This window comes from Ovis aries, chromosome 1 (assembly GCF_016772045.2).
Source record: "Ovis aries strain OAR_USU_Benz2616 breed Rambouillet chromosome 1, ARS-UI_Ramb_v3.0, whole genome shotgun sequence".
Lineage (NCBI taxonomy): Eukaryota > Metazoa > Chordata > Mammalia > Artiodactyla > Bovidae > Ovis > Ovis aries.
In genome coordinates this window covers 178,139,409-178,211,497 of record NC_056054.1, presented here as the reverse complement: position 1 = coordinate 178,211,497, position 72,089 = coordinate 178,139,409, and the positions used below count along the sequence as shown (strand labels likewise).

Below are 72,089 nucleotides of genomic sequence, written 5' to 3'. Positions count from 1 at the left end.
TGAATTCTTTTCTGGTTAAACTGGATACAGATGATTCTGTTATCTGAAATGCAGTCATTTTCCAGGACTGTGTGCAGAAAGCATCACAATGTAAACTGGCTTTGGTTTCATGAGAAAGGTAGGGAAATAATACTAAGAATTTAGACTTTGAAGACTGGAAAGCTTGTGAACCTAGTTATATGACGTTCAACAGTCCTTAGATGGCAGAACTCATGCTGACCAAGCTTGTTACATTAACCAATATGTTAGGGAAAATTCAAAATGTTAATGTATATGTGCTGGTTATTGCTGCTTTCATCAAAGTCTGGCAAGATACAGATCAACTCAAACTATAGGCGAAAGGAAATAGAACTTGGCTAAAAGAGGCCATAGGCTTGTTGCCTGCAATCTAAGTAGGTTAAGTCTTCAGTAATTTGGAATCTTGCAGAGTTAACAAAATTCAACTCTGGTGTTTAACCAAATGAGTTGAAAACTTATGTCCACACAAAACCTCCACATAGATGTTTACAGCAGCTTTATTCATAATTGCCAAAACTTGAAAGTAGCCAAGATATCCTTCAGTTGAATGGATAAATAAAATGGGGTATATCCAGACAATGGAATATTATTCAACATTAAATAGAAATGAACTATCAAGCCATGGAAAAACCATAAAGGAAACTTAAAAGTATTTTCTACTTTTAAGTGAAAGAAGCCAACTTGAAAGGGCAGCTGTATGATTTCAATTCTATAATATTTTGGAAACAGTAAAACTGTAGCCACAGTGTTTGCTGGGGGTTAGACGGGAGGAAGAGATGAATAAGCAGAGCACAGTGAGTTTAGGAGAGTGAAGCTACTCTGTATGATACTATAATAGTGGTTAAATATCATTACGCATTTGTCAGAACCCGCAGAAGGTACAACACCAGAGTGAACCATAATATAAACTGTGGACTTTGTGTGATAATGATCTGTTGATTTTTGTTCATCTGTTGTAACAAACCTTCCACTCTGGGGCAGGATATTGATGGTGGGAGAGGTTGTGCTTGTGTAGGGGAAGCGAGTATATAGGAACTCTTTTTTCTGCCCAATTTTGCTGTGAACCCTAAAACTGCTCTAAAAAAACAAAGTCTATTTTTAAAAAAATCAACTGTTTTCTTACTCCAAAAGTAAAGACTAATGTTTAACCTTAGAAAGAAATAAGTTTCAGATCTCAAGTTTTTTCAGGCAAGTCCCTTTAGAGTTGTTTGTCTGATAATGGGAGCTAGTTTATTAATAAAGATCAGACTAAGCATTATCTTCCCATTTAATCCTCTTTAAAACAGGTGTAAGATAGCTCTCATTAACAGAGCTGGAGGGTGGACAAAGGATGGTGGCCAGTAAGTCTTCTGGCTTAAAAATTCACAACAACACGCGCTCAGCTGTGGTCATAAAGGAAAAAGGACTGGTGTGTTAGAAGCCATGATGCACAGTCCAGACACCCTTTAGGACTGAAGGGCAACTCTTCAGCTGCTGGGAGTGTTCTCAGCTGTCAGTCTTATCTGGGAAATTACTGAAGAGAAGTATCAATACTTCACTAAAGGACACACCACCCTTCCTGAAGACAGCCTGCATCCAGTGACTTTGTCAGCACAAGTATGTACAGTCCCAGTCCTCTCAGCCAAACTTGAAACGTCTCTAAGGGACCAGTCCAGTTCCAGATGTTCCCCTTGTTGGCTGAAGCCTTTCCTGAGACTGTATCATAGCCTCATTATCCCTCTGCTTAATACTTCTGTCTTCTCTGTCCTTCCATTCAGTGATCCCTAGAGCACTCTTTACTAAATTTCCTGCATGCTCATCTCAGCCTGAGACTGCTGTCCAAGAAACTTAACCTTCAAACACTAGGAAGAGACTTCAGAGCCCAAGGGTTAGGGCAATTGGAAGCAAAAATGTAGGAACTTGTCCAGTGTTGCAGCAGGACATCATTGCTCTTATCAGTAGCTACCTTTATTTCCTTTATACCCTTTTCTGTATAGAAATGTGTGTTATCTTTTTCCTACAAGCTGAAAATAAATCATATCAACATTTTTACTTTTGGTTTGAAGTATCTTTCTATATAATATGGAACACTGAGGCACCGTAGTCTAGAAAATATATGGAGAAATATGTTATTTATATCACAATGGACAAAACATTAACTGATTAGAATTTATTATTATCATATAATAATTTAAACTATGGGTACTATGTTTATTCTTCACTTGGGGACTCCAGTTGTTCTAAAAGCAGGTCTCCTTTATGTTGTTATATCATTGCAAATAACACTTTACTCAATAATCAAAAATGCTTATGAATTTTTTAAAAAATACTATCATAGAAATGTAGGGAGCATATGACTTAACTTTTAGTTCATAAGTCATAGAACCATGAGAAGCTACATGCAAATCTGATGTAGAGAATATGTGTCCTTCAAATAGCTCAACTTTGGACAAACTAGTAAGGTAAGATGTTGATATTGTCTCTTTTGGAGAGGGATGTGTGTTCAAGGATGTGTAAGTGCTTGAAGCTTTGGGCCTTTTTAGTAATGGAATCTAGAAATTTAGTTGTGTATATTTTTCTTGCCTAAATTGAAGATTTTATTTCCAAGTCTTCCTTGCAGGAAAATGTGGTTATATGACTAAGTCATGTTCAGAGTGTTGTTAAGTGCAAGCTTGGTATTGGATTACCAGAAAATCTCCCTAAAGCATCTCAGTCACCCCCAAGGTCTGCTCCCCTTGTCCTCTACCTCTTTCTTTGAACCTATAACTCAGACACGATGCCTGGAGCTGAGCCCGCTCATCTTAGATCTTGGCCCAAGAAGATGGATGTCACAGTTAAGATAGTGAAGCAAGAAAAACCAGGATACAGGGGTGCTGATTAATGAGGAGCCACAGTATCAGCCCTGTCCCACCTACCTCCATACTTCTTTTGCATGTAAAAGAAACAATGTTCTATTTTATTAAAACCATTACTACTTTGGACTTTTCCTCTATACATAGTGAAAATCGCTCAGTCATGTCTGACTCTTTGCGACCCCATGGACTGTATAGTCCACGGGATTCTCCAGGCCAGAATACTGGAATGAGTAGCCTCTCCCTTCTCCAGGGGATCTTCCCAACCCAGGAATTGAACCCAGGTCTCCCACATTGCAGGTGGATTCTTTACCAGCTGAGCCACCAGGGAAGCACATAGCTGAATTCTATCTACACTGATATGGAACTCAAGTGATGTAATCCTAGAATAGCCCTTTGACCCATGCCATCACTTTTCCTAGAGAAGGTTAGGGAAGCGCTGCCTAGTGGTCTCCATAGTTACCAGGTGCATGACGCTTCACAGGAGATGAGCTAGGCTTGAGGATTTCTAGCTTCTTATGGTTCAGCCTCACCCACACTATTTCTAAAAGAAATTCCATGAAAGTTTTAAAAATGTAGCAAGTTTCCTTTTGTATTAGGATAGAAGATTTACTGGACATTAACATTTTGACCTTTGCTGGGAATTTGCATGATGGAGAACAAAATATTCTTTACTATTCTACTGCCACTGTAATAGCACAAACTGGCTTAAAACAGCACGAATGTATTCCTTTACAGTTCTAGAGAATCAGATATCCAAAGTGAGTCTTACAAGACTAAAACCAAGATGTCATCAGAGCTGGCTTCTTCTGGTGGCTCCAGAGAGAAGAATCCGCTCCTGTCTCTTCCAGCTTCCAGAGGCTGCTGGCATTCCTAGGCTTGTGGCCGCATCACTTCAATCTCTGCGTCTGTTGTCACGTTTCCTTCTCTTCCAACCCCGACTCCTTCTGTTTCTCTCTTGTAAGGATAACTGTGATCACATCAGGCCTTCCTGACCAATCCAGGATAATTTCTCTCAAGACCCTTAATTTAATCAAACCTGTGAATTAGCTTTTGCCATATAAGGTAGCAGGGGTCAAAGGGCTTAGGATGTGGACACATTTAGGAGGCTGACCACATTTATCTGGGCGTCTTAATTAGAAATCATCCAGGAAAGATTTTTTCCTAATTTAAAAGCAGTATAAATTGTTACATATGGTTACTGTTAGATAGGGTTGCCTTTTAAAAAAAGGTGCTTTCAGTAAATTGAAAACTACTATTAAAATGATTAATGGCAAAAACAATTTGCTGAAAATATAATAGGCACGGTGATGAGAGTTGATATATGCAGCATATGCACTATAAAAAATTTTTAAACAGTAAGATAACTACTGATTCCATTATTTTGATAAACAGTTAATTGTACAAGAATGACAATTCACAAATGACAAAAATATTAAGCATAAAAATCCAAAATGAATGGAAAGGTTTACTTTTTAAATTACGATGATAATAATAAGATATTACTAATGGTAAGGGTACAGTTAACCAAATCTGGATGCTTTCATATCTTGCCTCTAGAAATGTACATTGGCCTTTCTTTATGTTGCACAGGGTTTCAAGAATGCTAAAAATGCTCTACTCAGTAATACTACTTTGGGAAATCATTCAAAATGCAGCAGAGCAAAAATGCTTATCTTTATGTGAAAAATTAAGAAAACTTAAACATTCTGCAATAGGAAAATGACTAAATAAATACTGCTATAATTATAAAATGAAATATTACTTAGCTATTAAATGTATGCTACTGGGGAGTATTTTTTCCTAAATCACTTGGAGAAATGCCTAAAGGTAAGGGCATGGAAAGCAGTCCTACAAGGCAACTGAGCAGCAGCTAAAAGTCAGCTCAGAAGTTGGGAGAACATGCTTTTCCTGGACCTGGCCTTTCTGAGTTTCCTTTCAAACCATCAGAGGAGAAAATTTAAATATATAATTATTTACGTTTATTAGCACTGACTCCAGTTAGCATGAAAAGGATAACCAGGCCCCAAATCTAGTCAGTTACCACTGATACCATTTATATGAGTCTATGAAATGCAGAGTGAAATGCTATACTTCTGAACTGATTGGTGAATGGCAATTAGTTTCTGCCCTGACTTTGAGTCCTCCCTTCTTTTCTGGTCCCCTGGGAACCTTCCTTTAGACCTCTCATTTGGGGATCTCTTCATTACTAAGCAACTGAAATGTCTGGCACAACTGGGCATCCAGGAAGCTGCTGGATATATAACTACATAATTTCAGATGTGCTGCAGTCCATGGGATTGCAAAGACTCAGACACAACTTAGCAACTGAACAACATGTAACTTCAAGACAAATTTCTCCCAAATTCTTTCTTTGACTTATTCCAAAATAAAGCTAACTCCATTTTGCTTTGCTATGAAATACTATTTACTTCATTTGCATGTTCTTTTTCTCATAAAGCCATGTAAATAAGGAGAGGATTCTAGTGCTACAACAAACGCAAGTGAAGGACATGCCGCTGCTGCTGCTGCTGCTAAGTCACTTCAGTCGTGTCCGACTCTGTGCGACCCCAGAGACTGCAGCCCACCAGACTCCCCCGTCCCTGGGATTCTCCAGGCAAGAACACTGGAATGGGGTGCCATCGCTTTCTCCCGAAGCATGTGCAGTGCCGCTCTGAAAAAGACTTCCACTTTATTTGGTCTGATTCCCACTGTGCTCTTAGCTACTTTCACTTTCATACTTAAAGTGATGTGAATTTTTCAAGTTTCTGCCTGCTTTATATGCCTGTGTATTTTGGTGGTTTTTTTTTTTTGTTGTTGTTGTTGTTGTTTTACTATTATTCCCATTGATTGGCTGATCTTCACAATTTCTCCCAAATTGACTAACTTAATACTATGATTCCTACTAACTAGCTTTCATGTCTTCCCACTTTCTACAAAATAGATTCCCCTTATGAAGAATATTACCCATTGAACAGGCATGTAGAAAAGCAAAATAAAAAGTTGTATATTCAACATTGTCATAAGTGTGCAAAATTGATGTGTTAGACTGGGTGATCCAAAAAGCAGGCTTCTTGAAATAGGCAAGGATTAGATTAGGGGAAATCCCTATGAGGAAAAAAAAAAAAAAAAAAAAAAGGCCAGGGAGAACTATTAGATTACAAAGTAAGTGTGATCCTGAGTGAAAGCAGGCAGCAGGTTGCATGGAACCATGCTTGAGTGCTGCCTACTGCGAGGGAGGTTTGGCGAGATTCTAGGGGGATCTTTAAGCTAAAGTAGATCATTAAAATGATGCTGGGAAAGATTGAAGGCAGGAGGAGAATGAGATGACAGAGGACGAGATGGTTGGATGGCACCACTGACTTAATGGACATGAATGAGTTTGAGCAAGCTCTGGCAGATGGTAAAGGACAGGGAAGCCTGGTGTGCTGCAGTCCATGGGGTCGCAAAGAGATAGACATGACTAAGCGACTGAACAGCAAAATGGTACAGATGAACCTAGTTCCAGAGCAGGAAGAGAGACACAGATGTAGAGAATGGACACGTGGAAACAGGCGGAAAGGGAGTGTTGATGAATTGGGAGATTCGATTTGACATAAATAGATAGCTAGTGGGAACCTGCTGTACCGCATAGGGAACTCAGCTCAGTGCTCTGTGATGACCTAGAGGGGTAGGATGGAGGCAAGGTGGGAAGGAGGTCCAAGAAGTGGATATATGTATACATATAGCTGATTGACTTTATTGTACAGCAGAAACTAATACAACATGTAAAGCAATAATACTCCCATAATAATAATAATAACAAAGAACAGTCCTGTGTCTTTCAGAAACGCACCTGCCTTGGTGTTTCTGTTGTACTCAGTCACTGGCTAGGAAACAGAACCTCATGGCACAAACAGGGTGATCAATCTCAGTGTGAAGAACCTGGGGCTTTTGGTCAATTACAACCCTTGTATTTGTAAATCTACAGGGTATGCCACCTGTCTTTTCCATGTAAACCCGAACAAGTTCATGGCTTCAGACCCTAACATTTTGCTGAGATTTGAAGCTGCAGGCACATCAGAGCATGTGCACACCCACAAAAGCAGAAGATGAAACAATTTGCAGAGCAATGATGCATGTATAAACTGGTTCACGACAAAAGCAATGAGATAAACATACAGAATGGCATAAAAATAGAAGCACATACAAATATAGTACACACAGGTGCCTAAGGAGGAGTCTTCTCTCTCTGTGCCCACGCTTCAAGGGTACAACCAAACAAGACACAAGCAGTCTATACAGTTCATCTGAGTGGGAGGAAAGACAGGAAAACACAATTACCAGGATCCTAGTTTTGTGCTCCTGTGGCTATGATAAGTGGTTTCATGTTTGTTAAACTTAAAATATATGTTACTATTTTTGTCTCTTCTTGAATACTTCATGACAAGATTCCAGGTAAGTCTAATGATTCCTGCTTTACAGAGGAAATAATCGGACTCAAAGAGATAACAGATTCAGAATTAAGTAACTTGTCAAAGGACACATATCTAGTAAATAACAGAACCAGAATACATTTTAAGTCTACAAATACAGAAGTAAAGGGAGCAGGGTGTTTGGGCATATTGCATGTATATATACTTTTTGATTGCAAGGAATTTTTTTCCCCCAAAGCATCTTCAAACTTTTGCATTCAAGGGTATTTTATACTGGTTTTTAATTTTTTTATTAACCCTATCCATCTCACAGTATGAGACTGATTCTCTCACCAAATGGACACTTTAAAGAGCCAAGAGGAGGAGCTCGATATCAAGTCAGCATCCTTGCCCATCTCAGGAGTGGTGTCAATAACTGTGATCCTTTTCTGTATTCCACTGTCAGTAAGTGACCCCTGCCTTATTTACCCATCCAGCCCTCCAGTCATGCTGTGAACACGCAACTGCTCAAGAAAATGAGAGATACCAAGGGAAGATTTCATGCAAAGATGGGCTCGATAAAGGACAGAAATGGTATGGACCTAACAGAAGCAGAAGATATTAAGACGACATGGCAAGAATACACAGAAGAACTGTATAAAAAAGATCTTCACGACCCGGATAATCACGATGGTGTGATTACTCATCTAGAGCCAGACATCCTGGAATGTGAAGTCAAGTGGGCCTTAGAAAGCATCACTACGAACAAAGCTAGTGGAGATGATGGAATTCCAATAGAGCTATTTCAAATCCTGAAAGATGATGCTGTGAAAGTGCTGCACTCAATATGCCAACAAATTTGGAAAACTCAGCAGTGGCCGCAGGACTGGAAAAGGTCAGTTTCCATTCCAGTCCCAAAGAAAGGCAATGCCAAAGAATGCTCAAACTACCACACAAAAATTGCACTCATCTCACATGCTAGTAAAGTAATGCTCAAAATTCTCCAAGCCAGGCTTCAGCAATACGTGAACTGTGAACTTCCTGATGTTCAAGCTGGTTTTAGAAAAGGCAGAGGAACCAGAGATCAAATTGCCAACATCCACTGGATCATGGAAAAAGCAAGAGAGTTCCAGAAAAACATCTACTTCTGCTTTATTGACTATGCCAAAGCCTTTGACTGTGTGGATCACAATAAACTGTGGAAAATTCTGAGAGAGATGGGAATACCAGACCACCTGACCTGCCTCTTGAGAAATCTGTATGCAGGCCAGGAAGCAACAGTTAGAACTGGACATGGAACAACAGACTGGTTCCAAAGAGGAAAAGGAGTACGTCAAGGCTGTATATTGTCACCCTGCTTATTTAACTTCTATGCAGAGTACATCATGAGAAATGCTGGACTAGAAGAAACATAAGCTGGAATCAAGATTGCCAGGACAAATATCAATAACCTCAGATATGCAGATGACACCACCCTTATGGCAGAAAGTGAAGAGGAACTAAAAAGCCTCTTGATGAAAGTAAAAGAGGAGAGTGAAAAAGTTGGCTTAAAGCTCAACATTCAGAAAATGAAGATCATGGCATCTGGTCCCATCACTTCATGGGAAATAGATGGGGAAACAGTGGAAACTGTGTCAGACTTTATTTGGGGGGGCTCCAAAATCACTGCAGATGGTGACTGCAGCCATGAAATTAAAAGACGCTTACTCCTTGGAAGAAAAGTTATGACCAACCTAGATAGCATATTCAAAAGTAGAGACATTACTTTGCCGACTAAGGTCCATCTAGTCAAGGCTATGGTTTTTCCAGTGGTCATGTATGGATGTGAGAGTTGGACTGTGAGGAAGGCTGAGCGCCGAAGAATTGATGCTTTTGAACTGTGGTTTTGGAGAAGACTCTTGAGAGTCCCTTGGACTGCAAGGAGATCCAACCAGTCCATTCTGAAGGAGGTCAGCCCTGGGTGTTCTTTTGGAAGGAATGATGCTAAAGCTGAAACTCTAGTACTTTGGCCACCTCATGCCAAAGAGTTGACTCATTGGAAAAGACTCTGATGCTGGGAGGGATTGGGGGCAGGAGGAGAAGGGGACGACAGAGGATGAGATGGCTGGATGGCATCACTGACTCGATGGACATGAGTCTGAGTGAACTCCGGGAGTTGGTGATGGACAGGGAGGCCTGGTGTGCTGTGATTCATGGCGTTGCAAAGAGTCAGACACGACTGAGTGACTGAAATGAACTGAACTGAACTGATACTTTGACCTCTTCCAGGCTTTTGGAGGATACAGCTCTTTCCCTGAGGAAGAGGCCCAATGGCTAGACCCTTTTTACATCTCCTGTTCTCAAGCCTGTAGATCTTTTTGCCCTTCATTCCTGTGGCCTCTTTATGAAGCTGATCCATCCTTGTAAATTTTCTGGAATTCAGATCTTCTTTAAGCTGTTCCATTTCTTCTGCTCAAATCAAAGCTTTGCTATGACTTTTCAGTCCCATTCTCGGTACAACGATGACTGCTGTTAGCAAATTAGCAGTTTCAATTTGTTCCACATTTTATTAATACAGGCCTTCCTGGTATTCATGTTATCCAAATGAACACCCGTCTTTGGTTCAGAAATAATTATTGATACAAGTTACTGATCACTTTGCATACATTACCACATTTAGCCAACATAACAGATATTACCATCTGTGTTCTAAGAACAGAAAATGGAGATGTAGAACAGATTTAGTTCTCTGGAAGCAGACATCAAAATAGACTACAGATCAACATCTGTGAAAGAAAGGTGGTGGAAGGGAGATCGAGCAGAGAAAGACATCAGACTGTAAGCCTGACATAATCTTAGCTGTGTCAGCTGGGAGCTCTGAGTCAAGTATTGGCCATCAGCATTCCATTTGGAGTCAATATGGCTGGCCACAAATAGATATCTTTAAAAAAATATATTAGGTGTTCTAAAATTTTTTTCCAAATTTTATCTAATTAGCATAGACACTTTTATATGAAAAAAAAATCTTCAGAATAGGGAATCATGAAGGTTTTAGCTGAGATAAACAACATTTTTAGAACTTCTTTCTGATTTGGGATAATATCCTGAGATCCTTGGCAGTGTGGCTTATATCTTTTGACTCCTAGGACAATTTTAAAGGCACAGTGAGCTTATCTCAGCTGCTATAGGTCATTTGTATTCCACCTTGAGCATGGGAAAGAAAACTGTGTAAATATTACATAAATATTTTGCAGGATGTTTACTCCAGTAATGGAAGTATTAAGAAGCTACATGTAGTTGCTCTGGGTTACAGTGTGGTGGTTGAAATGCCTGAATATTTAAGTCTCAACAGTAAAGGCTGATATGAGGAAAGTACAGTGCTGGTTGACTGAGCTCTTTAAAATCAGGAAAAGTTATTTTTCATCTTTGTGCCTCCAACCATTCAGTGTCTATTTGAATCAGTGAATACATGATAACTGTCCTTTAACCTCAGTGTTGGTGGTTTAGCCACTGAGTCATGTCAGACTCTTTGCAACCCCTGTTGTCCACCAGGTTCCTCTGTCCATGGGATTTCCCAGGAGAGAATCCTGGAATGTGTTGCCATTTCCTTCTCCAGGGGATCTTCCCAACCCAGGAACTGAGCCTGCGTCTCTTGCATGGCAGGCAGATTCTTTACTGTCTGAGCCACCAGGGAAGTTCTTAATTTAACCTTTGACCTTGAGTACTTAAAGTCATGAAATTTGGCCTTGGAAGAAAATCACCAGCCTCTCAGACAAAGACTTACAAAATCAACTTTTGTCAATGACCACATATGTCACAAATCTAGATTTCTCACTTGGAATCTCAAATGAGTGAATTTAACTATCTTCTATTATTAGAAGCGGAGGTGACGAAAATGGTTCCACATTGATCCTGAGAGCTATCTGATCTTGAACTTTTCATTTCTTCCTTTATTGTTTCTATTCTATGTAATTCAGATAGTAACCATAAGAATGTTGAAGAATGCTGAAATTGGAAGTTTCCTTTAGTTGATATTCAAGATGTTATTTAGCTTAAAACTTGAATATTTAGAGAAAACATGTAGCCAGTACTAATGATGATCTTATCCCATTGATATTTATCTACAGACTGAAGACAGTTGCCTTTCCTTCCTTTGTTGAGGCAGGGTTTCTTATAACTCATTTTCTCCATAACCTCAGATGAATCTCCACTGGCCTAATGACAGGAAGCATTCTCATCTTTTTATGACATGATATTTGGAAGATAAATCTAAAATCTCTAACATAAAAGAAGTTTTGTAGTCACAAACTGTGAAAAGGTGGGGAAATATATACTTATTATAGGTAGTTTTTACCATGAATTTTCTGACTTTGGTTTGATTAAAATCTCAACCTAAATATTTCACCAATATAAATTTCTTTAGAATTTAATTATTCATTTCACTGAACTTGGAATGAGAAAAACCCCAATGTGGGGCAAAAAGGCTGACACAAAAAGGAGTATTTAAGGACTGAGCTGCTTTACGGATCAAAGCATTTGAAACTGAACAGCCAATTTGACAAGAAGCAAAAACCACAGAACAGAGTCCCACCTAGTCTTTGTTTTGTTTCACAAAATATTTGGGCTCTTCTTGCGGTCCTCTCCCACCTCCTCTCTCTTTGTTTATTTTATAGATGTCATTGAGGTAGATAACCTGATCCAACTCTGAAAGATTCAGGGGAGAAAGGGAAGCTTTCTACCTGAACATCCCTGATATAAACAGGATGAAGACATCACTCACTGTGCTTGGAACTGGGAAATTGTTCTGGGGCTTCTTCCTAATTCCTCATGCAAGCATTTGGAGTATCAATGGTAAGACACCAACTTCTTATATATTTCTGGGGGGGATGTTGGAAGCAATGTTCTCCCTTGCTGATCTTAGTAGAATGTAGTGTTTGTGCCTAGTGGATAATGGCAGATGAAACCAAGTAGTTGGATTTGCTCACTGAAGACATGGTAGAAAGAACATAGACCAAATTAGAAAACAGTGTTTAAGTCAGAGTTTGGCTGGTTTTCTTAAAAACATATTCTGATGGTAAGAACAGAGAATTGGGCAAATGCTATAAATAGTTCAGTATAAATTTATGACTATACTAGCAAAATTGTTCTGGATGTCATGCTGTTGGTGAATAAATAGCTTCTTTTCAAACTGAGACTAGAGGAGTGTTGGTTAGGTTAGGTGTTGGATAACTGGGATTATACATGACTCCATGGTTACTCTGGAATGGTGGTTTAGTCGCTAAGTCATGTCTGACTCTTGCAACCTCATGTACAGTAGCTTGCCAGGCTCCTCTGTCCATGGGGTTCTCCAGGCAAGAATACTGGAGTGGGTTGCCATTTCCTTTTCCAGAGGATCTCCCAGACCTGGGAATCGAACCTGGGTCTCCTGTGTTGCAGGCATGTGGCTAAATAAAATCTCCTTAATTGCTTCATGGGGCATGTGCCTTGAGAATACTGAATGAGACAATGCTGAGAAATATGGGATCAGTGCGTTCTGCCGCTGCTTTTATTATATTGTAGGTTAGAGGTGTCATGTGATATAGAAAACAGCTTAAATTCTGCATTGATGTTTGGCCACTTTTGCAAAAATTTTATACAAGTGAAAAAGTGATGAGTTCACTTGCTCCTTTACTTTGTCAGAGATGCCCATATATTGTAAAGAGGGAGGGGCCATGAAAGACAACAGAAGTTTCTAATTCCCTGGTTGTAAATAGCCTGCCTTATCCCCCCCAAGCACATACTCTTGTAAGTTTCAAATCAGAAAACATGGTCACTGAAATCCTTTAGCATGTCATCTTCAGTTCTGAAATTGTGTTTTGAAATTTGTCTTCATGATACCAGGATGGCACACAAACAGCTACAAAATTAAAAAGTACCCTTCTCTTAAGCATTTTTATGTTTTTAAGTATTTGGTATTAAGGGGCTTCCCAGGTGTGCAGTGGGAAAGAATCCACCTGCAATGCAGGAGACTCAGGTTCAATCCCTGGGTCAAGAAGATTCCCTAGAGGAAGAAATGGCAACCCACTCCAGTATTCTTGCCTGGAGAATCCCATGGACAGAGGAGCCTGGTGGGCTACAGTCCACGGGGTCGCAAAAGAGTCAGACACGACCAAGCACAACAGCAACAAAGCTGGTATTGTGCTGATGAAATGTGTAGACGGCCAGCTGTATTTTTCACTTAAGTTACAACTGAAGTTAAATATTATTAAAGAGAAATCATACCAGTTTGAAGAGTGTGCAGTGCTGTGTCACACAGGAGTACAGTTCAACTCTGCTCCTCCTTTCAGTGTGTGTCAGAACTGGGTTCATTGACTGGCTCTGCCACTTTCTGCCTGACCTTGGTTTAGTTTCTTATCCTCTCTTATCCTTAGTTTCCTCACTTGTAAAATAGAGATAATAATAATTTACCTAAATTATGGGGCTATTGTGAAGACTACAGATACAATAGGTAAAGTGCACAGCATAGTAAACTCACATAATAAAAGTTTGATAAGAGCTGGACACAACTTAGTGACTAGACTACAAACATTAATGTTATTTTTGCTAATATTCTTTATACCATACAATCCACAGAATATTCAAATAAATGGGAAACAAATTTTAACATTATCATTTACAATAGTTGAGGTTTTGAAGCTAAAAATAGAATTAATAAATGAAGTATATTGTACAATATGTTTAGCGCAAAGTGGAAGGAAATGGCAACCCACTCCAATGTTCTTGCCTGGAGAATCCCAGGGACGGCAGAGTCTGTGGGGTCGCACAGAGTCAGACACGACTGAAGCGACTTAGCAGCAGCAGAGTGACTCGAATTACTTGAACGATAAAACAGAAAGCCTTGGACAAAGAATTAGCCAGATAGCTTATATATGTTTTTGGATTGCAGCATTACTTGAATTAAATTAGGGGTATATGTTGTTGAGGGGTTTCCCAGGTGGCACTAGACTCAACGGACATGAATTTGAGCAAACTCAGGGAGACAGTGAAGGATAGGGAAGCCTGGCGTGCTGCAGTCCATGGGGTCACAAAGAGTAGGACCCTACTCAGTGACTGAACAACAACATAGGTTGGTGAGATTTGTACTCCTGACAGCTGATGACTCTATTCCTTTAAACCTCATTTATTTTAACCTTTATATCTTAGGGATTTCCTGTGATATAGTTACTGAATTCTTTACACAGGCACAAAGTTTCAAAGTCTTTAAGAATAGTTTTAAAATAATGTTTCCTTTCCACTTCAAAGCAATGTGAGGTATGTGTATATCTTCTTAGGAATGTGGCTGCATCAATAATAAGGTTGTGAAAAAAGGTAATGTTCTCTACAAACTTCCTGTTGAAGGTCCTCCTTCATAATGAAATAATTCTTGCTTGCATTTTATGGTTCTCAAAAAAATTTAGGGGGAGCTTTGTCCCTTTGTATCTGGCGTATGATTTCTGTCTGGATGGAAGTAATAGAAGTGTTAGCACATATACATGGACGGATGGGTTGATTATGCTGGTAAGAACAAGGCTCCGAGTGGAAATGCTCTTGTCAGTAGCCTGCCCCATCCTCAGTGAGTGACTCCAGCTGAGAGGCCCTGGACCACTTGATGCTCAACTTATTCAATCTGAACATCAGCCAAGGATTTCAGCATCAAGCATCCAGGAGCACTGCAGTTAATGTCTGGCTACTGTGTAGACTATACACGTTCTAAACAAAGGCAGGAGGAAATCTTGAATCCGTACTCCACCTTCCTCCCACATTGTGTTTCTCCAGTATGAGTAGGCCATATCCTTGGGTCAGAGCAGAAACGCTGGAGCAAAATCTCTCATTCCTTCATATTCTGGTTTTGTAACACAGTGTCTTTATCAGGATTATTTATCTGGATATGCTTATTTGTTCCTCTTGAAATACACGTTTTATGCCAGAAATGGAGCTCAACCTTCTGCCAAATGCCTGTATATTGTTATCACAAAAGTGCCTGCTATAAGATATGAGTAATTTATATGTAAATGTCTAGGAATACATTCTGCAGTTACAGGATTTCCTGGATTAAGGTTTGAAAAGATTAATTCCTATGTTGATCACAGCCTTGAATAGACTTTAATTAAGTATTACTGAACTCTTTAATTATTACTTCCTCTGTCCCACTATCAAAGTTTCCGCTATTGTAATATTGAAGTCAGTTTATCTTACTTCTCTGGGACTTTCCGACTTAATTTCCATCATTTGTGAGTTTCACCTTTACTTACATTTTAGAGTTGTTGAAAGAAAAATATTCACAGGCATTTGTAACCAGGTTCAAAGATAAAACCAGTCTTTTGCTTTTTTTCTTGGAAAGGCAATGATAGAGCAGGTAAGATCATTCCAGATTACTAGATTACTTTCCCATCTCTGCCATTTACTGCTTCTCTGATTATAACCTCTCTGGTTCTCTTTCCTCATCTAAATGATGGGGACAACAATGATATTGAACTTATAGGGATGTTGTTAGTAGGAAGTGAATTAATTCTGTAAAACTCTTAAAATAGTACCTGAAGTTTATTAGCTAAAATTACACAGTAAGTGCTGTGTAAGTTTACTGATAATGGTTTAGTTTTCTTTTTCCCCCCATTTAGTACAAAACTTTATTAGCTTGATAGTCTCCTTAAAGCAGTATTGGGAGATCATCTCTCATTTGAGGTTTATAAAAGGTTGTCTGTAAACAACTCTTTTTTACCAAAAAATATTATTTATTTATTTGGCTGAGCTAGCTCTTAGTTGCAGCTTGTAGGGTCTTTTTCTTTTTAGTTGTGGCTTGTGTGATCTGGAGCTTCTCAGGTGGTGCTGTGGTAAATAATCTGCCTGCCAATGCCAAAGATGCAGGTTTGATCCCTGGGTCAGGAAGATCCCCTGGAGAAGGGAAATCCCATGGGTAGGAGAGAGGAGCCGGTGGGCTACAGTCCATGGGGGTCTCAAAGAGTCAGATAGCACTGAGCAGCTGAGCACACACATGTGCGATCTAGTTCCCTGACTAGGAATTGAACTTAGGCCCCCTGCTTTGGGAGGATGGAGTCTTAGCTTCTGGACCATCAGAGAAGTCGCTATAAACAACTCTTGATATCATTATCTCCTTGGTTATGGACTCTGATTTCCATGGTTCCCAATGGAAGAAATTACTTGTTTGTCTGTGTACACATGCAGGGGGATCGTGTTAGTATGCTCAGAATCTAAATATGTACGATATGAGGTTCACATTGAACACAGATAAGGAGAGTGATAGAGGGGCCATCTAGACAGTCATGGGGAAACATTAGGTTTGTCTGGTAGAGCTCTCTAACTTCTTTTCTCATTCCTGATAACTACATTTATCTTATAAGCATAACATGGAACTTAAATATATCACAAACAACCCATTGTCCAGAAGTGACTATGAGGAGGGCTGGGACATTTAGATTCTAGCTGGGTGGTGATTATCCTATTTCTTTTTCTTCTGTGATATTAGGAGAATTAATATTGGAGGGCCATTGGCAGTTTCTGCCCACAATGATAATGCTAAGTATCTTCTAGGGCTTTGAAGATACCAATGAATCTCAGTATAATCTCTGTAATATAATATCTTAGGAAGGTGAGGAAGTATCTGTAAAAGAAGTAGAGATGGACTTTTCTTGTGTCCTTCCAACAGCACAAAATGGAAGGACGGTTACTCTAAACATCATGCATAGCCACTCAAACACCAAAGGCAGTATTTAGAAACGCTGGTTTCTTATAAAATGCCAAAGGTTCTCTTGAATGCTACTGTTCACAGCTTCTAAGGTATGCTCGAGGCTTTTCCTGTCCTGCTTTTTTTCCCTAAGGTCACTGTGAGCAAGGTGGAAGGCCTAGCATCTCTGAAGGACTGGCCCAGCTTTGCTAGAATCTTCCCTGCCCAGAACTATCCTCTAAATTGTCAATTAGAATCATTTTTCTGTAGGGTCTATTGAACTGGCTAGACACTTTTGCTATTCCAGAGAGGTGATTACACACTGGCTAACACACTCTCCGCCAGGTACTCATCCTCATCATACAGGACAGGCAGAACTCTGCAAGACTGGAGTGAATCCTCTGGTCTGGGGAGACAAAGACATGACTGGTAGGGAAGAGTCACAGGGGGGTCATTTGTCCCTTGGTGGGAAAGTAATGAAGAAGTACTCAGAGAAAGCATGAGAAAGCACCCAGAACAAAGATTTTTTTACTTCCTAGTTTTGACCAAGACTGGCCTTCCTCTTTAGTATAATTCTGAAGAATTTCATGTCTCATATAGACAATAAAGAATCTGCCTGCAATACAGGAGACCTGAGTTTGATCCCTGGTTTGGGAAGATTCCCCTGAAGGAGGAAATGGCTACCCACTCCAGTATTCTTGCCTGGAGAATTCCATGGACAGGGGTAGCCTGGCAAGCTACAGTCTGTGGGGTCACAAAGTGTCGGACATGACTGAGTGACTAACATACACATAAAAGGACGTTTTCTATGGAATAGAACCCTTTTTCTATCTCTATAATTTTTGTTTGGCTGGTGAATATACAGATCACTGCTGATCCCCAAAAGCAGCTGGAAGTGAGTGTTCAGAGCAGAGGCACTTGGGGCAGGCACTGTGGGTTTCCACCTGGACTCTGCTGCCCACAGGCCTTGTGCCCTTGGACAATTACTCAACTGCCGTGTCACTTCTGTAAATTCATCCTATCCAAAATATAGGAATGCCTGGCATTTATTATTATGTATTGTGAACCAGCCACAGTGCCAACAACTTTCCTGCGTGTTCCCATGTGCTTTCACAACTACACTTCTAGATAAGAGTTTGTGCCTTGGAGTTAGCCAGGCCTGGGTTCAAGTCCCAGTCCTGGATCTGACTCCCGCCAGCTGGGGATCTTAAGTAAGTGGCTTAACTTCTCTATACTTGGTTTCTCCCACTTAAGATAAAGATAATAATAATAATAACTACCTTATAAAATTGCTTTGAGGATCAAAAGAAACTATGTAGGGTACGTAATAAGAACTCAAAAATATTAGCATATCCCTGTTTTCCTTCTCTTGGGAGCACCTAGGATGGGTTCATAGTACTTTGATAATGTGAAATATGATGCAATTGTGGGCAAGTGGCAGTGAAGAGGAGGCAGTGATTCTGAAGGCTGATTTTCCAAATGTGACAAGCTATCTGACCTGATGATCACTGAAGTTCTCTGCTTGTCCCATTCTTTAATATCTCAGGGAAAGGAAATGGTGCAGGCACTTTGTATACTTTGCTGTTTGACAAAGCTGTGGCAAATACTAGAATGACTGTATCAAGTCAAAAAAAATTTCAGAGTTATGGGAAACTAGATAAAACCAAGAGCTATATGGCTTAAAATCTTAGATTACTCAATACTACTGAATTAAAGAGATAGACTTCAAACTATTCTCCAGAGTAATCACATCACATTATGAGAAATTCTAACCCTAGAAGAAATTGTTTCAAAATGTGCTCTATAAATACCACATGAAAGCAAACTTAAAGTTTTCACATACCATTTTAAGAAGAATATAGTAATAGAAAATGAGTGTGAAAATTCTCTCTATTCATTTCATGGTCTTTGTTTTTTAAGTAAAGGGAATAAATATGAATTCATACCATATGTATTCTTGGGGTGAAGTTCATTCTTTCCAGCTCCATTTTTGCTAAAGGAATTTTATATCTTATAAGTCTGTGTGTGGCTATGTGTGGTGTATTTGTGTTTAGACAAGGATGGATTGCCTCTCCCTAAGGCAACCAGTATCAGACAATATGCACAGAAAAGGGAAAAAACCTTGAACTATTTTTCCATACTATTTCTATGTCTGTGACCTCTATTACATTACATCTTTTTTGTCAGGTAAAAATGTGTGAATCCTTCATCTCACCATAAGGACTGAGATCAGCAAATCTTCATTGCATCCCTGAAATCAAGCTGCAGGGTTTTCCATTAACAAAGATCATCCTTTAAAACAGAGTTTCTGATTTTAACAATGGATGTGTACACCCTTATTCAAATTTCCCCAGATATTCCCAGCACTTCTGGAAATATCTGACTTGTGGTATGGGTGTGTTTACCACAGAGTTAAAATAATAAGTTTAATCAACACTACATAATACAACATTAAATTAGTGGTTTCTGCATGCAATGGAATTCCCCTACCCTCATCTCAAGTCACCACATTTCTGATTTTGTGAGCCAGCTTGTGATGGGAAGTAGGTCATGTGGGCTTCCTGATGCTGTACATGAGATTCCTTGAGGCTGTCTGGGTGGATGTCCTTCCAGGATCTTTGATGTGTGATTACACGGCAGCTGTTGCTATGTGTGGACTGGCCTTGCCTATGCCCTAAGTCCTGGAGGAGGAAATGGCAATCCACTCCAGTATCCTTGCCTGGGAAATCTCATGGACAGAGGAGCCCTGTGGGCTGCAGTCCATGGGGTTGCAAAAGAGTTGAACTTAACCACTAAACAACAACAACATGCTCAAGTCAGTGTGTCATGGGACCCCCTAAACCACACCAGTTTGCAAAGGAGAGGCACATGTTTCCCTTCCTTATTAGTACCCATCTCTCTGCTCTACCCCTCTGCACCCTAAAGCAAGAAAGATCACACTACCAGCATCCTCTGAAGGCCTGTTTCTTCCTGAGTCTGAAGACTAATCTTCTGAGGCCTCCCCATCACATATCTGAAGTTTTTGTTAGTTGTTTTTCTACCATAGTACCTTCTGATAGAAGCTAAAATCCTGGTTCATGTAAGAGAAAATTATTGGCATATTATGTCATGGGCTTCCCAGGTGATGCTAGTGGTAAAGAACCTGCTTGCCAATGCAGGAGACATAAGAGACTTGAGTTTGATCCCTGGGTTGAGAAGATTCCCTGGAGAAGGGCATGGGAACCCACTTCAGTAATCTTGGCTGGAGAATCCCATGGACAGAGGAGCCTGGCCTGCTACAGTCCATAGAGTCGCAAAGAGTCGGACACAACTGAAGTGACTTAGCACGTACACATACTTGTCATAGTCATTTTAGCTTTAAAAAAAATTATTTATGTACATATTTATGGTCAACTCTAAAACAATCTTAGGTCAAACTAAGGCACTCAGGCTTCATTACTGTCATTTATTTATTTCAGTGAATGTAACCATTTTGAACTTTCCATAAATGTAAGAATTTTTCAATAGAGAGGTTAAAATCTGTTGGGGTTTTCCTCATGGCAATAGTTATAATCAAGGTATATCATCTTTAAAAATAAGAAATAACTATTTCATTTAAGATTCGTAACCATAAACCTCTTTTTTTCTTAGTTGTTATTAAGTTTTACAAATTACTTACTCTCTTCCGCGCCTTATGGTATTTACACCTGTGGCTAGGCTTACTCAGCTGGAAGATATTGGGCCATCCAGTTTTTTGTGGTTGGCATGCCTTTCTGATTGGTTGATCTGGGTATCTGGATGACCACGGAGTGTCATTTCTTAAATATTTTGAGTATCACCCCAAATGGACATAAATCAGGCCTTTCTACACTACATACTTATAAGATCTAGTTTTTCTTTCGTGCTTAGGTTATAACCACTAAAGGGTATGTTGAGACGCATATATCCTTCATCTTGACATTTTGAGTCCACATCACAAAGGACTCAGGGCTTCCCTGGTAGCTCAGATGGTAGAGAATCTGTCTGCAATGCAGGAGACCTGGGTTTGATCCCTGGGTTGGGAAGATAGCCGGGAGAAGGGAATGGCAACCCACTCCAGTATTCTTGCCTGAAGAATTCCCTGGTGGGCTACGGTCCATGAGGCTGCAGAGTTGGACATGACTGAGGGACTAAGCACACATACTCTAAGGAGTCAGCTGTGTCTGTTCTGTGTCCTTAGTGCACAGACAGCATAGGAGTTGTGAGCAGGGGATTTTTCTCTTCATGAAGCTCTCTCTGTTCAGTCTCAGGGTACATCATGCTTCTCACTTTCATACTTTTTCTAAGGCCATCTCCTTTTGCTATCCCTGGGAAGCAGAAGATCTCCTTTTGCCATCCCTGGAAAGATGGGAAGACTCAGAAGATTGAAGCATAAACACATATTTAACTATAATATAGTAATGCATGTCATGCAAAATAGCATGGGGCATTTTGTGTGGCATCAAGTGGATGTGGGTTGCTAGAGTGTTTTGTGGAAGAGTGGGGGATAAGGTTGCATAAATTATCAGGGAATAAATGCCATTTGATGAAGGATGGACATTTTTCAGTAGGCAGTGAAGACTCTATAGGGTTTCAGGCAAAAAAAAATCATGCAATTGACTTTTAATTTTAAGAATATAAACTGTGACAGTACTGTGGAGAATGAATTTGGTTGGGGAAGGGGAAAAAGGTCAAGTTCGGAATGCAGAAGGCTAGTTGTTAAGCTGTGACAATAATCCTCATGAAGTAGAATGAGACCCAAATTAAGGCAGTGGCATGAAAACAAATTCAAAAGATATTTTGGATGCTGAATTAACTTAATTTGGTGGCTGAAGGAATAGGGCAGGAGACAAGGATAGCACCCAGGCTCTAGCCATGTGATTAGGTAGACAGTGATATTATACTGCGATAATAGAAAGGGCATCAGAACTGCCCTGGGGTGAAAATTGGAGGCTGAGAAGATTCAACCTCTTCCTTGAAGTTTTCTGTGATAGTCCAGACAGACATAAAGGCTTTCTCCCTCTAAGAGATCTGAAAACTCTGAGAGATTATATCTTGTCAAGATTTAAAGAAAAAAAAATCATATTGGAAAACTGAAGAGCCAAGTGAGGCTCTTTCTGTATCCCCTTAGCACTGGAAACTGTTCCATTACTAAATAAACATGAACAGTGTGATGTCCACACTCCTCCTGGGATGTGGGCAGTAAGGGCATACATTATCTGTACAGAGTTTTAAAACAAACAACCAAAGTCAGTCTACTTTTAATGACCACATACCAGCAATTCTGAACAATATCAGTAATAAAATGTTTCCTCCCCACCCAAATATTTTGGTCTAAGTTCTAAATAAACACTATGGTTACTCCTGAGTTTTAATAATTTATATGTAAGTTTCAAATGAGTACATTTTTCAGTACCTTCCCTTTGATAAATATTACATCTACATGAAAGTTAACTTAGAGAACATCCCTGTTAGAGAGGTGGCCCTGCACACATACAAATTCAGCTATATATGGGCTTTCCTGGTGGCTCAGTAGAAAAGACTCCATCTGCAATGCAGAAGGTGCAGGAGCTATGGGGTTCAATCTCTGGGTTGGAAAGATCCCCTAGAGCAGGGCATAGCAACCCTGTAAGAACCCCAGTATTCTTGCCTGGAGTAACCCATGAACAGAGGAGCCTGGTGGGCTACAGTCCATGGAGCCGCGAAGAGTCGGACATGACTGAATCGACTTAGCATGCACACAGGCATGTTCACTTCAAGAGTAAATTTATAATGTTCAGAATTACTTGAGCTTACTTTAGGCATAGTTTGTGTCTCAAACCCCTGTGGTACTACATATTTCTGCATTTAAACAGTAGATTTTAAATAAGCAATAATATCATAGTGATTAGAGAGACAAGGAAACACAATGTAAAGTTTCATTTCTTTTGTTCCACGTAAATATTTTGAATATTTGTTTAAAATTCAAAACAGTGAAACAAAACACAGACTGTGAGGTGCAATATTTTTTCATGCATGAACTAAAGTTTATATCTGAAATGTTTTATTGATTGATATCTTTATAATTGAAATGCTTTATTGACTAATAGCTACATAGTTGTAGATTTATATTTTATAATCTTTAAAGTGTTGTTTTAAAATTAAAGAATGAATCAAGAAAATAAAACTTTATGATAGTAGTAGTGGTACAGTATAGTAATTGTTTATATTATATTTTTTATAGAACTTTAGTTTTATTTATTTATTTATTTTTTAGAACTTTAGTTTTAATTACTGGAAAATTACTTATATAAACCACAATATCAGGCTGCAACTAAAGGATTCAGGTTCACACTGTTTCCGTTCAGTTCAGTTCAGTCGCTTAGTTGTGTCTGACTCTTTGTGACCCCATGAATTGCAGCACGCCAGGCCTTACACTATTTAGATACATATAAAAGTATTAAATAAATACCTATGCTCTTTTCCTTTTTTTTGCATTCTCTTTTTCAGATATTTTAAAACTTTCATTGTTTTTTTTTTTTTTAATAAATTTTTTAGCCATGTGGTATGTGGGATCTTAGTTCCCCTACTGGAATCAAACTCGTGCCCCCTGCATTGGAAATACAGAGTCTTAACCACTGGACTGCCAGGGAAGTCCCTGCATTGCTTTATATATGAAGTTTAATGACAAAAAAAAAAAAAAAAAAAAGCCAGTTTCTTTTCTGGCCATTATATTATTTGTTTCATTTCATGATTATTTCTGAATATAGAAAAAAAAGGTTGTTAAAAATGATGCACTCTGGGCATCAATTATACTAGGTATACCCTAGCCATGGAATATATATTCTGTAATAACGCAGTAGCAGTGTTCATGAAAATTTTTAAAAGGAGAGGCTTCCTAAACCTATAGTGACATAAAAAGGGATACTTCATCCTATAAGAGCCTGGAGATAGTAGAGGTTTCATCATTCACTGCATGCATTTATTTTAATTATTTTTAGCATTGAAAATGTCCCACCCATTAGATATAAATATTTGAGGAAACAGCAGAAACAACAATGACTAATATTGACTGGTAAATCCAGCCAAAAGCAACTGTGATCGGCATTCTTTTCCAGAAGATGTTTGGCAAGACAAACCCCTTGGGAAGAGCTTTGGATATCCTGAGTGTCATAAAATGATTATGTGCTGTGTTGTGCTTAGCTGCTCAGTCGTATCCAACTCTTTGTGACCCCATGGACTATAGCCCACCAGGCTTTTCTGTCCATGGCGAGTCTCCAGGCAAGAATCCTGGGGTGGGTTGCCATGCCCTTCTCCAGGAGATCTTCCCAACCCAGGGATAGAACCCAGGTGTCCCACATTGCCGGCAGATTCTTTACCATCTGAGCCATCAGGGAAGCCCATAAAATGGTTGTGCATATTAATAGTTCGGGAAAAGCAGCAAGAAAATGTCAACATGCTTGTCAGATGGAAAATTAGAATTGTATCATTTACCTCAGTGCATTATTCCTGACTGCAAACATCCATTTTAGTTTCAGGCAGGTAGACAGTGTTAACGTCTTCTTTCTAGAGAGAATACCCTTGATGACTTTTAATGCCTGTTCGCAAGTCTCCATTCGTTCTTTCCTCCACTCAAGAAAAATTCCTATGCTACTCAGTGTGACAGCCAATGATCTTCATCCTTCTGATAACATACAAGAACCAGAGTGATGTTTCTATTATCCCATTGCAGGTCATTGATATGGTTTGGGCTAACAGCTAGCTCATCTCCACTTGTAATCCCCTTTATGCACTCCTCCCAAGCCCACAGTCATGGAATCCTGAAACTAGTCAGGATGTTCAACAGTGCTACTAGCATTGGGTGATAGCCCAGTAGCTAAATGGAAGGGTGATTATTGTTGCTGTTTAGTTGCCAAGTCGTGTCTGGCTCTTTGCAACCCCATGGACTGTAGCCTTCCAGGCTCCTCAGTCCATGGGATTTCCCAGGCAAGAATACTGGGTTGCCATTTCCTTCTCAAGGGGATTTTCCTGACCCAGGAATCAAAGTCTCGTCTGCAGCTTGCTAGGTAGATTCTTTACCACCAAGCCATCTGGGAGGCCCAAATGGAAAGGTAGCATTGTAATAGAATGAGAGACCTAGATGTCTTAGAGACTTAGCATCAGTAACACACTGAGAGAAGTGAAGTTGAATATATGTGTGTAGGAGAGGTGGACTTCCTATTTTTTGTTGTTGTTGTAAAATTTTTTCATCTGCTTTATTTATTTATTTTTGCCATAGTATGTGGCATTTGGGGTCCTAGTTCCCTGACCAGGGATTGAACCCCTGCCCTCTGAAGTGGAAGCATGGACTCTTTAACCACTGCATCAGAGAAGTCCCCTTTCATCTTATTTTTTAAAGAATTGAGGGCCAGTGAGGCTGGGTGGCTATCAATATCACACAGTCTGTTAGCATTTGAACAACCAGGTTTAATTGAATAGTCTCATTTTTAGCTATTTATATGAACTTTATAAATATTCCAAAAGAATCAGGCTCTGTGTTTTCTCATGATAGATAAAAAACATTTAAACTTCTCTCCCCATACCCCAGTGCTTATTCCATTTACTCTGAAACGACTAGTGATCTACATATCAGTCTTTTCAGAAAACCATGATCCAAGAGTGTATCAGTTCCCTGAATCTGCCATGAGATACCTGGATAGTGTACCTTTTTCCCTTCAACTTCCTCAGACTTAAAATACTTCCCCTGTCCTGTTCACTGCTCTGATTATAAAAAAGCTACTCACTCACTAAGGTTCATCTCAAATATAAACTTTCCATTCAGCTTTACCCCTATAGTCACCGTTGAAATTAATCCTCTGCACACCCAAGCAAAGTCTGCACCCTTTTATAGTGTTATTTCATTCTCCCATCTGTCAAGCCTAACTCCCATTAGAAGGCAAACCCTTTCAAGGGAGGTACCTTGTCTTATTTATTTCTATACCCCCTAATAACTAGCATACAAGGTCCCTCTGAGCCTTCCTTTCAGTTTAGTTAAACTTGAAGAGTGGTAGGTAGTAAATTTATTCCAGAAAAGTGTCATTGATGGCTAATCTTACCTCACCAATTAAATGATACATTCTTTGAGGTTAAAAAGCTCTTTACCTATAACTATTTTGTTTTTCACGATGCTGGCACAGAGTTGCAGGCTTCATAGACTATGATCGACTTATCCAAGAAAATGAAAACAGAAATTAGAAGGCTGAAGTAGTTTATTAACTTCAGGGAGGGGAATGGACTTCTTAAAAGATGGGTTTCACTTGACCTTTCTGCTTTTGATCTCTTCCCTATTTTTGTTGCAGTTCCAACCACTTCCAGGCATAATGTTTTTAAACACTTTCTTTTGGTGAATGATTTTACCCTTCTTCCTCAATTTTTCAATAACCTCATAACCTGACTTTGAATTTGCTTAATTTTTTCTGAATTTTTGGAAACCAAGAGTATTTAAGTGACCAAAATCAGATTGATTATATTCTTTGCAGCCAGGAATGGAGACGCTCTATACAGTCAACAGAAACAAGACCAGGAGCTGACTGTGGCTCAGATCATGAACTCCTTATTGCCAAATTCAGACTTAAATTGAAGAAAGTAGGAAAACCGCTAGACCATTCAGGTATGACCTAAATCAAATCCCTTATGATTATACAGTGGAAGTAAGAAATAGATTTAAGGGCCTAGATCTGATAGATAGAGTGCCTGATGAACTGTGGAATGAGGTTCGTGACATTGTACAGGAGACAGGGATCAAGACCATCCCCTTGGAAAAGAAATGCAAAAAAGCAAAATGGCTGTCTGGGGAGGCCTTACAAATAGCTGTGAAAAGAAGAGAAACGAAAAGCAAAGGAGATAAGGAAAGATATAAGCATCTGAATACAGAGTTCCAAAGAATAGCAAGAAGAGATAAGAAAGCCTTCTTCAGCGATCAATGCAAAGAAATAGAGGAAAACAACAGAATGGAAAAGACTAGAGATCTCTTCAAGAAAATTGGAGATACCAAGGGAACATTTCATGCAAAGATGGGCTCGATAAAGGACACAAATGGTATGGACCTAACAGAAGCAGAAGATATTAAGAAGAGGTGGCAAGAATACACAGAAGAACTGTACAAAAAAGATCTTCATGACCCGGATAATCAAGATGGTGTGATCACTCATCTAGAGCCAGACATCTTGGAATGTGAAGTCAAGTGGGCCTTAGAAAGCATCACTACGAACAAAGCTAGTGGAGGTGATGGAATTCCAGTGGACCTATTTCAAATCCTGAAAGATGATGCTGTGAAAGGGCTGCACTCAATATGCCAGCAAATTTGGAAAACTCAGCAGTGGCCACAGGACTGGAAAAGGTCAGTTTTCATCCCAATCCCAAAGAAAGGCAATGCCAAAGAATGCTCAAACTACCACACAATTGCACTCATCTCACATGCTAGTAAAGTAATGCTCAAAATTCTCCAAGCCAGGCTTCAGCAATACGTGAACTGTGAACTTCCTGATGTTCAAGCTGGTTTTAGAAAAGGCAGAGGAACCAGAGATCAAATTGCCAATATCCGCTGGATCATGGAAAAAGCAAGAGAGTTCCAGAAAAACATCCATTTCTGCTTTATTGACTATGCCAAAGCCTTTGACTGTGTGGATCACAATAACCTGTGGAAAATTCTGAGAGAGATGGGAATACAGACCACCTGACCTGCCTCTTGAGAAATTTGTATGCAGGTCAGGAAGCAGCAGTTAGAACTGGACATGGAACAACAGACTGGTTCCAAAGAGGAAAAGGAGTACGTCAAGGCTGTATATTGTCACCCTGCTTATTTAACTTCTATGCAGAGTACATCATGAGAAATGCTGGACTGGAAGAAACACAAGTGGGAATCAAGATTGCCGGGAGAAATATCAATAACCTCAGATATGCAGATGACACCACCCTTATGGCAGAAAGTGAAGAGGAACTAAAAAGCCTCTTGATGAAAGTGAAAGAGGAGAGTGAAAAAGTTGGCTTAAAGCTCAACATTCAGAAAACAAACATCATGGCATCCGGTCCCATCACTTCATGGGAAATAGATGGGAAACAGTGGAAACAGTGTCAGACTTTATTTGGGGGGGCTCCAAAATCACAGCAGATGGTGACTGCAGCCATGAAATTAAAAGATGCTTACTCCTTGGAAGAAAAGTTATGACCAACCTAGATAGCATATTCAAAAGCAGAGACATTACTTTGCCGACTAAAGTCTGTCTAGTCAAGGCTATGGTTTTTCCAGTAGTCATATATGGATGTGAGAGTTGGACTGTGAAGAAGGCTGAGCGCCGAAGAATTGATGCTTTTGAACTGTGGTGTTGGAGAAGACTCTTGAGAGTCCCTTGGACTGCAAGGAGATCCAACCAGTCCATTCTGAAGAAGATCAGCCCTGGGTGTTCTTTTGGAAGGAATGATGCTAAAGCTGAAACTCCAGTACTTTGGCCACGTCATGCGAAGAGTTGACTCATTGGAAAAGACTCTGATGCTGGGAGGGATTGGGGGCAGGAGGAGAAGGGGACGACCAAGGATGAGATGGCTGGATGGCATCACTGACTCGATGGACGTGAATCTGAGTGAACTCCAGGAGTTGGTGATGAACAGGGAATCCTGGTGTGCTGTGATTTATGGGATCACAAAAAGTTGGACACGACTGAGTGACTGAACTGAACTGAACTGTCTATGGTCTCAGAGCAATTGTAAATATCTAAATATTCAAGGTTTTCTAAATGTTCTGTGCAGGCCACTTGTCTCAATCTGATTCTTGAAAATCCAAACAGTTTACAATTAACTTTGAACAGTATTTTTGAGATGTACAGTGAGAGATTTATTAAGTGATAGGAAATAGCTAAAAATGAGAATATTTATGCTGTCCAGAATATGGAAATAAAGTGGAACATTATGCTAGGTAAAGCAATACATGGAATGCAGGACCATTATTTGCCCCCCAGCTCAATGCCTGACTAGTCCTCAACCTTCTTTATCTTTAAAAAAGGGTTTTGATTATACTCTCAGTTATACTTATATAACTGTAACCTATGATACTATAAATCTATTAAAGTCTGTAAATCTAATAATTTGCAATCACTGAAGGAAATTAAAGAGGATGGGTGGAATATGTGTCTGAAGCAAAAGTCACTTAGTCATGTCCGACTCTTTGCAACCCCATGGACCATACAGTTCATGGAGTTCTCAAGGGCCAGAATACTGGAGTGGGTAGCTCTTCCCTTTTCCAGGGAATCTTCCTCCCAACCCAGGATCGAAACCAGGTCTCCTGCACTGCAGGCATATTCTTTACCAGCTGAGCCACAGGCTGAGGAAGTGTACAAAATGGGGACAGACAGAGCCAAAAAAGAACTATAAGGATGTAGGAAAAGAACTCAGAGAGAAAACACTCTTAAGACTTTACTGGAAAAAAAATAAGATAAAAGATATGAATTGCTACATAGTGCCTAGGCACCTTGGCCTCTTTTAGTTATTTTGTTTCACCACCATACCGTGTTAGGCCCATAGTAGAATATTTCATGATTTATATGCACTCATGCGGTAACTGACAAAAAGATTAAGTAGTTGTCATGAACTGGTGCAATTTCTCGTGCTCCTTTTATGCATAAGTCTTTAAAAGCACCATGTTTTTGTTCAGTAGCTAAGTCGTTTTCGACTCTTTGCCACTCCATGAACTGCAGCATGCCAGGCTTCCCTGTCCTTCACTGCCTCCCAGAGTTTGCTCAAATTCATGTCCATTGAGTCTGTGATGCTATCTAACCATCTCATCCTCTGCTGGCCTCTTTTCCTTTTGCCTTCAATCTTTCCCAGCCCCAGGATCTTTTCCAGTGAGTCAGCTCTTCAGATCAGATGGCCAAAGTATTGGAGCTTCAGCTTCTGCATCAGTCCTTTCAATGAATATTCAGGGTTAGGATTGATGGGTTTGATCTCCTTGCAGTCCAAGGGCCTTCTCCAGCACAATTTGAAAGCATCAATTCTTCAGTGCTCAGCCTTCTTTATGATCCAACTCTCACATCCATACATGACTACTGGAAAAATCATAGCTTTGACTATATGAACTTTTGTTGGCACAGTGATGTCTCTACTTTTTAATATGCTGTCTAGGCTTGTCATAGCTTTCCTTCCTAGGAGCAAGTGTCTTAATTTCATGGCTGAAGTTGCCATCAGCAGTGATTTTGGAGCCCAAGAAAATAAAATCTGTCACTACTTCTGCTTTTTCCCCATCTACTTGCTACAAAGTGGTGGGACCAGATGCCATGATCTTAGGTTTTTTTAATGATGAGTTTTAAGCCAACTTTTCCCCTCTCCTTTTTCACCCTTATCAAGAGGCTTTTTAGTTCCTCTTCACTTTCTGCATTAGAGTAGTATCATCTGCATGTCTGAGACAGGCAAGGTGGTCTGGTATTCCCATCTTTTTGAGGATTTTCCAGTTTGTTGTGATCCACACAGTCAAAAAACATGATATTCTCCAGCAATTAATAGATGGATGCTGCTGCTGCTGCTGCTGCTGCTAAGTCACTTCAGTCGTGTCCGAGTCTGTGTGACCCCATAGATGGCAGCCCACCAGGCTCCCCGTCCCTGGGATTCTCCAGGCAAGAACACTGGAGTGGGTTGCCATTTCCTTCTCCAGTGCATGAAAGTGAAAAGTGAAAGTGAAGTTGCTCAGTCGTGTCCAACCCTCAGCGACCCCATGGACTGCAGCCTTCCAGGCTCCTCCATCCATGGGATTTTTCCAGGCAGGAGTACTGGGGTGGGGTGCCATTGCCTTCTCCATAATAGATGGATACTTCCACATAAATGTACATTCTAAACAATTGAATTTGCCCCTTTGGAAGCCAAAACATTTTTTGAAGTAACCATTTCTGATGAAATTCTTTGTAAAACAGACTGAACACTTCTTTGTTTCTAAAATTGGATGGTATTAATATTAAACATAAAATTTTATTGTTGATTCAATGCTATCATTATAAATAAGTTATTAATCTGTATTATATAACATAATTATGCTCTGGGTTAAATAGGAAATAATAATGGAATTGTAAGAATTGTGAATAAAAATGAGATAAATTTTGAATCTTGTAATATTTATTTTGTTTGCTTGGAGAGAATTTCTTTTTCACATATCTTGGCTATAAATTATATTTCAGATGGTGAGGTAACCAGGTATAACCTTTCCTGATAAGTTAAGGGTAACAGAACTTATTCAATAACATAGAGAATTAAAACATTTTTTCTTAGCTTCAGATTTTATGTGCAATTGACTATTACTAACAGAAGGCTCAAAGAAGATAATAGAAAAATCTGTTTCCAGGAAAATTTTCTCTTCCCACCAAAACAAAAGAAAATATATTTCTTCTATGTCAGGTCAGTAGGCAGAAATTCCAGAAGAGGTGGATAACTGCTCTTCCTCCCACTTAGGAAAACATAAAAAATTCAATTATTTCAAAACATCCTCTCTTCAGAAATTTATCTTGTATTGCATTTATCTTGTACATGCAATACAAGATAAAGGAATGGAAAATTTTCAAGGTATGTGTCATTAAAGCCATTGAAACACAAGTTTTAAAAAATGTAATGCCAACTATCATAGGGAAATATTTGTCTACAAAAATTTCTTCTCCCCCAGTTATTGAACTATACCTGAGCTAGTAATAGAAAATTACTAATTACTACTCAAGAAACAACAGCAGAGTAGTGGATAATGAATTATAGAGTAATGGACTCTAGTATGAGTTTAAATCTTGATTATTTTAATTATTAGACTATAACTTTAGGTAAGGTCTTTATTACCTCAGTTTCCTTATGCAGAAAACAAGATTCATAATAATACAATATATTATTTTGTTGTGAGGATTAAATAACTAAAATATGTAGTATGTTTTAAACAGCCTCTGCAATATAAGTAACAAGAAGTTATTATTATTTGCTACTATTGGAATAGCTTCCCTTGTGGCTCAGCTGGTAAAGAATCTGCCTGCAAAGCAGGAGACCTGGGTTCAATCCCTGGGTTGGGAAGATCCCCTGGAGAAGGAAAAGGGTACCCACTCCAGTATTCTGGCCTAGAGAATTCCATGGAGATTTCCATTACTGAGTGACTCTCACATTGGAGTAGCTACATGATAATAAAATAAACCTAATTAGAATAAAATATAATTTTATAATAATAAACTGTTAACATTTTAGAAATTGATGAAATCATTGAACAATTGAGAAAATTGTTTAATTTTTTAACAAATATTTATTATGTATCTACTATGTGTCACAGCAGACACTCTGCTAGTAAGGGTTAATATACTGTAAAATGTTATCTGAGAAAATTATAAAATCATGCGTAATAAATCTTTCACAGAAACTGTTGAGGTGGCAAATATTTAGTCCTTCCAAAACAGAATTGATTTTAATTTTGCTTTTTTCTTCCAGGAGACAAGTCATGTGATATAAAACTTTACATTAAGAAATATTCCATGTATGTTGTATCATCAGGGGACCCATTTGAACTGGAATGCCCTATGAAATATTGTGCTAATAGACCTGCTGTGACCTGGTGCAAGCTTGAAGGAAACAATTGTTTACATCTTGGTGACAGACTTCAGGGGTCTATGGGTTGGGAAGAAAGGAAGCTTATTTCAGTTTTTATTTTGCATTTTAATCAAGTGCTTGCTAGTGACAGTGGGTCATACCGCTGTTTTGTGAACTCTTCATCTGGATTCATTGAAAGCCACTCAGTTACCATTAATGTGACAGGTGAGTTCTAGATATCAAGACTATCTAATTTTTTTTTTTTTTTGGTCATGTTTTAAGAAAAAGAGGGCTCAGATTCTCAAGTGGTTATGTTAGACATTGAACTCATGTTAAATCATAAATTGTGATGTGTGGTCACATACGTGACTGTGTGTTTTGGAATGAGACAGTGAAGAGTAGAGAAAAATATATAATAAAATTTTTGGTCTTGCCTCTAGGGGACATAACATTTATTTGATAAGTCTAAAATTGTATCACAGAATCATGAGAAAAATTGCGGTGAATATCAAATTTAATAGTAGACAGCTTTTTACTTTTTGCCCTTTAAATTTTTTCTCATATTTATCAGTTCTTGACTTTTTGATAATAAATCCTTGACCTTATGTTTGTGTTGCTCAGACAATTACACCCTTATTAATAGTTCACAGCTTGCACAGAGGGCAATCAGCACACAAACAGTCTGGCTCCTTGATGAGTTTTGAGAATAGTCATGGGTTTTGCTGCCGCCCAATCCCTCCTCAGAGGCCCTCAATAGGCTCAACAACAGAGGAAGGACAGGTCATGTTGGGCCAAACTATGTTGAATAAAACATGAAACACAAATAGAGAAAAGCAGAAGACAGTAAAAAATAGTTGGTCTATGAAAATTCCACAACTAATATCATTGGGCTTCCCACATAACTCAGTTGGTAAAGCATCTGCCTGCAATATGGGAGACCTGGGTTCAATTCTTGGGTCGGGAGGTTCCCCTGGAGAAGGAAATGGCAACCCACTCCAATATTCTTGCCTGGAGAATCTCAAGGACAAAGGAGCCCAATATCATACTCAATGATAAAAAATTGAAAGCTTTCCCCTCAAGAACAGGAACAAGACAAAGATGTCTACTTTTGCCATTTCTATTCAGTATTGAACTGAAGGTTCTAGCCAGAGCAAGTAGGTAAGAAAAATAAAAGACATGTATTAATAACTTAGAAAGGAAGAAGTGAAACTATCTCTTTTCACAGATGACAGGATTTTAAATATTAGAAAATCCTTAAAAATCTGCACAAACCATTATACTAGATCCAATAAATGAATTCAACAAATTTGTATTATGAACACAGACAGTGACAGTTTTACTTCTTCCTTTCCAATCTGAATTCCTTTTATTTCTGTTCCTGTCTGATTGCTATGGTTAGGACTTCCAGTAGTGCATTAGATAAAATTGGTGAGAATCGGCATCCTTGTCTTGTGTCTGATCTTAGAGGAAATGTTTTTAGCTTTCCTCAAATTGATTACAATGTTAGCTGTGGGCTTGTCATATATAGCCTTTATTATGTTGAGGTGTATTTCCTCTGTACCCACTTCGCAGACAGTTTTTATCATGAGTGAACACTGAATTTTATAAAAGCTTTTCCTGTACCTATTGAAATGAGCATATGGTTTTTATTCTTCAATTTGTTAATCTGGTGTATCATAGTGACTGATTTGCAGATATTGAACCATCCTTGCATCCACGGGATAAATCCCACTTGGTCATGGTATATGATCCTTTTAGTGTATTATTGGTTTCTGTTTGCTTTTATTTTTGTGAGGATTTTTCCATCTATGTTTATCATTAATGTTTGCCTGTAGTTTTCTCTTTTTTTAGGATATCTTTGTTTTCTTTGCACCAGGATCATTCACCATGATTTTACATGTATGCCCATCAGGAATATTGCCCTAAAATACTCTTTTCTTGTAGTTTTTGTAATTTTCTATCAGGATATTACTAGCCTGGTAAAATAAGTCCAGAAGCTTTTCTTCCTCTTCAATTTTTGGGAATAGTTTGAGAAGGATAGAGATTAAGTCAGAGTTGAAATTAAGATCTACATTCTGTCTCCCTTGAGGCCTAACTTCAGAAAGAAGGGAGGCAGCATTCCCTCCTAAACTTTATGTCCCGAGGGGATGACTGGAGAAGAGTGTGAAGGGTGAAGTAGTGAGAGGGGACATCTAAGAGCAGTGCAGGAGACATGAAGGGCATTTTGAGTTCCTTCTCAAGATTTCTATTCTAATTTCCTACTCTCTCACCTTCTTATCATTCCCTTTTTATCACATTGATGATTCGTGCTCCTGAGCCCAGTAGAAATTCTCCAAGACTTTGCTTTGACTTTCTACTCTTGTCTGTCAACAGCCTTCCAATCTGTAATTGGTTCCCTCCTGGAGCTTCATGATCAGCTCAGACCTTCACTATCTTCCTTCTAAAGATTCCAATTAGTTGTACGAACTACTTGTCTTTTAATTATCCCCTCTTTTGGTTCATTTCAGCCAAAAATCTTCCTGACATACTTAGGCTTCTTTCATAATGCCATTCTTTAGTTGAGTCCCCTGCAGAGCGTTCTCAGTGCTTACAGTATTGGGCTGACACCAATCTGCCTCCACCTATCAAAATTCTACCCCTCCTGTCAAGCCCAACTCATTTTCTAATTCTATATGAAGTTGTCTATGTTTATCCTAGAGAAAGTGACTTCTCTTTCCTAGTAATTTTTGTGTTATTTAAGGTCTTTGCCTCTCATTTATCACAGATTTCCTTGTACCACAGATATGTAGGGAAATGTCTTTTATCCCATGAGGGGTTATGATACACTGGCAAGCAGGAACTATGTCATATTTCTTTGGATCATCCTTGCTTCCTTTACAATAGTCAAATGACTCATTTAGAAATTGTCTTTGAATTGGGTGTGGATTTTCCTTTTGTGAAGTGATTAAAACAAACATAGCAAGAAGAGTGTCAAAGAAAAATTATTTTCTTTCTGTATCAGGGAGTACTCAATGAACTGAGCATGATGTAAGGAGAAAAATATACTCTGAAATTATATTTCAGGACCATGTTTTTGGTAAATAAATTTTGGAGCTATGATATAAAATCTTTCTTTTTTTTTTTCCCTTGAAGTATCTTTCTTATGGAGTATTGGAACTTCTCCTGTTTTTGTGCCTGACTCTGCTTTGCTTTCTATGTTCAAGTTAAAAATCAGTGGGTTGCCTGGTGGCTCAGACGGTAGAGTCTGCCTAAAACGCAGGAGACTCAGTTCAATCCCTGGGTCGATTAGCCCTTGTGAAAGCAGGATTGTGATAGAGTCCAGGTTTGGATGCTGATCCAATTGTTATCCAGGAAAGCGATGATCTCCCAGAAGGAAGAAAAGCAGTTTGCAAAGTCTCGGGAGGAAAGTCAACAGAACAGTCTCTGAAACATACACTGGCCTGCAACTCTGTTCTCTCCAATCTGCCTTTGGTCAATCACTCCCTGATTAGGAGCTTCACAAAGGCAGATGGTGATGATTTTAGCAGGAGAGTGGGGGTGCAGGAGTGGGCAGAAGGTGAGAAGCACTATCTTTTCTTCAGAATTAGTTCCCACCACATCATCAAAAGCCTTCTTTCCTCGTAGCATTCATTCTATACTCCCCTGGAGCACCTGCTGAATGTATATCTTGTTATTCCAAGTGCTAAAAGAAGTCCTATAGGCTGAATTGGTTCCTTATACTTACGGAAGTGGAAAGAGGGAGTCAAAGCAGACAGAGAAAGGTTCGGTTGTATTTATACAGTCTCTCTTAAAAAAAAAAAAGTTTTATTTTGTATTGGGGTATAGCCGATTAACAGTATTGTGATAGCTTCAGGTGAAAAGCAAAGGGACTCAGCTATACATATACATGTATCCACTCTCCCTCAAACTCCCCTCCCATCCAGGCTGCCACATAACATTGAGCAGAGTTCCATGTACTATACACATTTTGGTTTTCCGTTTTAAGTGTAGCAGTGTTTTATAGTCTTTCTTTAAGACTCAAAATAAACCCAGGGACTTTTGTCCATGAACTTGAAGTGATGACCTACACATTTTCCAAACTGCCTTTCAGCTGAATTATTGAATTCTCTGTTAGTATGTAAATACAGATGTCTTGCCAGAGACTAGCTCTGATTTTGGACAAAACTGAGTAGAACATTCGTTGTTTTCACAACCAATTTCATTTCTTTATCTTGTTTTTCTGTTTCAGAACGGACTCAAAATAATTCAGAGCATCCTCTTATAAGTAAGTATCAAACTTGCCAAATAAAATCAAGGAAATAGATTGTTATGTGGTTGGAAAGTAATACAGTTTCCATCTTCTTCATTGAGTGGATTTGTTTGTACTAAGTTATCTGTTGTGGGAAATAGTCCTGTGCTCTTATCCATTCCCCTCCCCCAGACAGCTAAATTTGTCCCTGTTTGTAATAAGCTGGCTGCTCGCCCAAACTAAATAGCAGCTGCCACATGAACAATACAGTATTTGTTACCACTCAATTACCAAACTACTTCATGCCCAGATCCAGTAGCTCCTGACCACATCTACCCCAAAACCAAGCATATGAGGGAGGAATGTATAACTAGGTTAATATATCTAAAAATAAAGCCTTCCTGAACAAACAAAATTGAGCACAAGTACAAAGTTAAAAGATTTATGATGAATTCTGATATTTTCTATTTTGTTATCTTTCATTTTTTGGCTTCATTTGTTATCTGTTAAGTTGTCGCACGACCCACTAGTAAGTTACAACCTATCATGGAAAAACAGGGCCTTAATGCACATTGTGTGTGTCTCTGTGTGTTAGTCGCTCAGTTGTGTCCAACTCTTTGCAACCCCATGGATTGTAGCCCACCAGGCTCCTCTGCCCATGGGATTCTCCAGGCAAGAGTACTGGAGTGGGTTGCCATTTCCTTCTCCATAACACACATTAACATTGATCAATAATAATGGGAACCAGTTGTATGCCCATAGAAGCATATCTGGAGATACCAAAGATATTTGAAGTTAATAAAAGTATTTGGAAATATCAGGGTTAATGAGACAACTCAAAGCATTAAAGGAACTTCAATTTTGTTTCAAAAACATGTTGGCTTGAGTCCCAGTAACTGCCATTTACTAGCTGTTGGATTTCTGGCAAGTCTTGGGACAATTACTCTTCTCAGAACAAGTGACTGGATTAAAAATATATATATACTCCTTACTTTTCTTCTCCTCTGTTTGTTGTTTTCTGTTTAGTTTTCTTAAGTGATCATTTTGAAAATTGAACAAGACATTGTAAATGAAAGGGCATGGTGAAATACTTTCTGAGAGCTGTTATGGATAGTGTTTTACAGGCGATTAGCCCTAGATAAATTATAGCCACTCACATACACTCAGCATTAAAGCAAGAGGTTGGGGAGAGGACTAAGTCCTGGGGTTCTTGGGAGAAACCTCTTAAAAGAGAAATAGAGGCATCAGCTAGAACTCCATTCAAGTTCTGACAGTTCAGAGGGTGTTACTTCATTTGTCTCATATTTTCTAACCATCTTGAGTATTAACGAACATTTCAGATACAAAGAATGCCTCAAGACCGCTCTCCAAGGAAGAGATGGTAGACCGACAATGGATCCTTTATAGTTTGCTTCCTTTGGGGGCTTTACCTCTGCTTATTACCTGTTTCTACCTATTCTGCTGCCTTAGAAGGCACCGAGGTGAGTTCCATCTTCTCTGCTGCTCTGTGCCACACATTTGAGGTTCATTTACAGTGGCTGATAGATTTTAGTTAGTTTCAGGTGGTTTTTCCCACAATATTCTACTATAAACCATGGACAGTGATGTCATGGGGAATAACTCATCTTTCCACTGGAAAGCCAAATGGATAAATTCAGATCTCCTCTAGTCTTAAAGAGGCATGCTCACCACAACAAAGGCTTGTGGTGAGGAGGTAATATTGCTGGGACTTATTCATTCTACTTGGGTCCATCATAGGAGGAATTCTTCTAACATTCAGGGTGTTGAAAAGGAGGTTGAAATAATTTCATAGATCAACATATGTGCATTGAATTAGTTTGTTTGGTCCTGTTTTCCACAGTCATATCACATTATGCCAGTCATCCATACCCCAGTCTAAATGAAAACCCAATGTCCCCAAAGGAAATTCTTATGTCTGTGCTGACTGTCGCTATCATAAACAGATGCTTGAACTGAATCCCTACCCAACAATAATGCATTTGAAAAACGTGGTTGACTATGATCAGAGAGGTGATATTTTGAAAACAATTACTTTCTATTTCTGTAAGAATTCACTAAAGGTCATTAGCAAACACTTAAACACGTAAGAGAGGGGGTATGACTAATTCTGGTCTAGCTGGGGTCGAAACCAGGTCACTCCTCTTTCTCTTTCCTTTTTCCCCCTCAGTCATCTTGTCTAATTCCTTTTTCCACAGCAGCAGCCACAGTGTAGCTATAGAAACTAAGCTGGACAGAGCAATCCTTATTGCTGCCACAAGAGAAAGCTTTGTCTCAGCAAAAGTGCTCTTGGTGTTTTGTGGTGAGGACTTCTGGAGCCTGGAACCTTCTCAGGATGCTGAGAGACTCCTCTGTGACTCCAACTCCACTTCTGCAACACCAAGGCTCTTTCAATGTCCCCCCCCACCACCCACCTCCAGTTTCCACCACCTTTCTTGAGGTAGCTGGAGCTTCAGGAAAAAAAGCAAGGATAAACCTTTTGATTTACCACATTCAAAGTGAACTAGGCCAGAGGAGATCCCAGCTGTCTAGGTGACAGGACAGCTGGGAGTGTGGCATTACATACAGAATGTCCCCAGGAAAAAGATTCCCAGGTTTTTAAGGTGCTGGGCTAGGTCCTGTGCCCTCCTCTTGGCTATGCCATAGGCTCTTCTGGAATGGGAAGTGAAGAACAAAAGAACAAAATGGACAGCACGAATTCTCACAAACAGAGGTTTGTGTGTCATGATGGACATAGCAAATAAAGAAGCCCAAACTAATAATAATGCTGTAGAAGGTGTACACGTGGGTGAGTTTACATGGGGACTGAATTTCAACCTAGCAATCTGATTCTAGAATCCGTATTCTTAAATGACCCTAACTTACAAGGAATTGAGGAAGAATTTTATTTTGTGCTGTTCTTTACCTTTTTTGGTTTTTTATTTTATTTTTCTTTTTGAATTGCAGGGAGACAAAAGAAGCTTTCTAATTCAACAGGAAGGGATACTAACCTGGTATGTTTAATGGTATATAACACAACCTGTGTTATACCATGCTAATATTTATATATTTTAAAAAATTTAATTGAGTCTGTGTAACACCATGTGCCAAGCACTATTCTAAATGCTATATGCATTTACTTACTTTTAAAATGTGTTTATTTTACATTTACTTTAGTTGGTAGCAAAGATTCTTCCAGATTGTTGTTTAGTTGCTAAGTCATGTCCAACTCCTTTGCAACCCCATGGACTATAGCCCACCAGGCTCCTTTCTCCATAGGATTTCCTAGGCAAGAATACTGCAGTGGGTTGTTATTTCCTTCTCCAAGGGATCTTCCAGACCAAGGGATTGAACCTGTGTCTCCTGCATTGGCAGGCAAATTCTTTACCACTGAGCCACCTGGGAAGCTCTTCCTTGAGATTAGCAAATCTCATAAGTGAGTCTTATTAGGCATAGAAGGCAGTGTAGAACCTAAGCAGAAAAGTCAGAGTCTGAACTATACAACATTGACTCTGTTCTCAACCTGTTATGTGACTTCAGTCTATTGATTTATTCTCACAAAAGTGCCTTAAGTGTTTTCAGAAGGGTTGTTGTTCAGTTACTAGGTCGTGTCCGTCTCTCTGTAGCCCCATGATCTACAGCAGGCCAGGCTTCCCTGCTCTTCACTATCTCCTGCAGGTGGGAGTAAATAAAAGAATGAATCACAAATAACCTCATAAAATCAAGTATGATTTCTTAATGAGTCATACCAGCAGATAAAGAAGCATGACAACAGGTCTAGTTACTATGCAAAATCACTCATAATGTGTGTGTGTTCATTAAGGAGGAGACTTGGTAGACAAAGCAAAAGGTTCTTCAGAAGCAGAGCAGTTTCCCCCACAAGTTCTTGGAATATCAGTTTAGACCTTTCCTTTGGCTTCAATGTTCTGTAAAGACTGGAGCTCAAAATAGAATGCAAAATGAAGCAACATATTTCTGGAAAAATATTTTATATAGCTCTGATTAAAAACAGATAGTCATAAACAAGGTACCACAAAAAGAATTTGTGTGGGTGTGGGTGTTTCCATTAGGAGTATTAATAAAGGTGTATTCAACGTCTTAAAATTTCCAGAAATGCCAGAGGCAGATATAACCAATATATATATAATATATATAATATTAAATGGTACTCAGCATTCCCCACCAGGTAGCTTAACATTAAATAAAAGTAAATAAATTCAGATTAAGAAACTTGTATGAAATTTTTAGTATTCTTGTGTTGGGTGCTAATGTATTGTTTCTTCACATAGGGAAATTTTCTTAAATGTGATTTCCTTTCTTTCCACAGTGAACAACAACAAACTACACTCTGTTACAATGAGCCCTAAAAGCTATGACAGCATTTAAAACAATGATCTAGGGGCTTCCCTGGTTCCTTAACCAGTCCAGTGGTTAAGATTCCGAACTTCCATTGCAGGGGCCTTGGGTTTTATCCCTGGTCAGGGTACTAATAGCAATCATGCTTTGGCAAGGTAAAAACAAAAATCTAAATAATTTACTGGGCATGTAAAGCCCAGGTTGGCCAGAATATAGTTACATTTCTTTCTGTGTAAACTGGATGAATTATTTATGATTTTCAGTTGAACTCAAGAGGGGGTTTTTCTATGTGTACAATTATCAGGGAATTTTGTTTTATGATCTTCATGTATTTCGTAGGAATTCAGAGTTTTGCCCCATTTGAGTTATCAAACATTTCAGAAAATAATCAAAGAGATACTGTATTAGATCTTTGAGACTCAAATTTTGTTAAGAGGGAATTATATGTGAACCAGTGGAATAGAAATCCAAAGTAGAGAAAGGATAATATAAAACATACCTTTAAAAGTCAAAATTTTAATCCTATTCCAGGATGTCCTTAGAGGATATGAAAGTACTTGTTTAGTAAAAATAAATGAATTACATATTTTCTGAAGTGCTTTACAGAATGTGGAGTGCTATACAAATATAGAATAAGACAGCTGCTTCAGTTTTGCCATCTCTACCCACCACACCATGGTGCACCAGCCTTGTGGCACCCACCCACTTTGATCAGGTGCCAGAGAATAGGTTCAGCCACCATGTTTTCTTTTACCTAATTACTCTAACAAAGTTTTCCTTGGAAACTAGCCATCTTTTGGGATGGGAGGCAGGTAATTGAGTTGACAAACTACGTAGATTGAAAAAATACAACAGAGACCTTGTTGATATGTTAAAGATTTATGGCTAGTTATGAGAGGGTAAGAACTCCGGGAGTTGTTGATGGACAGAGAGGCCTGGAGTGCTGTGATTCATGGGGTCGCAAAGAGTCAGACACGACTGAGCGACTGAACTGAACTGAACTGGACAGGCAGGTGTTGGAGAAGACTCTTGAGAGTCTGTTGGACTGCAAAAAGATCCAACCAGTCCAAAGGAGATCCAACCACTAAAGGAGATCAGTCCTGAGTGTTCTTTGGAAGGACTGATGCTAAAGCTGAAACTCCAGTACTTTGGCCACCTCATGTGAAGAGTTGACTCATTGGAAAAGACTCTGATGCTGGGAGGGATTGGGGGCAGGAGGAGAAGGGGATGACAGAGGATGAGTTGGCTGGATGGCATCACCAACTCGATGGATGTGAGTTTGAGTGAACTTCGGGAGATGGTGATGGACAGGGAGGCCTGGCGTGCTGCGATTCATGCGGTCGCAAAGAGTCAGACATGACTGAGCGACTGAACTGAACAGGCAGGAAGGCCATGGGTCTCCAAATGGAGGAAATAGGCTGCAAGCATCAGACATTTTTTAATCTCTCTCTTAAGTGGCAGAAGGAAACAAACTAGTGATATACTTTTCCTCCTTCTCTATACAAATTTAAAAAGAGGTTTTTCTTAAAATACTGTATTGCCATAATGACACCTGGTTCCACCTGAACTTAACTTTTCTCAAATTTTGAGCTAACCAATATATTTTTCTCATGGAAATATTTGTCTTAAGCTATGTTATATGCTATGCATCTACCCCAGACTCTGTCTTCAAGTCAGTTCTCCTAAAAGCTCAGAACTGACTTGACAAACCAGTATGTTATACTCATACATGTTCTCTTAATCCAGGTAAACAAAACTATTTGTATGGTAATCTGCTTTTCTTCAAGATTCAAATCAATCATAATATGGCCCAGGATGACTCCCCTGGTGCCAAGATTATCTCAAAATGCATCTTGTGGTTGAGGAGCCTAGTGCCATTCTCTGAGTTTTGAGACATTCCTTTCTCTCACTAACAGACTGATAGTAACTGTATAACATACAGCTACAGACTAGCAGGCGGGTATTCTTTCTGCCCCCTTCTGATGTCTATGTCAGAAGCTCTCTCTATCTCTTTTATACTTTAATAAAACTTTATTACACAAAAGCTCTGAGCCATCAATCCTCATCTCTGGCCCTGGACTGAATTCTTCTCCTCCAGAGGCCAAAAATCCTGGTGTCTTTCATGGTTCAGCAACAAACTTTCAGTTATTAGGTCACATGACAGTCTTCTTCTCCAGAGCTCCTCCAGAAACTTCAGTAAGGCTTCTTTGAGACACTTTCCATCTGAGTCAAGAGACAAAGAAGCTTAAATGAATCTTGCTTCTTTCAATCATTCAGCCTCGGAGTTATTTCCTAGGCAGCTAAGCCATCGGAGGGAGGCAGTATACTCAGCATTTAACACTTCATTTGTCAGAACCGAGTTAGACATGTTTGCATGGTGTGTGTGTGTGGGTGTGTGTTAGTTACTTGGTCAAAACTGACTCTTTGAGATCCCATGGACTATAGCCAGCCAAGCTCTTCTGTCCATGGAATTCTCCAGGCAAGAATACTGGAGTGGGCTGCCATTCCCTTCTCCAGGGATCAAACCAGGCTCCCCTGCATTGCAGGCAGTTTCTTTACCACTGAGCCACCAGTATAGAACTCTGTATACATCACAAAGTGGATGACAAAAGAGCAGGTAAGGCATATAGGTTATCAGGTTAGGCATATCAGGTAATGGGCCTGATACCTCAAAGAAATTAGGCCAAACCTCAAGAACATAAATTGACTGGTAACACTGGGATTTAGAAAATTGAAATAACAAGTCTTAGCATTAACATGGTATCTTCATTTTTTACCAGCTGGGTCCCTTGTATAGGTAGAAATAGCTAACAAATAACTGAAAAAAGTTTTTTAAAAAATCAGGTTTCAGTACTTTTAGTTTACATAAGTTCACATCTTTCTTGAAAACTTTAAGATATTTGGCTCAATTTGGAAGTGTAAGAATATCCTTGTGGTGGAAATAACAACTGGAATATTTTCACAACTTTTTCTGAGCTTTGTCCACCCACATCAAACTGACAGCAACTTCCAGTCCCAGGTTTCAAATCATAATAATATGTCTTGGTTAATATTTATTCTTCATAGTATTTATTCTTTTTGTCCCTTAGAGAGTAACTGTTCTGCTTTATCTTTAATTGTTTTATCCTAAACTGTGTTAATGCTATACATTATATTACACATCTCCTAATGTTCTGAAGGGATATTTTATGCTTTTCTTATTAATTTGATGTGTGGTTTCCATTTCAAAGGGGGGCCAAAAAGGGTTCTGTGAACTCAAAAATTACTGTAAATAAAAGGGAGCTGAAACCCAGTTCTATGTGACAACCTAGAAGGTTGGGATAGGGTGGGAGATGGGAGGGAGGTTCAAGAGGATTGGGACATATGTTTCCTTATAGCTGACTCATGTTGATGTATGGCAGAAAACTTCACAGTATTGTAAAGCAATTATCCTCCAATTAAAAATAAGTAATTTTTTTTAAGCACAAAATAACTCTTTCAGAAGAACATAGTGGTCTTTAAGCCTTTCACCCTTTAATAAGTGAGAATCTGCTTTAAGGAGTGATGTCAACACCTGCAATAAAGAATAGATTATTTCTCTCCATGTATAAACACTCAATTTAGCCTACACTCATAGTTTCCTAGTGGATACGCACTATCACATCCTTAAGTTGTAATTAGAGACATCTTTTTTTCTCTCTCTCTCTTTTAGGTTGATGTCCCCCAATTCTTTAAGAGTGAGCCAACTGAAGTCAACATCATGGAAAGTTCCCAAACATTGCATTTGGAAACTGGAATTTATGATAACGACCCCTGGTTTAGGGTCCGGAGAGAGTCTGGGGTTTATTTTAACCTAAGCCTGGAAGAAAACAAACAGGGCATTGTTTATGCTTCCCTGAAGCATTCGGTCATTGGAATGAACCCAAGACAGGCAACAAATGTGCAAGAAGCACCTACGGAGTATGCAACCATATGTGTGAGGAGTTAAATCTGGTCCTGATCTCCCACCAGTGATCAGCAACTGATCCGTCAGTCAGCACTACTACTGAAGACCAACAGAAAGTCAAACAATGGTCCTTGGCTTGAGAAGTTTCACTTTCAGGAGGTTCACCTTGCTGCTTGGGTCTTAAGCATCCACAGGACAAATGACTAAAATTTCTCCCAGAAACTTTTTTGGGAACTTTTTATGTTTATAGCCTTGGGCAGTAAAATCTTTTTTCCAAAGCCAAATGATGTCATTTTTAGACATCACTTTTAGACCCAGCTACATTTAACCTGATACGCAAACTCAATATTTTCTTTGGGACTACAGAGAATGTAGGACAGAAAGGTTTAGATTCTCTAGATCATTTCACTATATGCTCTTGAAAAAGAAGTCCCAATTCAGATAACTAAACATAAATACAGTGATGATTGTGTGTCTGTTTCCAGTCTTTCATAATAAGAAAATTTTCTTTATCAATCTAATATTGGAATTTCTTAAATGTAAAGGAGAAATAATTTTAAACTTGATGATATGAAAAGAATGGAAAGAATAAATGATGCAATAAAGATGTGGAATATACCAACTGGATACAGGGTAGATGTTCCCCATGCCTGACAAGCAAATGCTTATATCGATCCTGTTAGATTACTAAGCAAATAGAGGTACTAAATATAGCAATTAATGTATGATGCATTTGTAAAGTGACTGTGAGTGGGTAACATAGACTAATATATATGAATGTGACATAATGCTACTGAGTTATTACATTGGGACAAAAGTAATTGCAGTTTTGAACTGTGAATTTTGAATCATTATAACTAGGTTCAAAGACATCTTTATTAGTCAGAATAGGAGCCATTACAATCAACACGTTTTTGCCAACAAGAAATAAGTTTGTTTATTCCTGTAGCACAAAATTCATACTTCAGGATTTGACAACTCTTGGAAAGGATTTTCTGCCTACTGCTGGTTGTGGAAGCATTTTCCCTGCAAAATATTGTCCAGATGCTTGAAGAAGTGGTAGTCAGCTGGCGAGAGGTCAGGTGAATATGGCAGATGAAGTGAAATTTCATAGCCCAATGCATTCAACTTTTGAAATGCTGGTTGTGTGACATGTGCTTAGGCATTGTCATTGAGAAGAATTGGGTCCTTTCTGTTGACCAGTGCTGGCTACAGGAGTTGCAGTTTTCTGTGCATTTCATTGATTTGCTGAACATACTTCTCAGATATAATGGTTTTGCCCGGACTCAGAAATCTGTAGTGGATCAGACCAGCAGCAGACCACCAAACAGTGACCATGACTTTTCTTTTTGGTGCAAGTTTAGCTTTCGGAAGTGCTTTAGAGCTTCTTCTTCATCCAACCACTGAGCAGGTTATTGCTGGCTGTCATATAAAATCCAGTTTTTGTCACACATCACAATCTGATTGAGACAGTTCTCAATCGTTAACATTTTGTTATTGTTGCATAGAGTAAGAGAAGACGACTCTTCAAAATAATGATTTTTTTTTTTTGATTTGCAGCCTGCTTACGAGGCACTGACTTATAGAGCATTGTCACCTTTCCAATTTGCTTCAAATGCCAAGTGACCATAGAATGGTCGTCACTGAGTTCTTTGGCAACTTCTCCTGTAGCTGTAAGAGTATCAGCTTCAATGCTTGCTCTCAGTTGGTCGTTGTCAACTTCCAATGGCCAGCCACTATACTCATCTTCAAGGCTCTCGTCTCCTTTGCAAAACTTCTTGAATCACCACTGCACTGTACATTTGCTACCAGTTCCTGGGCCAAATGCATTGTTGATATTGTGAGTTGTCTCTGCTGCTTTACATCCTATTTGAACTCAAATAAAAAGATCTCATGAATTTGCTTTTTGTATAGCATAATTTTTATAGTCTAACATAAATATAAAATAAATAGCAAGTAATAAATCCATAGCAGAAAAACATAAAGAAAGGAATGCACATTAAAATGATGTATAACATAACCATATTTATTTAAGAATATATTCCAATATCAAAGACCAAAGTTCAACAGTGCAAAGCTGCCATTTCTTTTGCACCAACCTATGGATTTCACACATTGGAGAAGGAAATGGCAACCCACTCCAGTGTTCTTGCCTTGAGAATCCCAGGGATGGGGGAGCCTGGTGGGCTCCCATCTATGGGGTCGCACAGAGTTGGATATGGCTGAAATGACTTAGCAGCAGCAGCAGCAGCATGGGATTCCCTGGTGACTCAGCTGGTAAAGAATCTGCCTGTAATGCAGGAGACCTGGGTTCAATCACTGGGACAAGAAGATCCCCTGGAGTAGAAAATGGCGACCCATTCTGGTATTCTTGCCTGGAAAATTCCATGGACACAGGAGTCTGGTGGACTTAAGTCCATGGGGTTTCAAAGAGTTGGACATGACTGAATGCACATGCACACACAGTAATATGCTAGTGGGGGTCTGAATAAACATAAAAATCATTGTCAACAGGTATAATCAAGTAAGTGCAGATTAATGGCTTAAACTGCTTCATTGTTTACCTGATACTAAATTAAAAGCACAATTAATGGAATGGAGAAAAGTCCAGAATATTTAATTGGCCAGCATGGGTCAACATACTACAATTTACTGTATCTATATCTTGCTGTTCTTCTTACCAAAGATTAGGGGCAGATCATACATGGTAAAGTAGTGCAATTTGATAGCCATTTACTTTAAAATAATGAGGCTGCAGCCACTTAAAAGTAAAGCAAGAAGAGATGAATTTCTGAATTTCCAGTGTACATGGTCTAATTATTTCAAAAATAGCTTGTAACATTCAACAGCCTGAGGCTCTTAGGATGCTCAGATGCTTCTGAGAATAATGCAATAGACCTCATACAAAGTGGATAACAAAGGTTAGGATCTATTTCAGCAAATACATAAACTACTGCAAAAGTGAATGTGGGATGTGAGAAAGTATGTGTGTGTTATTGTATAGAAGGGAGGGTAGATGACTTAGAGAAATGGTTAAAAAAAAAAAAAACAACTGAAAAAACTGACATTCCATTTCAGCTGACTAAAGAACTATTAGAGTAAATGGGTCATTAAAGAAAATATACGAAAACAATGTATTATGTCATGGCAGTTAATATGTTGATGGCAAAAGAATCTCCAGACACGTAGTATCACAGAAAGGAGTAGGTTTATTAAGAATAAAGGGTAGAGAGAATGTGGATGCTGCAAGCACAGAGGGCTGACCTCCTGACAGGCTAGCGAGAGTTGATTCTTTTAGTGGGTTAGGAGCCAATTTTTATAGCCTCAAGATAAAGAAAATTCCTGCAGAAGGTTGGGTGATTGATTAGGGTGTTATAAGGTGAGTACCAGAGTGAGCATTTTTGCCTAATATGAGTCAGGAAGCTTGCTGGTGATGTTCAGCACAGCTTTGGCCATGGTTCCAAAGGGGCTCAGTCAGTTCCAGAAATGACTCTGGATATGGCTCAGCCTCTGCGGCCTTGGTGAAGGCCTTGTGGCTTTGGGGAAGGATTCCACAAGATGTGGGGATGGGAGTACAACATTCCATGAAAGTTTTTGTTCCAGAAAGACACAACTGAGATTTGGTAGCAGAGTTTTCCTTATGTAACACTGGCATTCAGATTTTGCTGCATAGGATTGGGGTTGTGGAAGTTGTGTTAGAGTCACTGTCATCTAGCCAGTATGATAGCACCTCTCCTAGCATTTTGAACAACCAGTTACAGGGAGGCTCTTTCAGCCAAGATACACTTATGGGCAACTAACTGCAAAAGATATACTAGAATAGCTGCTATGCTTTTAGAAATAAAAACAGGAAGTATGCAGAGGATATATTTAGCTCTCCTTATCTGATGAACACACAAAGCTGAACGGTTTCTTCATGATTTTCTTGAATTTAAACAACAAAATATTTCTATTATTGAGATATTCTTAGCATATCTTATGGTAAAGATAGCATTAATGATGATTGCCACTTTAAAGGATTTATACTTATATTTGTACCATGCTACCCAAACCACAAATCATTTACATTTTTTATTCCTTCTTAATAAAATGTGTCAGAGTTATATATGTCCCCAATAAATCTATTTCAGTATTATCTACATGGTTTATATCATTAATAAAATATGAAAAATGTAGTAATTTCATGAATATTAAACTTGCTGATTATTCCCAATAAGAAGATAAAGTTATTAAAAACATTTGGAATCAATTTGGTATTGCTTTATATACAAAAGAAGTGTGGAAATGAAAGAGAAGAATGATTCTCCAACCTTATGTAATATAAAACAACTTGAAAAACTTTCAAAACTGCAGATTACCAGCTCCCAGCACTAAGAAATTCTGATTCAGGAAATCTAGGATATGACTCCATAATCTTCACCGTTAAAGGACACCCCAGGTAATTTTAATGTAGGTTTCCCAGTGGATAGGCTAATTTGTTTTATGTGGTTAATTTGACAGCTTTGCCCACTAATTGAAACTTTCTAGGCCCCAGAATGGATTATCTGGCCTGATTATACTTACAAACACACACATACGCACACACGCACATATATATACCCTTCTTTAAAGAGCAATTTTAGGGTCAGGGAAGTTGAGTGGAGAGTACAGAAAGTTCCCATATGTCCCCTGCCCTCAAACAGGCACAGCCTCTTACATCATCAACATCCTGGTCTAGAGCAGTGCATTTATTATAATCAATGAATCAACCCTGATACATCAACCAAATTCCATAGTTTACATTAGTGTTTCTTGGTGTTGTAACTCTTCGTGTCTGACAAATGTATAGTGAAGTATCAGTCAGTTCAGTTGCTCAGTCGTGTCTGACTCTTTCAGACTCCATGGACTGCAGCATGCCAGGCTTCCCTGTCCATCACCAACTCCCAGAGATAACTCAAACTCATGTCCATTGAGTCAGTAATGCCATATAACCATCTCATCCTCTGTCATCCACTTCTCCTGCCTTCAATCTTTCCCAGCATCAGGGTCTTTTCATATGAGTTAGTTCTTTGCATCAGGTGGCCAAAACATTGGAGTCAGCATCAGTCCTTCTAATGAATATTCAGGACTGATTTCCTTTAGGATGGACTGGTTGGATCTCCTTGCAGTCCAAGAGACTCTCAAGAGTCTCCTCCAACACCACAGTTCAAAAGCATCAATTCTTTAGCACACAGCTGTCTTTATAGTCCAATTCTCACATCCATACAAGACTAATGGAAAAACCGTAGCTTTCACTAGATGGACCTTTGTTGTCACAGTAATGTCTCTGCTTTTTAATATGCTGTCTAGGTTGGTCATAACTTTCCTTTCAAGGAGTAAGCATCTTTTAATTTCATGGCTGCAGTCACCATATGCTGTGATTTTGGAGCCCCCCCAAATAAAGTCTGTCACTGTTTCCACTGTTTCCCCATCTCTTTGCCATGAAATGATGGGACCAGATGCCATGATCTTAGTTTTCTGAATGTTGAGTTTTAAGCCAACTTTTTCACTCTCCTCTTTCACTTTCATCAAGAGGCTCTTTAGTTCTTTGCTTTCTGCCGTAAGGGTGGTATCATCTGCGTATCTGAGGTTACTGATATTTCTCCCGAGAAACTTGATTTCAGTTTGTGTGTCATCCAGCCCAGCGTTTCTCATGATGTACTCTGCATAAAGTTAAATAAGCAAGATGACAATATACAGCCTTGAAGTACTCCTTTCCTGATTTGGAACCGTCTGTTGTTTGTTCCAAGTTTAGTTCTAACTGTTGCTTCCTGACCTGCATACAAATTTCTCAAAAAGCAGGTCAGGTGACTAGGTATTTCCATCTCTCTCTCTCTCTTTTTTAGTATAGATTTATTTATTTTAATTGGAGGTTAATTACTTTACAATATTGTATTGTATTCATCAACATGAATCCACCACAAGTATACACGTGCTCCCCATCCTTAACCCCCCACCTGCCTCCCTCCCCGTACCATCCCTCTGAGTTGTCCCAGTGCACCAGCCCCAAGCATCCAGTATCATGCATCAAACCTGGACTGGTGATTCATTTCATATATGATATTATACATGTTTCAATGCCATTCTCCCACCCTCTCCCTCTCCCAGAATCCAAATGACTGTTCTATACATCTGTGTCTCTTTTACTCTCTCACATACAGGGTTATTGTTTCCATCTTTCTAAATTACATATATATGCATTAGTATACTGTATTGGTGTTTTTCTTTCTGGCTTACTTCACTCTGTATAATCAGCTCCAGTTTCATCCACCTCATTAGAACTGATTCAAATGTATTCTTTTTTAATGGCTGAGTAATAATCTATTGCGTATATGTACCCACAGCTTTCTTATCCATTCATCTGCTGATGGACATCTAGGTTGCTTCCATGTCCTGGCTATTATAAACAGTGCTGTGATGAACATTGGGGTACACCTGTTTCTTTCAATTCTGGTTTCCTCGGTGTGTATGCTCAGCAGTGGGGTTGCTGGGTCATAAGACTTCACTTTCACTTTTTCACTTTCATGCATTGGAGAAGGAAATGGCAACCCACTCCAGTGTTCTTGCCTGGAGAATCCCAGGGACGGCGGAGCCTGGTGGTCTGCCGTCTATGGGGTCGCACAGAGTCGGACGCGACTGAAGCGACTTAGCAGCAGCAGCAAGGCAGTTCTATTTCCAGTTTTTTAAGGAATCTCCACACTGTTCTCCATAGTGGCTGTACTAGTTTGCATTCCCACCAACAGTGTAAGCGGGTTCCCTTTTCTCCACAGCTTCTCCAACATTTATTGCTTGTAGACTTTTGAATCGCAGCCATTCTGACTGGCATGAACTGGTACCTCATTGTGGTTTTGATTTGCATTTCTCTGATAATGAGTGATGTTGAGCATCTTTTCATGTGTTTGTTAGCCATCTGTATGTCTTCTTTGGAGAAATGTCTGTTTAGTTCTTTGGCCCATTTTTTGATTGGGTCGTTTATTTTCCTGGAATTGAGCTGCAGGAGTTGCGTGTATATTTTTGAGATTAGTTGTTTGTCAGTTGCTTCATTTGCTATTATTTTCTCCCATTCTGCAGGCTGTCTTTTCACTTTGCTTATAGTTTCCTTTGTTGTGCAGAAGCTTTTAAGTTTAATTAGGTCCCATTTGTTTATTTTTGTTTTTATTTCCATTACTCTGGAAGATGGGTCATAGAGGATCCTGCTGTGATGTATGTTGGAGAGTGTTTTGCCTATGTTCTCCTCTAGAAGTTTTATAGTTTCTGGCCTTATGTTTAGATTTTTAATCCATTTTAAGTTTATTTTTGTGTATAGTGTTAGAAAGTGTTCTAGTTTCATTCATTTACAAGTGGTTGACCAGTTTTCCCAGCACCACTTGTTAAAGAGATTGTCTTACTCCATTGTATATTCTTGCCTCCTTTGTCAAAGATAAGGTGTCCATAGGTACATGGATTTATCTCTGGGCTTTCTATTTTGTTCCATTGATCTATATTTCTGTCTTTGTGCCAGTACCGTACTGTCTTGATGACTGTGGCTTTGTAGTAGAGCCTGAAGTCAAGGCAGGTTGATTCCTCCAGTTCCATTCTTCTTTCTCAAGATTGCTTTGGCTATTCGAGGTTTTTTGTATTTCCATACAAATTGTGAAATTATTTGTTCTAGCTCTGTGAAAAATATCGTTGGTAGCTTGATAGAGATTGCATTGAATCTATAGATTGCTTTGGGTAGTATACTCATTTTCACTATATTGATTCTTCCAATCCATGACCATGGTATATTTCTCCATTCGTGTCCTCTTTGATTTCTTTCACCAGTGTTTTATAGTTTTCTACATATAGGTCTTTAGTTTCTTTAGGTAGATATATTCATAAGTATTTTATTCTTTTCGTTGCAATGGTGAATGGAATTTTTCCTTAATTTCTCTTTCTATTTTCTCATTATTAATGTATAGGAATGCAAGGGATTTCTGTGTGTTGATTTTATATCCTGCGATTTTACTATATTCATTGATTAGCTTTAGCAATTTTCTGGTGGAGTCTTTAGAGTTTTCCATGTAGAGGATCATGTCATCTGCAAACAGTGAGAGTTTTGCTTCTCCTTTTCAAATTTAGATTCCTTTTATTTCTTTTTCTGCTCTGATTGCTGTGGGAAAAACTTCCAGAACTGTTGAATAGTAGTGGTGAAAGTGGGCACCCTTGTCTTGTTCCTGACTTTAGGGGAAATGCTGACAATTTTTCACCATTGAGGATAATGTTTGCTGTGGGTTTGTCATATATAGCTTTTATTATGTTGAGGTATGTTCCTTCTATCCCTGCTTTCTGGAGAGTTTTTATCATAAATGGATGTTAAATTTTGTCAAAGGCCTTCTCTGCATCTACTGAGATAATCATATGGCTTTTATTTTTCAATTTGTTAATGTGGTGTATTACATTGATTGACTTGTGGATATTGAAGAATCCTTGCATCCCTGGGATAAAGCCCACTTGGTCATGGTGTATGGTCTTTTTAATGTGTTGTTGGATTCTGACTGCTAGAATTTTGCTAAGGATTTTTGCATCCATGTTCATCAGTGATATTGGCCTGTAGTTTTCTTTTTGTGTGTGGCATCTTTGTCAGGTTTTGGTATTAGGGTGATGGTGATTAGAATGAGTTTGGAAGTTTACCTTCCTCTGCAATTTCTGGAAGAGTTTGAGTAGGATAGGTGTTAGCTTTTTTCTAAATATTTGGTAGAATTTAGCTGTGAAGCCGTCTGGACCTGGGCTTTTGTTTGCTGGAAGATTTCTGATTACAGTTTCAATTTTCATGCTTGTGATGGGTCTGTTAAGATTTTCTATTTCTTCCTGGTTCAGTTTTGGAAAGTTGTACTTTTCTAAGAATTTGTCCATTTCTTCCACGTTGTCCATTTTATTGGCATTAATTGCTGATATTAGTCCCTTATGATCCTTTGTATTTCTATGTTGTCTGCTGTGATCTCTCCATTTTCATTTCTAATTTTATTGGTTTGTCTTTTCTCCCTTTGTTTCTTGATGAGTCTAGTTAATGGTTTGTCAATTTTGTTTATCCTTTCAAAGAACCAGCTTTTGGCTTTGTTGATTTTTGCTATGGTCTCTTTTGTTTCTTTTGCATTTATTTCTGCTCTAAGTTTTAAGATTTCTTTCCTTCTGCTAACCCTGGGGTTCTTCATTTCTTCCTTTTCTAGTTGCTTCAGATGTAGAGTTAGGTTATTTATTTGACTTTTTTCTTGTTTCTTGAGGTATGCCTGTATTGCTATGAACTTTCCCCTTAGCACTGCTTTTACAATGTCCCACAGGTTTTGGGTTGTTGTGTTTTCATTTTCATTCATTTCTATGCATATTTTGATTTCTTTTTTTATTTCTTCTGTGATTTGTTGGTTATTCAGCAGCGTGTTGTTCAGCCTCCATATGTTGGAACTTTTAATGGTTTTTCTTCTATAATTGACATCTAATCTTACTGCATTGTGGTCAGAAAAGATGCTTGGAATGATAATTCAATTTTTTTGAATTTACCAAGGCTAGATTTATGGCCCAGGATGTGATCTATCCTGGAGAAGGTTCCACGTGCGCTTGAGAAAAAGGTGAAATTCATTGTTTTGGGGTGAAATGTCCTATAGATATCAATTAGGTCTAACTGGTCTATTGTATCATTTAAAGCTTGTGTTTCCTTGTTAATTTTCTGTTTAGTTGATTTATCCATAGGTGTGAGTGGGGTACTAAAGTCTCCCACTATTATTGTGTTATTGTTAATTTCCCCTTTCATACTTGTTAGCATTTGTCTTACATATTGTTGTGCTCCTATGTTGGGTGCATATATTTATAATTGTTATATCTTCTTCTTGGATTGATCCTTTAATCATTATGTAGGGCCCTTCTTTGTCTCTTTTTACAGCCTTTGTTTTAAAGTCTATTTTATCTGATATGAGTATTGCTACTCTTGCTTTCTTTTGGTCTCTATTTGCATGGAATATCTTTTTCCAGCCCTTCACTTTCAGTCTGTATATGTCCCCTGTTTTGAGGTGGGTCTCTTGTAGACAAATATATAGGGGTCTTGTTTTTGTATCCATTCAGCCAGTCTTTGTCTTTTGGTTGGGGCATCAACCCATTTATGTTTAAGGTAATTATTGATAAGTATGATCCCGTTGCCATTTACTTCATTGTTTTGTGTTCGAGTTTATACACCCTATTTGTGTTTCCTGTCTAGAGAATATCCTTTAGCATTTGCTGGAGAACTGATTTGGTGGTGCTGAATTCTCTCAGCTTTTGCTTGTCTGTAACGTTTTTGATTTCCCCTTCATATTTGAATGAGATCCTTGCTGGGTACAGTAATCTGAGCTATAGGTTTTCTTTTATCACTTTGAGTATGTCTTGCCATTCCCTCCTGGCCTGAAGAGTTTCTATTGAAAGATCAACTGTTATCCTTATGGGAATCCCCTTGTGTGTTATTTGTTGTTTTTCCTTGCTGCTTTTAATATTTGTTCTTTGTGTTTGATCTTTGTTAACTTGATTATATGTGTCTTGGGGTGTTTTGCCTTGGGTTTATCCTGTTTGGGACTCTCTGGGTTTCTTGGACTTGGGTGACTATTTTCTTCCCCATTTTAGGGAAGTTTTCAACTTTTATCTCCTCAAGTATTTTCTCATGGGCTTTCTTTTTGTCTTCTTCTTCTGGGACTCCTATGATTTGAATATTGGGGCGTTTAACACTGTCCTGGAGGTCTCTGAGATTGTCCTCATTTCTTTTAATTCGTTTTTCTTTTTTCCTCTCTGATTCATTTATTTTTACCATTCTGTCTTCTAATTCACTAATCCTATCTTCTGCCTCCGTTATTCTACTATTTGTTGCCTCCAGAGTGTTTTTTTATCTAATTTATTGCATTATTCATTATATATTGACTCTTTTTTATTTCTTCTAGGTCCTTGTTGACTGTCTGGTGATGTCCATGTGTAGAGTCTTCTCTTGTGTTGTTGGAAGAGGGTGTTTGCTATGACCAGTGCATTTTCTTGGCAAAACTCTATTAGTCTTTGCTCTGCTTCATTCCGCATTCCAAGGCCAAATTTGCCTGTTACTCCAGGTGTTTCTTGACATCCTACTTTTGCATTCCAGTCCCCTATAATGAAAAGGACATCTTTTGGGGGTGTTAGTTCTAAAAGGTCTTGTAGGTCTTCATAGAACCATTCAACATCAGCTTCTTCAGCGTTACTGGTTGGGGCATAGACTTGGATAACTGTGATGTTGAATGGTTTGCCTTGGAGACTAACAGAGATCATTCTGTCGTTTTTGAGATTGCATCCAAGTACTGCATTTCAGACTCTTTTGTTGACCGCGGTGGCTACTCCATTTCTTCTGAGAGATTCCTGCCCGCAGTGGTAGATATAATGGTCATCTGAGTTAAATTCACCCATTCCAGTCCATTTTAGTTTACTGATTCCTAGAATGTCGATGTTCACTCTTGCCGTCTCTTGTTTGACCACTTCCAATTTGCCTTGATTAATGGACCTGGCATTCCAGGTTCCTACATAATATTGTTCTTTGCAGCATCGGCTCTTGCTTCTATCACCAGTCACATCCACATCTTGGTATTGTTTTTGCTTTGGCTCCATCCCCTCATTCTTTCTGGAGTGATTTCTCCACTGATCTCCAGTAGCATATTAGGCACCTACTGACCTAGGGAGTTCCTCTTTCAGTATCCTATCATTTTGCCTTTTCATACTGTTCATGAGGTTCTCAAGGCAAGAATACTGAAGTGGTTTGCAATTCCCTTCTCCAGTGGACTACATTCTGTTAGACCTCTCCACATGGACATCACCAGATGGTCCACACCAAAATCAGATTGATTATATACTTTGCAGCCAAATGGAGAAGCTCTATACAGTCAAAAAAAACAAGACCAGGAGCTGACTGTGGCTCAGATCATGAACTCCTTATTACCAAATTCAGACTGAAATTGAAGAAAGTAGAGAAAACCGCTAGACCATTCATGTACGACCTAAATCAAATCCCTTATGATTATACAGTGGTAGTGAGAAATAGATTTAAGGGCCTAGATCTGATAGATAGAGTGCCTGATGAACTGTGGAATGAGGTTCGTGACATTGTACAGGAGAGAGGGATCAAGACCATCTCCATGGAAAAGGAATGCAAAAAAGCAAAATGGCGGTCTAGGGAGGCCTTACAAATAGCTGTGAAAAGAAGAGAAGCGAAAAGCAAAGGAGAAAAGGAAAGATATAAGCATCTGAATGCAGAGTTCCAGAGAATAGCAAGAAGAGATAAGAAAGCCTTCCTCAGCGATCAATGCAAAGAAATAGAGGGAAAACAACAGAATGGAAAAGACTAGAGATCTCTTCAAGAAAGTTAGAGATACCAAGGGAACATTTCATGCAAAGATGGGCTGGATAAAGGGCAGAAATGGTATGGACCTAACAGAGGCAGAAGATATCAAGAAGAGGTGGTGAGAATACACAGAAGAACTGTACAAAAAGGATCTTTACGACCCAGATAATCATGTGATCACGCATCTAGAGCCAGACATCCTGGAATGTGAAGTCAAGTGGGCCTTGGAAAGCATTGCTACGACCAAAGATAGTGGAGGTGATGGAATTCCAGTTGAGCTATTTCAAATCCTGAAAGATGACGCTGTGAAAGTGCTGCACTCAATATGCCAGCAAATTTAGAAAACTCAGCAGTGGCCACAGGACTGGAAAAGGTCAGTTTTCATCCCAATCCCAAAGAAAGGCAATGCCAAAGAATGCTCAGACTACCATACAATTGCACTCATCTCACACACTAGTAACGTAATGCTCAAAATTCTCCAAGCCAGGTTTCAGCAATACATAAACCGTGAACTTCCAGATGTTCAAGCTGGTTTTAGAAAAGGCAGAGGAACCAGAGACCAAATTGCCAACATCCCCTGGATCATGGAAAAAGCAAGAGAGTTCCAGAAAAACATCCATTTCTGCTTTATTGACTATGCCAAAGCCTTTGACTGTGTGGATCACAATAAACTGGAAAACTCTGAAAGAGATGGGAATACCAGACCACCTCCCTGCCTCTTGAAAAATCTGTATGTAGGTCAGGAAGCAGCAGTTAGAACTGGACATGGAACAACAGACTGGTTCCAAATAGGAAAAGGAGTACATCAAGGCTGTATATTGTCACCCTGCTTATTTAACTTATATGCAAAGTACATCATGAGAAATGCGTGGACTGGAAGAAACACAAGCTGGAATCAAGATTGCCAGGAGAAATATCAATAACCTCAGATATATAGATGACACCACCCTTATGGCAGAAAGTGAAGAGGAACTAAAAGCCTCTTGATGAAAGTGAAAGTGGAGAATGAAAAATTTGGCCTAAAGCTAACCATTCAGAAAATGAAGCTCATGGCATCCAGTCCCATCACTTCATGGGAAATAGATGGGGAAACAGTGGAAAAGTGTCAGACTTTATTTTGGGGGGCTCCAAAATCACTGCAGATGGTGACTGCAGCCATGAAATTAAAAGACGCTTACTCCTTGGAAGAAAAGTTCTGACCAACCTAGATAGTATATTCAAAAGCAGAGACATTACTTTGCCGACTAAGGTCTGTCTAGTCAAGGCTGTGGTTCTTCCTGTGGTCATGTATGGATGTGAGAGTTGTACTGTGAAGAAAGCTGAGTGCCGAAGAATTGATGCTTTTGAACTGTGGTGTTGGAGAAGACTCTTGAGAGTCCCTTGGACTGCAGGGAGATCCAACCAGTCCATTCTGAAGGAGATCAGCCCTGGGATTTCTTTGGAAGGAATGATGCTAAAGCTGAAACTCTAGTACTTTGGCCACCTCATGCCAAAGAGTTGACTCATTGGAAAAGACTCTGATGCTGGGAGGGATTGGGGGCAGGAGGAGAAGGGGACGACAAAAGATGAGATGGCTGGATGGCATCACTGACTCGATGGACATGAGTCTGAGTGAACTCTGGCAGTTGGTGATGGACAGGGAGACCTGGCATGCTGCAATTCATGGGGTCGCAAAGAGTTGGACACGACTGAGCGACTGAACTGAACTAGGTCCTTGTTAAACCTTTCTTGCATCCTCTCAGTCCTTGTCTCCAGGCTATTTATCTGAGATTCCATTTTGTGTTCAAGATTTTGGATCATTTTCACTATCATTATTTGGAATTCTTTATCGGGTAGATTCCCTATCTCTTTGTCTTTTGTTTGGTTTCGTGGGCATTTATCCTGTTCCTTTACCTGATGGGTATTCCTCTGTCTCTTCATCTTGTTTATATTGCTGAGTTTGGGTTAGCCTTTCTGTATTCTGGCAGTTTGTGGAGTTCTCTTTATTGTGGAGTTTCCTCACTGTGGGTGGGGTTGTACAGGTGGCTTGTCAAGGTTTCTTGGTTAGGGAAGCTTGTGTCGGTGTTCTGGTGGGTGGAGCTGGATTTCTTCTCTCTGGAGTGCAATGAAGTGTCCAGTAATGAGTTATGAGATGTTAATGGTTTTGGAATAACTTTGGGCAGCCTGTATATTGGAGCTCAGGGCTATGTTACTGTGTTGCTGGAGAATTTGCGTGGTATTTCTTGTTCTGGAACTTGTTGGCCCTTGGGTGGTGCTTGGTTTCAGTGTAGGTATGGAGGCATTTGATGAGCTCCTGTCAATTAATGTTCCCTGAAGTCAGGAGTTCTCTGGTGTTCTCAGGGTTTGGACTTAAGCCTCCTGCTTCTGGTTGTCAGTCTTAATTTTACAATAGCCTCAAGACTTCTCCTTCTATATAGCACTGTTGATAGAACATCTAGGTTAAAGATGAGAAGTTTCTCCACAGCGAGGGACACCCTGAGAGGTTCACAGAGTTACATGGAGAAGAGAACAGGGAGGAGGGAGTTAGAGGTACCCAAATGAGATAAGGTGGAATCAATAGAGGAGAGAGCAAGCTAGACAGTAATCACTTCCTTATGTGCACTCCACAACTGGACTGCTCAGAGATGTTCACGGAGTTATACAGAGAAGAGAAGAGGGAGGAAGGAGACAGAGGTGGCCAGGAGGATAAAAGGGGGGGGGGAGGAATCAAAAGGAGAGAGACAGATCCAGCCAGTGATTAGTCCCCTAAGTGTTCTCCACTGTCTGCAACACACAGAGATTCACAGAATTGGGTAGAGAAGGAGGGGGTAGGAAGGAGACAGAGGCAACCTGGTGGAGAAAAAGGAGAGTCCAAAGAGGGAGAGAGCAGTCAAGCCAGTAATCTCGCTCCCAAGTAAAAATGGGTACTGAAGATTGGGTTCTTAAAGGTACAAAATTGATAACAAATACCAAAAAGCAAAGATTAAAAATCTAGAATAGAGTTCGGAATTTCAAAAATACAATATTAAAGAAAAGAAGAGAAAAAAGAAAGAGAAAAAACAAAGTCACAAAAATTGTAAAAAAAAAATGTATACATATATGAACTGTTTTTAAAAAATAGGGTGTTTTTTTTGCACGGTAATAGTAGGTTATAAAAGTGAAAATTAAAGGAGTAATAGAGGACTTAAAATTTTTTTAATTAAAAAAAGAATGATCATAAAAATAGTAAAAATATATCTAGAACTTTCTCTGGTGTTGTGGGTATTGTGGGGTCAGTTCATTTTCAGATAGTTCCTTGGTCCGGCTTATATTTCTCAAGATCTATAGGCCCCTTCCTATGTAGTCAGTACTAACAACAAGGTTTTAATCTATTGCACCTGCCACTTCCAAGACGGTTCCCTCTGTTTTAGCTTCTTCTGTTTGCTGGTCTCTTCAGTGTCTGATTTCTGCCCTGACACAAGTGGGGCGGTGGTGGACACTTTTTTTAGGCTCACTTGTTCAGTTGAGCTGTGGGGAGGGAGGGACGCTGCAAACAAATAACACTGGCGTGTGCTCGCAGTGCCTCAGCCACACTGGGCCTGCTCCTGCTCAGGGTGTGTGTGCCCTCCCTGCCCACACTGCTCAGGCTCTAGGTTGCTCCACTGGGAACCATCCGAACCGGCCCTGGGCTGACACTGGGCCTGCCCCTGCTCACGGTGCGTGTACCCTCCCTGCCCACATTGCTCAGGTTCTAGGTTGCTCCACTGGGAACCATCCGAACCGGCCCTGGGCTGCAGGCACCTCCCAGGTCTAAGCTGCTCAGGTTCAGGCACTCGGGTAGTCCTCAGAGGTGCAGACTCGGTTGGGCCTGTGTTTTGTGCCCTTCGCAGGTCCGAGCAGCTCAGGTGATGAGGTGTTTGGTGAGTGCAGTTGCTGCGACTTATCACCTCCCCCGTCCATGCCGCTCAGTTTTCTGGGTGTACAACCAGTGCACCCTCTCAGGCAGATGTTAACTGTCCAGAACCCCAAGAAGTCTTAGTTAGCAAAGAAGCCTGCTTGCAGTTTGGTAGATAATGCCTCTCTGGGGCTGCAATTGCCCCCTTCTGGCTCTGGCTGCCTGTCACTGGAGGGGGATGGTCTGCAGCCGGCTTGTTCTGTTCAGTCCTTTGTTCTGCGTGCGGGCCTGGCGGTATCTTAGGGCTTTTTGTGTGGTAGTTATTCCACAGTCTGGTTTGCTAGCCCAAGTTAGTTCGCTCAGATTGCCTTCGGGGCATTCAGGCCAGATCCTTACTCTAAGCAATGCAGCCCACACCTCCCTGCCCAGACCCCGCTTGCTAGTGGTGGGTGCAGGCGTCTGTGCTGCTTCTCTGCTGGGGGAGTTACTGTTGGGCTTGTAACCTGTGGGGTTTAATTATTTATTTATTTTTACTCCCCTGTTATGTTGCCCTCTGTGCTTCGAAGGCTCGCCACAGACTCAGCAGTGAGAGTTTCCTGGTGTTTGGGAACTTCTCTCTTTTTAAGACTCCCTTCCTGGGACGGAGCTCCATCCCTACCTCTTTTGTCTCTTTTTTTTGTCTTTTATATGTTTTCCTACCTCCTTTTGAAGACAATGGGCTGCTTTTCTGGGTGCCTGATGTCCTCTGCCAGCATTCAGAAGTTGTTTTGTGGAATTTACTCAGTGTTTAAATGTTCTTTTGATGAATTTGTGGGGGAGAAAGTGGTCTCCCCATCCTATTCCTCCTCCATCTTAGGACCGCCAGACTATTCCCATCTCTTTAAGAGTTTTTCCACAGTTTGTTGTGATGCACACAGTCCAAGGCTTTGGCATAGTCAATAAAGCAGAAGTAGATGTATTTCTGGAACTCTCTTGCTTTTTCCATGATCCAGCAGATGTTGGCAATTTGATCTCTGGTTCCTCTGCCTTTCATAAATCCAGCTTGAACATTTGGAAGTTCATGGTTCATGTACTGTTGAAGCCTGACTTGGAGAATTTTGAGCATTACTTTGCTAGTGTGTGAGATGAGTGCAATTGTGAGGTAGTTTGAGCCTTCTTTGCCATTGCCTTTCATTGGGATTGGAATGAAAACTGACTGCTTCCAGTCCTGTGGCCACTGCTGAGTTTATATATCTATATCTATCTATATAGATAGACGTATATATATATAGTGATGTATATACTTTATTATAACAATGCACAGAATAATTTCACTGCCCTAAAAATCTCTTTGCTCTACTGCTTCATCCTTCCCTCTCCCCAAACTCCTGGCAACCATTGGCACTTCCCATAGTTTTGCCTTTTCCAAATTGTTGCTTAGTTGGAACCATATAGCATGTAGCCATTTCAGGCTGGCTTCTTTCACTTAATCATATGCATTTAATGTTCTCCCAGGTTTTATTTCTTGTGTGTGTGTGTCTTAATAGCTCAGTTCTTTTTAGCACTAAATAATATTTCATTATCTGGAAGTACCAAAGTTTATTTATTTAATCACCTATTGTAGGACATCTTGGTTGTTCCCAAATGTTGGCAATTTTGAATAAGGTTGTTGTAATCATCTGTATATGGGTTTTTGTGCAGAAATCAGTTTTCAGTTTATTTAAGCCAATACTAAGGAACTTGATTGCTACATCATTCAGTTTGTTTCAGGCTTCCCAGGTGGTGCTAGTGGTAAAGAACCTGCATGCCAATACAGGAGACATAAGAGATTCATGTTTGATCCCTGGGTTGGGAGGATCCCCTGGAGGAGGGCATGGCAACCCAGTCTTCTTGCCTGGAGAATCCCATGGACAGAGGAGCTTGGCAGGCTACAGTCCATAGGGTCACAGAGAGTCAGACATGACTAAAGCGACTTAGCACACGCATAGTATGTTTAGTTTTGTAAGAAATTTTCTGCTGCCTTCCAAAGTGGCTATGTCATTGTGCATGCCCATCAGCAATGAATGAGAGTTCCTGTTGCTCCACATCCTCACCAGCATTTGGTGTTTTCAGTGTTCTGGATTTTGTCCATTCTAATAGATGTGCGGTGACATTTTATTGTCTTGGTTTGCTTGGTTGCATCTGACGATGTGATGTTGATCACCTTTTCCTATGCTTATTTGTCATCTGTGTATCTTCTAGGTAAGGTATCTGCTAAGGTCTATGGCCCATTTCTTAACTGGGTTGTTTCTCTTCTTACTGTTGAATTTTAAGAGTTCTTTGTATAGTTTGGATAACAATTCTTTATCAAATATGGCATTTGCAAATATTTTCTCCTGGTCTGGTCTGTGGCTTGTCTTCTCATTCTGTTAATGATCTTATCATTTATAGAACTTATATGTTACTATGCTTGCTGCCACATTAGGCTATATGTTTCTTATGAGTGAGGATTATGCACATTCCTCTTTCATTTCTTCGCTTAGTGTTTGACACATAGTAGAATGTTTAAGGAATAAGTGATTGTGTTTGTGTGGTGTCATCTATACTCTCACTACTCAAAATCTGACCAAGTCAAACAGTTGGATAGGCATTCTACCACACAAAGCTGTGCATCAAGAGAGCCTCGAGCATCTTCACGGTGCATCATTTGTCTGGTTTAAGTGAATTATTTGGTGAAAGAGAAACATTTATTTCCTAAGTAACTCATTTTCTTTATATTATATCTTTTTTAAAACCTCCAAACCATTAAACCAACACAATCCACTCAAGTTACACTCTTAGGATAATGAAAAAATTGAAATTATATACCAAAGAATTTTCTGACCACTTCTCTTGATTAGTGGTGTGTGGTAACCTGTGATATGAGCTTTACCCTGTGAATCATTTATTTGCAATGTCAGATGAGTTGATGACTACTCATTCATTGTTAATTTTTATCGCTATGACTTTAACCTCAGAATTCTTGAAACACAATACCTCAAAGAGCTATGTGTCAACTATAGAGAGGGCAAAAAGCAGAAATTTTTACTTTTCAGCTATTCAGGAGAAGATTTGATTGACATGTGAAATGCACTAAGTAACTAAAAATTAAATGGTGACTTGATGAATAAATGCACAAGGCTCAGAATAAGAGAAACTACACTATGAAATATGGGAGAAAAAAAGAAGCAGAATACTTGACAGATTTATAAAGGATTAGAACAATATGATAATTAATTTCATTTATCAATTTGTCTAGGCCATGATATTCAGAAGTTTTGTCAAACATTGTTTTAGAAGTTTCTGTGAAGGTCTTTCCTAGATGAAATTAATGTTTAAGTCAGTAGACTTTGCATTAAGCAAACTGCCCTAATAATTTGAGGATAGGTCTCATCCAGTCAGTTGAAGGCATTACTCAAAAAGACTGACCTCCCTAGAAGAAGGATTCCAATGGCCTTTGGACAAAATTTCAATGTCAATTCTGGGTCTGCAGCCTACCAACTCACCCTGAAGATTTTGGACTTGTCAGCCTCCACAATCATGTCACACATATGTGTGTGTGTGTGTGTGTGTGTGTGTGTGTGTTTATATATAGTACTGGAGTGGGGTGTCATTGCCTTCTCCATATAGATATACAGATATATGGATTTATAAATATATATAGATACATGTATGGCTTCCCAGGTGGCTCAGTGGTAAAGAATACACCTGCCGATGCAGGAGATGCAGGAGATTCAAGTTTGATCCCTGGGTCAGGAAAATCCCCTGGAGGAGGAAATGACAATGCACTCTAGTATTCTTGCCTGGAAAACCCCATGGCCAGAGGAGCCTAGTAGGCTACAGTCCATACAGTTGCAAAGTGTCATACACTACTGAGTGACTGAGCATACACACGTAGATATATGTATATCGTCTATTGGTCTGTTTCTCTGGTGAACACTGAATAATACAGGCGAGTTTCCAAGAATAAATTACTTTTTCATTGTAACAGAGCTTCTGCTTCACTGAAGGAAAAACTTGTTCATAGTTTATTGTTAAAAAGAACACTCAATATTGTTACTTAATTTCTGTTGCTCAACAATTAAAATCCTTGCTTTTTTAGGTCTACTCAACTATAATGCAGTGTCAATAACCCTAAAAGCTTTTCTGTCATAATTATATAAATTATAATTTTTCATTATTTTTTATTTAAAGAATAAATAAATTACTGTTTATATTTTCAAAGTATTTATTTTTGCCTGGACTGAGTCTCATTGACTTATTTCCAGATTTACCTTTTTCCCTTTGCATTTGAGAATCAAACCATCCTAAGAACTCAACTTTGCCCTAATAATTTTTTAAAATTATTTATTTGGCTGCACTGGCTTTTAGTTGCAACACTCAAGATCTTCAATTTTCATTGTGACATTTGGACTCTTAGTTGTGGCAAGTGGAATTTTAGTTTCCTGACCTGCTAAGTTCTCTGCTTAGTTCCCTGAGCAAACCAGGGCCCCTTGCATTGAGAGTTTTAGCCACTGGACTACCAGGGAAGTCCTGCCCTAATAATCTTGAGGAAGTGAAAATAGGATAAATTACAAAAACTGAAACTCCCTCTGTGAATAATGATGCATAGTTACTAAAAGAGAAGCAATCACTCCCTGAGAAATTGTACCCTATTGATCCCTATTGTACCCTGGGATCCCACACACATCTCCATAGTAACAATGACTCTTTGCTGGCGGAACTAAGGATCCATAGAACATTTCCTCAGTATTCTATTCATTTCTTCATTTATGCAACAAAAGTATACTGACTTTCACCTGGCAACTGGAAATAAAGTAGGAAGACGTGTAAGACACCGTCTACCTTTAAGGAGATTAAAGACCTAGAGAGGAGAGATATGCAGACAAATTAGTACAGAGTCTTAGAGGTATAGTGATGGAAGTATTTGTAATATATAATAAATGTGTATATTGGAGGTCAATGAAATGCTGGCCCCAGATTTTATTCCTGTGCCTTTATACCTGTGTCTAGGAAATGGCAACCCACTCCAGTATTCTTGCCTGGAAAATCCCGTGGACAGAGGAGCCTGGCAGGCTACAGCACATGGGGTCACAAAGAGTCAGACACAACTAAGCGACTTCACTTCACTTCACTTCAGGCACAGGGAGGAGAAGGGGACGACAGAGGATGAGACGGCAGATGGCGTCACTGACTCGATGGATGTGAATCTGAGTGAACTCTGGGAGTTGGTGATGGACAGGGAGGCCTGGCGTGCTGCGATTCATGGGGTCGCAAAGAGTTGGACACGACTGAGCGACTGAACTGAACTGAACTGAACTGAACTGAATGATTATTCAAAAGGAATTGCTGCTAAAAAATTCAAATAATATGTTTCCTGTGACTTTTTTTGCCACTAGAACTTTAAAAATTCTGCTCTAACTGGTGAGCACCCATACTTACCCTTACTAAATCTGTGTAACTCACTCATCTGAAAAGACTCAGACTGTAGTCTATTTCATTTTACAAAGTACGCCATCAACTTCCCTCATGTTATATACCCATCACCTCAATGACATTTATAGACTATTTTCAGTTTTGTTTTTAATACATTTTTAGGATTCTCAAGCCAATTATATGTGAGAAATTATCAGAATAGAGATAGTGTTGCCACCCCTCCCAAATTGTCTCTGCCAGCAGTTTCATCCCAGGCTGTTTTAAGCATGGCCTGTTAATGGCTCACAGCTGCCTACCCGCCCACTTCCTTGGACAACTGCCCTCAGATGAACGCCTGTCACCTGTTGGGGGGACTACCAACTTCACCACTGCCTACAGCCAATGACGCACTGACTAGTCAACACTGGGTATGATAGAACCGCCCCTTATGTCAACAGGGAACAGCTCTGTGGTGCATTTATGTTCCTGTGCACCCCCATCCCGAGAGATCCAACCGCCTGAGATTTATGCTCCTGTGCACCCCCATCCTGAGAGATCCAGCCGCCTGAGATCCTGTTCACTTCTTTCCACTTCCCTCTTCTGCTTCACACTCCTCTTAGAGAATTCATCCTGAAGAGCACTCTCTCAATAAAACTTGGGCATAAGAATCCCTTTCTTAGGCTCAGTATTAGGAAATCTAACCTAACCTTGTTAATCTCATAATGGATGGCTATGTTTTATCTTATACAGTAGCAGCCTGTGGGAGTGGGCGGGAGGGAGGGAGTGGAGAGCAGCTCATGATTTCAGTTTAGGAAGGAAATGATTAAGCAGTGGAGCTATAATCCATATTCTCTTTTTACTAGTGGACCCCTAAGAAAGATGGTAGGCACAACAAATCCTCTGACAGTCATAGGAGACAGAAAAGGTGCACTAAAGGTCCTGAAGATAAAATTGGGAGGGTATAAAAGGGCCACAGATGGAGGGAACCAGCGCGGGGGGGGGGAGGGGGTGGGCGGGGGGAAGTTGCGCAGTGACTGGAGAGATTGTTTGGTGCTTATCACCCCAACCTGAGTGCCTCAATGCATGATACCACTGGAATTCTCTTAGCTGTCCTTCCTAGTAAATATTAAGTAACACAGAATTGCAAGAAGCAAGAGATAACTGATAAAGAAAATAAATGAGGAGGCAGTTTTGATTTCTATTAACTCCCTTAAGAGTCCTGCCTAGCTTCAGAGCATAAGGCAGACGGTTCTTGAAGGTTGATAGTAGACTACGGAAAATTAAAAAAATGGTTTGTCTGATAGCTTTAGCAATGTCTGATGTGGTAAAGGCTAAGTATAAAGGCTAAAGGAGATTGTTGTGCCATTTTAGGCCTTGTTAATGATTTCTTTTCAGTAAATTTCTGAGTCCAGCCAAACACAGTGGCGTTCTCATGGAATGAAATCCAGAATGCCTTTACTATTTTTGGCACAAAAATATTTGAATTTGCTTACAGATCGTCAGTCTAATAAGATGAGATTAGATTTGGTAACCATTAAGAGCAAGTTTGGAGAAGGCAATGGCAACCCACTCCAGTACTCTTGCCTGGAAAATCCCATGGATGGAAATGCCTGGTAGGCTGCAGCCCATGGGATCGTGAAGAGTCGACACTACTGAGCACCTTCACTTTTCACTTTCATGAATTGGAGAAGGAAATGGCAACCCACTCCAGTGTTCTTGCCTGGGGAATCCCAGGGACGGGGGAGGCTGGTAGGTTGCTGTCTATGGGGTAGCACAGAGTCAGACATGACTGAAGTGACTTAGCAGCAGCAGCAGCAAGAGCAAGTTGGACCACCATGGGGCTTACCAGGTGGTTCAATGGATGAAGAATCCACCTGTAGTGGAGGAGACCCAGGTGATGCTGGTTCAATCCCAGGATCAGGAAGATCCCCTGGAGAAGATCATTGCAACCCACTCCAATATTCTTGCCTGGAGAATCCCATGGACAGAGGAGCCTGGTGGACTACAGTCCATAGGGTGGCAGAAAGTTGGACATGACTGAGCAACTAAGCACAGCACAGGCAGTTGTTTGGATACTTACTGTGTGGCTGCAGTTAGTAGCCTTACTATGTGGTCAAGGCAGATGAAACATAGATGAACACAAGGAAAATCCCTGTATGAGGAACTAGGTTTTTGAATTCCCTGTAGAAACTTGGATCAAAAATTAAAGTGACTCACTATGCCCAACAAAAAACCCCAGTTGCTTGCTCACAAGGGGATTGGAAGACCAAGGTGATTGCCTTAATCATATCACTAGCTAGAAGTTATTAATATCTTGAAATGAATAGGTGTGAATGAACTCAGGTCATGTGTTAATGGGCTTAAGGATTTCCTTTGTACCTGCTGACTAATGTGGTAAGAAACTATACCTTTGTCTACAAAAAAAGAAATTCCTTGAAATGGCTCAAGTAAGATTAAGGTCAAGGACCTCTACACAGCTGGCATGTGGATTGCATTCTACCATTACTGGCAGTCCTGGGGAGCTACAAGTGGGTTTTAAATGGGATTCAGACTATACTATAATAGGTTTGCTTATCTTGTTCAGTTCAGTTCCGTCACTCAGTCGTGTCCAACTCTTTGCAACTCCATGAATTGCAGCACACCAGGCCTCCCTGTCCATCACCATCTCCCGGAGTTCACTCAGACTCATGTCCATCGAGTCAGTGATGCCATCCAGCCATCTCATCCTCTGTTGTCCCCTTCTCCTCCTGCCCCCAATCCCTCCCAGCATCAGAGTCTTTTCCAATGAGTCAACTCTTCACATGAGGTGGCCAAAGTACTGGAGTTTCAGCTTTAGCATCATTCCTTCCAAAGAAATCCCAGGGCTGATCTCCTTCAGAATGGACTGGTTGGATCTCCTTGCAGTCCAAGGGACTCTCAATAATCTTCTCCAACACCACAGTTCAAAAGCATCAATTCTTCGGCACTCAGCCTTCTTCACGGTCCAACTCTCACATCCATACATGACCATAGGAAAAACCATAGCCTTGACTAGACAGACCTTTGTTGACAAAGTAATGTCTCTGCTTTTGAATATGCTATCTAGGTTGGTCATAACTTTTCTTCCAAGGAGCAAAAGTCTTTCAATTTCATGGCTGCAGTCACCATCTGCAGTGATTTTGGAGCCCCAAAATTAAAGTCTGACAGTTTTCCCATCTCTTCGCCATGAAAAGATGGGACCAGATGCCATAATCTTAGTTTTCTGAATGTTGAGTTTTAAGCCAACTTTTCCACTTTCCTCTTTCATGTTCATCAAGAGGCTCATTAGTTCTTCTTTGCTTTCTGCCATAAGGGTGGTGTCATCTGCATATCTGAGGTTATTGATATTTCTCCCATCAAACTTGATTCCAGTTTGTGCTTCACCCAGCCCAGAGTTTTTCATGATGTACACTGCATATAAGTTAAATAAACAGGGTGACAATATACAGCCTTGACATACTCCTTTCCTGATTTGAAACCATCTGTTGTTCCGAGTTTAGTTCTAACTGTTGCTTCCTGACCTGCATACAGATTTATCAAAAAGCAGGTCAGGTGACCAGGTATTCCCGTCTCTTTAAGAATTTTCCACAGTTTGTTGTGATGCACACAGTCCAAGGCTTTGGCATAGTCAATAAAGTAGAAGTAGATGTATTTCTGGAACTCTCTTGCTTTTTCCATGATCCAACAGATGTTGGCAATTTCATCTCTGGTTCCTCTGCCTTTTCTAAATTCAGCTTGAACATCTGGAAGTTCACAGTTCATGTACTGTTGAAGCGTGCCTTGGAGAATTTTGAGCATTACTTTGCTAGCATGTGAGATGAGTGCAATTGTGCAGTAGTTTGAGCCTTCTTTGCCATTGCCTTTCATTGGGATTGGAATGAAAACTGACCTTTTCCAGTCCTGTGGCCATTGCTAAGTTTTCCAAATTTGCTGGCATATTGAGTGCAGCACTTTCACAGCATCATCTTTTAGGATTTGAAATAGCTCAACTGGAATTCCATCATCTCCACTAGCTTTGTTCATAGTGATGCGACCTAAGGCTCACTTGACTTTGCATTCCAGGATTTCTGGCTCTAAGTGAGTGATCATACCATTGTGATTATCTGGGTCATGAAGATCTTTTTTGTATAGTTCTGTGTATTCTTGCCAGCTCTTCTTAATATCTTCTGCTTCTGTTAGGTCCATACCATTTCTGTCCTTTATTGAGCCCATCTTTGCATGAAATGTTCCCTTGGTATCTCTAATTTTCTTGAAGAGATCTCTAGTCTTTCCCATTCTATTGTTTTCTTCTATTTCTTTGCATTGATCGCTGAGGAAGACTTTCTCTCCTTGCAAAGGAGGAAAGGAAAGATATATACCCATTTGAATGCAGAGTACCAAAGAATAGCAAGGAGAGATAACAAAGCCTTTCTCAGTGATCAACCCAAAGAAATAGAGGGAAAATTGTGATGTAATCCGAAATCGTTGTTTCTCAAAAACTGCTGAAAAAATGTTTAAGGGGTGGATTTTTTTTTTTTTTTGATGTGGACCATGTTATCAAATTTACAATATTGTTTCTGTTTTATGTTTTTATGTTTTTGTTTTTTTGGCCCTGAGGGATGTGGAATCTTAGCAGCCTGACCAGAGATTGAACCTATACCCCCTGCATTGGAAGAAGGGAAAGTCTTAACCAATGGATCACCAGGGAAGTCCCAAGGGTAGGATTATTCAAATGATTGAATATGAGGGAAACGAAAGTGAGGACTCCATTGGAACTCTCTCTATAATTTGGAGATGGGAATAGTGGGTGGGGGAGAATATAATTATAGTACTTTATAAATTTCCCATCTTACATTTTCCATTTTGTTTATCTAGTGGTACCAGGCTTGGGTTTAAATATACATGTGCCCAAGAAAGGTGATATAAATGAACAAGATACAATATCTATGCTCTTAAATTTGACAGTACTTTTGGGGAGGTCATAACTTCACCCCATATAACAAAATTGTGGCTAACTGTAAATATGATTCATTTCTAATCAGCAGGGCATATTATCTTACCCCTTAAATACTATGAAGTAGGAAACAGATGTTAAAAAGCTGGTTTCATAGGTTGTTCCCAACTTTAGTCCCCCTCGCAAGAAGACCAACTAGCTGTTATCCACAGACAAGATATCAAGAGAAAATTCCAGCACACGGAGATGAGACTGAAGCATCTCCCTGAATCATAGGAACCTAGAAGGCCCACATTAGAAGGGCAAGGGAAGTGGCTACATCTCTCCTCCTGGTGGCTGGCACTGAATCTCTGGCCCCTCTGAGTCTACAGTCCATGCAGTGGGAAAAAGAAAACCCAAGTTTGCATTGCTCCTCCAGTGTTGTAGGACATGTCCTGGGAGTCCTACAACTCCCTAAAGTCTCATCTCAGACACCACTGAGGGAATCTATGGAACTTGGTCACTGGGAATCAGATAGACACAGAGAAGGAGGACAAGGCTTATAGTAACC

The 72,089-nt window shown here is 39.6% G+C and overlaps 1 protein-coding gene and 1 long non-coding RNA gene across 3 annotated transcripts in view; both read left to right on the top strand.

Moving 5' to 3' along the window:
- Positions 1-5,872, top strand: part of LOC132658372 (uncharacterized) — an 8,160-nt gene extending 2,288 nt beyond the window's left edge. The window contains exon 2 of the long non-coding RNA XR_009597944.1: positions 1,305-5,872. This is a non-coding gene — a long non-coding RNA (uncharacterized LOC132658372). The remainder of the gene's footprint in view (positions 1-1,304) is intronic.
- A 5,879-nt stretch (positions 5,873-11,751) lies between these two features.
- Positions 11,752-46,869, top strand: BTLA (B and T lymphocyte associated). 2 transcript variants are annotated; one of them, XM_042231310.1, is made up of 6 exons: positions 11,752-12,073; positions 32,367-32,690; positions 36,694-36,729; positions 38,034-38,174; positions 39,658-39,704; positions 44,738-46,869. In XM_042231310.1, exons 1-6 carry the CDS (start codon positions 11,986-11,988, stop codon positions 45,011-45,013), a joined length of 912 nt encoding a protein of 303 aa, XP_042087244.1. In that variant the 5' UTR covers positions 11,752-11,985; the 3' UTR covers positions 45,014-46,869. The 2 variants fall into 2 exon arrangements, with proteins under 2 accessions (XP_042087244.1, XP_042087249.1); XM_042231315.1 differs by lacking the exon at positions 38,034-38,174.
- Positions 46,870-72,089: the final 25,220 nt, after the last annotated feature.

Bases quoted from the DNA above. Each gene is read 5' to 3' on its own strand.
- BTLA (XM_042231310.1), top strand. From the start codon at position 11,986: ATGAAGACATCACTCACTGTGCTTGGAACTGGGAAATTGTTCTGGGGC. The intron at 12,074-32,366 runs GTAAGACACCAA...TTTTTCTTCCAG, and splicing joins AAGCATTTGGAGTATCAATG to GAGACAAGTCATGTGATATA. The intron at 38,175-39,657 runs GTGAGTTCCATC...TTTGAATTGCAG, and splicing joins CTGCCTTAGAAGGCACCGAG to GGAGACAAAAGAAGCTTTCT.